General features: G+C 38.5%; 1 protein-coding gene across 1 annotated transcript; it reads right to left on the bottom strand.

Moving 5' to 3' along the window:
• Positions 1-9,781: 9,781 nt before the first annotated feature.
• LOC108670433 (DE-cadherin) lies at positions 9,782-48,164 on the bottom strand. Its single transcript, XM_047882638.1, has 31 exons — positions 47,973-48,164; positions 46,779-46,944; positions 40,944-41,063; positions 40,208-40,293; positions 39,531-39,669; positions 37,381-37,404; positions 34,164-34,258; positions 33,832-33,945; positions 32,543-32,686; positions 31,980-32,165; positions 31,512-31,705; positions 30,558-30,647; positions 29,947-30,061; positions 29,292-29,465; positions 28,678-28,831; positions 27,616-27,777; positions 27,061-27,185; positions 25,912-26,070; positions 25,181-25,306; positions 22,036-22,185; positions 21,419-21,597; positions 20,422-20,605; positions 19,797-19,814; positions 18,453-18,647; positions 17,278-17,418; positions 16,553-16,741; positions 15,306-16,299; positions 14,422-14,613; positions 10,924-11,130; positions 10,511-10,618; positions 9,782-10,202 (listed from the first exon to the last, which is right to left on the bottom strand). The coding sequence occupies exons 1-31, from the start codon at positions 48,051-48,053 to the stop codon at positions 9,970-9,972; spliced, it is 5,244 nt and encodes a 1,747-aa protein (XP_047738594.1). The 5' UTR covers positions 48,054-48,164; the 3' UTR covers positions 9,782-9,969.
• Between the last annotated feature and the right edge of the window lie 20,451 nt (positions 48,165-68,615).

Genomic DNA, 68,615 nt, shown 5'->3' with positions numbered 1-68,615 from the left:
AAAATGTAAGACAGGTCCGGGTTACTTCTGACTCTTCCGGTTGTCCGCCTTGTCGGATACGGAACGTACGGTAATCGTAAACTGCGGCTGATATACATACGAAATGTAAACAGACAGTGTTCAGTGTTGCCATATGACTTTGGAGAAAATTTCTTCTAAAATAAAGATGGCCGGGATTGCGCGAACACGTGCGCGAAGATAATCAATTTTCATGACATTGCGCCAACTGTGCACAGCAATAGCTTAAAAAAAGTGAAAATGCGCGGGAAAATTGACCAAAAACATACATCATCCTGAGTGTGGCACACCACCAAACACTTGCCAGTAAGCCACTAAAGCCAGTTGTCACGGACTCATGGCAAGTGGATAACACAGAATAACAAGGGTAAACGCGGTATATTCCGACACATTAAGGACGCATTGAGAAATGAAAAACTATAAAAAAAACCGTATGCGTTACGTAAGTTCTGTTGCCTTCACATGACTCTCAAAACACTTCACTACGCGTCAGCAACGATGAAACGTCACAAAATGTTGCCATATTTATTAAAAAGCCTTTAGAATGGAAACCTACCAAATCCCTATATTCCGTCACTTTGTGTGGCAACATCCGACACGTGGTGAGTCGTATTGCGTCAGCGCTTCAAATTTAACTGATACGTATTGCCAACATCTACGTGTTTGAATTCCGTTTGCCGTGTGAGCTGTATTGGGATACAACATGGCTTTGAATTAGAACACTAACGAATATTGAACACTACTTAATTACGTTTTAATTAACAGCTATTAGGCTTTTAATCAAGCAAATTTCAATTTTTGTACAAAGCTTTGAACGATCTGTGTGTGTCCAATTCAAGTTGTGTCAGAATTAGTTTTCATGTGTCGAAATCCAACATCTCAACTTAATCATCTATTAATTTATTTATGACTTGAAATCAGCGGATACAAGTATACACAAAGGATTCCTAATATATTCACAGACGTATTTAAAAGTCTCAAACCATAATATTCTTCCTATAAAAACAGTTATTCACTATTTGGTAGAGCCATGTCAACTGTCAAATTGGTATTATTGCAGATTAACTACATCCAAAAAAAAGGGTGTTTTTTTTTAATTATATGTTTTTTGGGGTGTAGATTACGAATCTGATGTCAAATTTGACACATTTTTCGATGATCTCACCACGTGGCATGCATTGTCTCTCTTTGGATCTCAATATTTTCCCACTAGATGGCCAAGACGGTAAGACCTAGTGTTTTTGCAGTATTTCGACACGCAAATGTATGACATCACCATTTCAACCATCAATGAATGCATGGAACTAAAACAAAGCTTAATATAAAGGAAAAGCTGGAGAGGTGACGGAATTACCTACAATGTCGGAATATACCGCGTTTACCCAAGTCATTATCAATTTACCATAAACTTGAAATCTTGCCCACTGCCCAGAAATCACATTCACATCATCACATAGCACATGGGCAATGGGCATTGACATTGACATTAGGTACAGTACACTGAGTACAGTGATTACAGGCTTTACAGTATTACACTAGACTAGGCTACATTTCCTCAAGGAATCAATTCCATGATTAACAAATACAATAATCATACGTAAAATGATCACGTGAAAAGCAGTTACTGCTTTACAGTTTACACATGAATAGGTACATGACTGATGATCATTGTACGTTTCACGTTCAGGACATATTATTTATAATTATTATAGGCTATAGCTAGTGAAAGCCTAGGTAGTCAGTACTCAGTAGCCTAGCCTACTAAGCCTAGTGTTAGTAGTGTTACTAGTGTAACCGTATGTCCTGGACAGCAGCTGGACAATATTTTTACAGCAATTCTGTCGGCCACAAAGCAAAGCTAAAAAGTGAACCTGCTAAGTCTAAGTGCTATGCACTGTATGCAGTATTGAGATTTGAGTATTGACTATTGATGGAAGTCATGAAGCAAATGCTCAAGTAGCCTTGAGGCTTGAACTTTGAAGTAGGCCTACTCTTATCTTGGGCGCTCTTCGTCTACTTTATACTTTTATATATTGCTTGCATGAACACAGCGAAGACTCTGAAGATAAGGTAATTTTAATGGCCGATGCAACCATGTTTGAATTAATGGATGCAAGTTGCAACCATGAATCATCGAAGAGAAACACGGCAGCGACGTTCAGAAAATCAGAATCCAGCATGATTAGGGGCGGTCAGCGGTCCGTGCCTGAACCCTGAAGCATGGAGCCATGGGGACGCAGTATAGACCGCGGGACGCAGTATAGACCGCTACAGGGACGCAGTATAGACCGCTACATAGCCCTTGCCCACAATTCAATATCTATTCCTTTCCGCTCGTTATCACGCTAGAGGGCATATTAGCCTGTGTGATTAAGTGCCTAAAGCCATAGGCGTCATTTCCTTTCCTGGATATGAATCAATCAGCCAGATAACATCAAGCCACCGCAGCAACAGCCGTGGGCAAATAGCCAAACTGTTGCGTGCTTGTATTAAACACAGCCTGGCGTATTCGCGGCTTTTGAAAATAAGCGCCCGACATAACAGCGCCGTTGCGTCACAGCCACTGCTTCATGGCGCTCTACTCCACAGGCTAAAGCGCAAACCGCCGTCCCTATAACGCCAAGCCCCGGCTCGCAGCCAGCAGAAGGCTTTTCTCGTTGCCCGATCAGTAATGCGCCTGGCGCGATGGAGGGACCTAACCTAACCAAACCTATCCTGGCGCACAACTGATCAGCAATTGAAGAAAGCCTTATGGCTGCGAAGGGAGAGCCGGGGCATGGCGTTATAGGGACGGCGGTTTGCGCTTTAGCCTGTGGAGTGCAGCGGGATTACGCCAGTCCTGCAAATAGCAGAGCAGGTTTACGATGATCCGGCGTGGCCTGCGACCAGTAAGGCTTACGGCGTGTGTACTGTGTAAGAAGTGATAGTATGGGGTAAAATTCTGTGGAGTAGGACCTGTTGACAATTGACTATTTGATTCAGCAGGCTGTGGAGTGAGGTAGGTGTTGCTTAAAGTTGGTGTGGGGAGATGACTCAGTTACCTACAGCTTCTTGGGTGTGAGCTGAGTGTAGTTGTTGCATTATAGGGCAGGCGTTGGCGTCAGGGCTTGTTTACGAGCTAAATTTGTGGTGTAGGGCTGCGCTCCCGCGTGGCTTATTGCCTGGTCCGTAATTTGCTAGGCATTTTACGACTGAACATATGCTCCTGCATAGCTTCGTCTCATGGTTGAACTATATAAGGTTGACCCACGAGAAGATCCGTCTATCAGTTCAGCTTACTTGTTACGTCACGTAGATCGAGATACGTAAACAAACCCGTCATTCCCATGACGGATTGGTCGATTGGTTTGATCGCATTTCGGTGATAGGTTAATGCCCGTGACGTCACTGAGATCAGTGACGTCACAAGCGAATAACGAACTACATCCGCAAAAATGAGCTCCTGATGGGTCAACCATATACTAGTTCAACCATGGCTTCGTCTAGTCTGTTGTTGAAGGGTCGCTTTCCGAAGACGGGTCGCCTGCCGATGACCACCACTGCCCTGGATGTAATGGACCAGCATGATTCTTGCCTTCCGGAACGTAGCCTTCAACACTTCAAGCCGTCCGCATCTAGGCCGTGCGTCGAACCAGCCCTCGGTCAAACGGCCACTTTGGAAGGACGACAAATTTTGGAACAGAACTATGCTATCTGAAACCTAACCTCAGATGCGGAGAACGTAAAATTACGTAATTTAACGATGCCTGGTGTATGTAAGGTATGAAAGGTATGAAGGCTCTAGTCGAGCAGCTCTAGAAGTAATCTATAATAAAATCCACGCCTACGCTGCGGGAAGTTCAAACGTTGGAGGAGTAACTTGATGCTGTTAATGCAGTAAATCAGAAATTACCAGGGAAATACCAGATTTACGTAAATATACCAGATCTGAAATATTTATACCAGACATTGACTGGTAATACCATATTTATGAACTCTGGTATGGAAATATATCAGTTAGCAACGCTGACGCCCAGTTGCTGGTATTGATCTAAGCTAATCGCAATGGCCGATGCAAGATGTTAAAATTTAGTGTCCGTCAATCTGACATTAATTAATGAAAATTCTTTAATGCTACGTTCATTAATTTTTTTTACATATGGCGAAATATCAATTGATACAATCCCAAATATAATGTGTTAAAACACTGAATGTGTTAGAGATACCTAGAGTTTGTTATACAGGTTGAGAGATTTTACTACCATTCCACAACTTCCAGCAGTGTATATCAGATGTACTGGATGATATTTAAATCTAGGTGCGGTTTTAGTATGAGCCTAAATAATGTCGCATTCTTTTGGTCGCACGAGCTTTTCCATTACAAGAAGTGTTCGCTGTTTTGCCTTTTTCAACATCGCTTAAGTTATCTTTAACCCGAAGGGTTGAACTAGAATTTTTCTTCACGATGCTGAGGACTTGGAAGCCACTTGTACAGTCGCGATAAAAGATTGCCTCAAGGATCCCAGCAAGTTCAAATTGGACGAAACTTAGCTTAAAACTCGCTTTGAAACTTGCCATTTTTAATCCCAAGCAATTCAGTTCGGTTGATGTTTATTTGAGAGAAGGAACATTTACTGAGATACTGCGCCAGTTTGTGAGGTGTACAGTTAGTCCCCAAACACATCGATCGCTTATCAGGAGTGTTATTTGTTCTCCACAAAGCGTCGCGAACAATTTCCGAGAGTTCCCCAATAGGTCACTTATCGTTACAAAATTATTTTCAACTCCAAGGGTATCAGGTAAAAAACTGACGAACTACAAGTACAAAGAAGTTTTGGAATTTTCCAGGCTTATTAAAGCCTTGTTTTCCGGTTCAGGGTGTTTACGGCGATAGAATCGCATTAGCTCTAAATATTTCGTTGGGTTGTCATGGCGATATAAGAAGATGATATTATTTATTCATTATTTAAAATATGAATATTAAAATGGTTTTACTTCACCTAACAAAATCAATTCGCTCATCATTCTTAAATTTTCTAAGTCAACGATTACTGCACGATTATGATGGTTTTACGTCCTTTCGCTAAACCAACTGTTTGTGTTTTTTAAAAACTGCCTAAAGACAACCCTCACAAATAAATCCTGATTATCGGAATTTTACTCGTAATTTTCATGAACGTTCAATTGGCCTATACAATTAAACATCAGCTGGAAAGGCACAAAAGAAAAACTTATACTCTCTCTTAATACTGTTCGTGTTCAAATACCAGAGGTAGTAACTGGTTTGAAATATATTGTTATGCAAGGAAATGTGGGAAATTACACCCAACTACAGGGTATGTCTCTTCTTAAATGTCGAGCGGTGGTGCAGTGCGTGGTGCACGCAAGCGGCATCCTTTATGGCGGAATAATCATCATGATAGGTGATATCATTTCCTGAGTGGTTTGATTAACTATTATGTTTCATATTACCGGAAGAGCGGATATTAATGAAATTGACTTTAATTTCCATTTTCACTGCGAGGAACCAACGATTTAAAAATAAAAAATCCTCCTAATTCTGCGCTGGAATGGCAGATTTGCAGATTGTGCTCAGACGAACCCGCGTCCGGGGTGAAGTTGCGGAACAAAGAGAAATCAGTGAAGGCCTTCCATTTCTGCATCAGCGTCATTCTCTAGTGCGATTTTTGTTCAAGTTGTAATTATTTAATGAGAAGCAACTGAAGCAAATTTGTAAAAATTCCATAACCGAACGCATTTAAATTCGCAATATCAATATAGGAAATTGAAAAACAGCAATTCATTGAATCTTTTGATATAAAGAGATCAAGATGAAGTAATGAATTCATAGATAAATTACAATAACATTTTCAGAAACAGTATGGCGTTGTAGGCTGTTGCTCAAGGACTTCTTCAGCCTTCAGGCACAAATCCAAGCTGACACAAGAAATTTTTCAGGCTCAGTTTCGATTAAACTAAAAGAGGACGAATTCAAGTTATGACAACATATTTAATCATCGATACCTACGAAATCAAGTTCGATGAAAGCAGTACAAAAATAATGCAATCGTATGAAAGTTTATGGAGAGTTTAATGTCGAAAAACTAGTACATTAATTATTTGTAGTTGTGAGATTATTCTAGAATACCAGACCAAAACAGCAATTTGATACTGAATACTTGCTATACATGCAATATGTATGAACGCTGTTAGGAATTATACCACCTCATCTCTTTTATTATGATACACGCTATAAAAATTACACATTCGGCAGCTTACGCACTATAGCTACTAGGCTGCGCACCTGCTACAGCGCTGTGTGTGCTGCATTGGTGAGCCATCATCGGCAAGCTATTTATTCCCATCAATTGCATGGCGGGTAGAAACCGGATGGAGCTATTAGGTGACATGATTATATAATTATTGGAATATTATTTACATAGTTTTCCGATATTCATGCAGCTTACAATTATTGAATGACATTCTCAAATGTGTCACTATAATACAAAGAAAATAAGTTACAAATACGGCATTGAGAAAATATTTTATTAAGAACTTATTTCTCTCCCAAAGAAACTCGAGAAATTAGAGTTCGTTCTGCACTGTAAATGCCATACAGAAACGATCAGGTCTCATCGAAAAATTATTACGAAGCTGTATTACTAACGTAAGCAGCGGCTTTCGTTATATCCAAATATCCTAAACAGAATCTGTTATCATATAAGGCTGAAAGCTGATCGCACTACATGAAAATAACTTTAAGATGATTGCAACACGTATGGTATTACTAAGGATCATCATTTGAGCACAGCCAGTTGAAAGTTGATGCTATGTTTCTACACTCCGTTTAGTGATCAACGATCAGATGAAAACTAAAAAAAAACACTAAAAAATATCAGAATTGTGATGTCACTACTTACGAGAAGACAGAGATAAAGGAATTTGCCGTAATTCATGGAATTTTTTGTGGTTTTTGAACGAATTTAGTGACCGATGACGTATTCGTTTGACTGCATTAATCGACTTTAGCGTAGAGGTATTATTAAGAAATAACACTGAGGTACTTCGAAACATATTCCATACGCTCAGCTTGTGCTTGTTTCGGCTTTCTAACCTTAGTGCTCCGTGATTCTAATAAGACCAAGTTCAGGCTGATTGCTCGTTTTAGATTTAGTTAACCTCCCAACTAGGTAGAGGATGAGGTCGGTAAAAGATGGACGCAAAGCTTGTCCTTTTACCATTTAACAGATGATTGAGAAAAAAATAGGAAAAGTATAATTGACAAAGCAACGGTTCAATAGGACAGACATATGATACATGAAATGTTACGCAGAATATGATGATGTTACGCGCTCATGCTCACACACATTTACTGTCGAGATTTTGTCGCCCGGGTGCTGTACAATATTCACAGCAGCGGGATTTAAAGTAGTCACTAATTTACTTCCAGAGCAACAATACTCAGAGAATTCACAGAGAAGACAAAGTCCTAATACTTCTCAGCACAAAAATCAACTTTGCTAAAACTTTCACTATCCGAAATGAGCGTAATAAAATGGATTGTACTCACAAGAGATCAATGTGTTTTTAGCAAGCACACGGCCCCTACAACCGCATTTTTAACGATATTCAATTTAACCGACATTCTATTCTGAAAAGCGTTTAAAAATCATACTTGTACCCAGTTAAATGATATAAATCCAATGCGAATGACGCTATGAGAGAAGCAGCACAGAGCATAGAGAGAATGATCAACTCTTGGAAAACTATTTAAATTTATGCCTTAATTGACCTAATTTAACGTAGTTTACAGAGAGATTAGTTTAATTTATTTTTTCTGCATGCTATTTTAGTAAAGTCGTAAGAGAGTAAAAATAACATGGATTATCCTATTTCAGCGATTTTTCATATTATAAGACACAAGAGTCTTTAGATACATAAAATTCAAAGTCTTTTTAGTCAGAAAAAATGAAAATGGCCGTTTATTCACTGCTTTATTTACAAAAGTATCATGTAAATAAAAAATTTAAATGGAGCATAGTTTGGCATGACTAAGAACTAATCAGCACAACGCGAACTTACACAGAGATAGTTTGACATATTTTCTTCCCTGTTTTTGAATCCTAGTGTATTAAATTAATTGTTCAAGAGTTCAGAACAGAGTTCAGAACAACTCTGCATTAGGGGAACGAACCTGCATATTTGAGATACGTTCCCGATATTGATTTGGCACTACAACTATTTCGATTCTTCCTGTCGGAAACGATAAATTTAACACATTTCGCAAAGTGATACGCTTTCTCTCGGCCGTTTATTTATCGTCACTCATGTTTCGGCGTGCATCTCTATCAACATTTCTATGGAAGGCACAAGAAAAACACGGTCGCTGATTTCAAACCTCAACCTCGGAGTGGTAAAAGATTCAAAAACATCACTGAGATGAAAAAAGACATAGAAAAATTAAACGCATTAAAATAAAAATTTCCTTAAATTCAATTAAACAAGTGCATAGAACAATTCCAGTGCAGAAAAAAAAGAACTAAGAATGAATAAGGTATGGCAGCAATTAAAAAAATAGTGCCGTCAAGAAATGAATGGAAATTGGACACGAGAATCTTGAACTGGAGAGGAACGGGAGAGTTTTGCTTTTTGAATATGTACACAATTTACAGCCACAGTATTCTCTCCGATGAACAAAAATAGTTTAAATACATGATTTATACACGCAAAGGTAACCAAAATTCATTGACATGTGATGACCTAATTTAAAAAAAGATACGTTCCATCCTGGTTCCGGGCGAGAGATCAAAGAGCAAATTAAGCTTAAAGTAACGTAATTCCCCTCGTAAACGAGGAGAAAATCTATTTAAAGTAAATCTTAGGTATCGAGTACTCACTCACAACAAATCAGCACAAAACAGACACATAAATAGCTTTAGACACAATAATCTTGCAGGCAACCCGCAAAATCTCGCAAACAAAACTTGGCGAATAACGTTGTGTAGTCGGTCATCAAGCTGCCGTATCGTCATGCATCAGTACTGTATCGGAAATACTTCTTATACGGTATTTCGAGAGATGAGGGCTTCACAAGTGACCTTTAGATGTGTTAACAGTAAGCAAATGACTTAGAATTATGCAATCATGTATACACAGAAATGCAGGAAATTGAATATTTACAGACACGGACGTCCCACAAAAACTGATATCTATTAGCATCCTAAATTACTTACAAATGGCTGAACTTAGTATAAAAATAAACATTCAACATAGTTATGATGAACAAGGAAAATGAGATGAATTCATGAATCGTTTTCAGATTTCACAACTTCAAACTAACGGTGAATTGCATGATAAAAATAGGTTGCTAGCCCAAAGCACATAAAAGACAAGCAACTCGATTTTCAAGCAGAGGAAAAATCGCATCAGAAAAAAGCAAGTTTCAATTTTTTATTTAGAAACAAGGTAATTGCGAGCTTTTTACGAGCTATCAATCAAACTCTGCTGAAGCACAATAGTAATTTCGAATAAGTTGGAAAACCAATTCTGCAACTCTAACGAAACATTTGCACACAATGTTATACAAATTGAATAGAAAAAGTCGCTGCAAAACTGTCTTTATCAAATTTCTGACTATCACAAGAACAACTTTTCTTGGGCAATAATCGGGGAGTTGAATAATTGATCAGGTTTCATTCAAAGCGATATGAAATAAGGAGCAGTAAAGTGAGGCAATTGCCACATAGAAATAGCAAATCACAATGAAATATAAATGTAAAATTGAAACGTTTTCGGAAAATCGGACGGTAAAAATATTTCCTAAATACTTTAATTTAAAAGATCGAAGACTTGATTTCTTTGGGTGTGGTTTACAGTCAAGTTTTGACTTCAATCTTATAAGCATACTTACTACATCGAAGAAAGTAGCTTGGTATTAAGGGAACCTAGGAAAAAACTAGGGAACGTTCATTGCTAGCACCATGACTCTGCCCCTCCACTGTAGACATCGGCCAGGGGGTTCACGCTTTCGTGGTATAGTGGTCCCTCACCACCACCGATATCCCTCAGTCTTTGGTAGGGCTGAGGGCTTCTCGCCCTCAGGTCAGCGGCAGGTTCTTGTCTTGAGGGTCTGTTCTGATAGAAACGCGCTCTGCGGTACTGCCGGGCAGCGTCTTTTGGTACAGGCGGGAAGTCGAATTCACTGTCTGTCGGTTATGAACAGAAACACTGATGATGAAATAGTGAGAAGTGTTGTCACTTCAGTTTTCAATGCCATGCTAAATATCCAGTGGAAGTAATCTCACTAAAACCGAAAAAATTACGATGCTGATTTCCACTATACCAACCCTTGCTCGAGTTGATATTCATCATATCCGGCGCAATGAAAATTAGTGGATTTTAAAACAAATACAGGAAAATGAAGGAGAAATTAATTATGCGTATCGAATAAAAAATGAATTTTGATACACGTGTCAAGGTATAAAACATGAATCTAAACTAAACAGAATCTGACCCGACTCAGCGTTGTTGTCCTGGCCGTAGAGTTGGTGCAGGCGCTCGAACTTGGGCCCCCACTCCTGGAACTCGTCGTAGTGCGCAGGCTGGTCGCCGTCAGACGTACCTGGACATAGACCTCCAGTCAAAAGGTCGTAAATACGATCCTGTGATCACTTATCTTAAACTTATAAAACGAGGGTAAAATTGTTTACTGGGGTTAAAGAATATAGACTTGTTAAGTATGTGGTAATTGTTCATTAACCATAATTAATTAGGCACATCAAAACATTTTTAAAATGAGTATTTAAAGTTGTAGTCCCAATCTGGCCCAATTTGAGCAATTAAAATTATTGCATGGAGTCTAATGTACGAGACATGCATGGAAGTTTGTAAGATTAAGGCATTCAATTAGCGGCATAAATGAGGTACCTGAGCTAAGGGAAGATAGTGAGGCGATGCTCATATCGTCGCCTTCATAGCAGTAATGGCGGACGTTGTCGAGCGACTCTGGCTCGCTGTGGAGTTTCTGGAGCGAGTCTTCGATGTAGTCGCCCACGCACCAGCCCTCTGGAATGTGCGCGAGCGGCGCGCGGGAGAGCGGCTCCGTGTACGTCACGTCCGGCATCGCTCGCGGCACTGCGGGAGGGTTCAGTTTTGTGCATTATACGTGAATGTTGATATAGTATTGTGTATAGTGCATAGTAAATGTTGATATTATACGGTACAAATGCTATCGTGAAAATTGTAGCTGTAAGTACCGCACCTTTTGTACCGCACCTAATGAAAACGTCCGTGACGAGAATCGTGGTTGGTCCACCCGTAAATTTAATTGGAAATGAGGTACGAATAACTATGCAGACATCCTCCAGTGAAGTGTACTATTTTATAAACTAGCATAATCACTGGGGTAACTCGAACGTAGCATTATTCAGGGACGAAATAATAAATTATTATATGTAAATTCCTCCTAACACGCAGCAAATCCTAAATGAAAATAAATATTTGCTTACGAAGTTCTTTTGAGATCATCATCAGAATACGACCAACCTATACTTAGACCTTCAAATTTTTGCCGAAATATAGCTACTAAATAATCTATCGAAGAAAATATAGTACTAAATATTCAGTAGCATAACGATAGAGAAAATTGGAAGCATGTTTATAACCAACTTTACGGATTCACACGCAATTATTGCGTTTCCTGACGCAAATATAACTTTCTCCATCCCACTGACAAAAATAACATCTCAGTGCAAAACAGAGACGATCTAGCGATCTTTACGTTTCACTAAGTAGTTCAGAAGAAAGTAGTTCAAGTAGTGAAACAGACGCGGCTGCTCAGTCTCTCTCGCAAGCAGGCCACCGGTGTATGAATCAACTTTAGGGAGATCGGAAACGCTGCACGAGTTTGCCTGTCTGTTCCTCAGGAGAAAAGTCGACCACTTCCGCTACCCGTAATGGACTGCCGGAGGCTATGCGTCTTTCTGCGCTGAAGCAATTGTGCGCGATCTTAACGTACGAATAACATGGCAAGACTCCATTCCCATCATGCGAAAAAGAAATTGTGTTATAATCCGTCGTCTTAAAAGCTGGCAACGAACTCCCAAAGAATTTTTCGCCTGGATTCAGAGGAAACGTAATGTGAACGTATTTTATATGGTTAGGAGTGATGCGAACTTTGTAACTTCAAGTCGAAAGAATTCACCAGAAGAAGAATTCGGTGAATTCGGTGAAGAAAATGCTTAATGTAAAATATCAATATTACCACTTATGCTTCGACTTTAAGATCTGGAACAAGTTAATCGAATGAATTTAATTTTGCCTTTAAACAATGGCGTGAGTTTATGTGAGGCTCCAATGTCTCCGATCGAATGACGCACAACTGAGATTAATGCACAAATCAAAGTACATCATTTGCCGAGATCACAGCATTCCGTGTCTCAAAACCATGTATACTGGCCCGACTCAGAGAGTTGGTGCAGGCGCTCGAACATATTGAGCTGGAAACGGACTGCGCCCGGACTGAGATATGCACAGAGGCACGGTCAGAAAAATCTACTTAAGCCAATAACGACAGCATGTGGCTGCCTTGAAGCCAGTTGTTAGGAATTTGTCGTGAGAAAAAAAATAGCTAATAGACTGAAATCGATTATTAAGTATTTAGGAAACACGGACCTGAGCTAACTACGAACAGATGTATCATATATCTGGGGTTGACATCGAGCTCTCCGTATCTTCTGAAATCTGTCTCCGGAGACGCCTTCTGATCCGTTTCCCTTATGAATTCATGATGTTTATTTAAATAAATATTCATTATTTGAGCGTGATCTGTATTCTCCTGTGGATATCAGCAGGAGCTAATGTGTGGAAGAACCGTACTGAGATACTGCACCAATAAATGATTGCTTCGAAGTCACTATGCATGGATAAACATCAATATAGATCCCCCGGAAATCCGTCTTTAATCACGTCTATTCGTATATATTATCGTATGACCGTCGGTGTGCAAAAATGATAATTTCAAAGCTAGGCTCTTTTAATTATTGCGGAAATTTATCATCTTTGCTGTTGTCTTTGAATTATTCTTCACTCTAAAATTCTATTACTAGCTATGGCCATAAACCTTCGTCTCAGAGGCAGATGCCCCACCATCCCTGTACGGCGCCCTGTACGGCGGCCTTGCTCCAGCAAACATCAAGTGCCTAAGGCAAGCCCACATCGGCAAGCTTGCAGCCCGCATGTCAGCGCCTCGAATTGACAAGTCTCTCCGCTCTAATGGATAACGGACAAGCGCTGTTGTTGCCGCAACATGGCCCTTTTTGCCACATCAAAATTCAAACTTACTAAAACGACCTCAAGCCTAACGGTGCGGCAGGTAAGGGACTAGCAGTGAAATTTAAGATGCAAGTGTATAGGTGGGCATCAGTAACAGCGCAGACTGCATTAGCAGTAACGAGAAAAATGCCTTATCAACCAAGAAACAAATTAATAAGAATACCTTTTGAAGTAAATGGCAATCGAGTCACTGAATGAATGTGCTAATTTATTTTCAAACAATACTGTCAAAACTGCCTGCTAAAAACACGAGATTAATTAAAAATGATTAAAATTGAAGCATAAAATACGTAGCATAAATTTATTGCAGAGAAAAAACCTATCATAATAAAATTGTAATAGTAATATCCAAGTTCAGACGCACTAAAAAATTATTAAAAAGAAAGATGCAGTGATGACTTGACTGAAAAATACAAGTTTCGTGAATGAAAAATATGAGTCATTGAATGCAGTTATGAAATTGAACTGCATTTAGTGAGATTCATGTCTGGAGACAAAAAACCTGCCGACATAAAAAAGGCGAGGAAAAATTGAATCCCGTGAGTGTAGATTGGACAGAGGGAAAAGAAAATAAATGCTGAGAAGTATTGACCAGAGATCAGCGAACGCCTGAGATGTGCGCAGAGACACGGCCTGAGATGTATGCAGAGACACGGCCTGAGATGTGTGCAGAGACACGGCCTGAGATGTGTGTAGAGACACGGCCTGATCGAGATGTGTGCAGAGACACGGCCTGAGTACACGGCCTGAGATGTGTGCAGAGACACGGCCTGAGATGTGCGCAGAGATACGGCCTGAGATGTGCGCAGAGACACGGCCTGAGATGTGCGCAGAGACACGGCCTGAGTGCGCAAGGGCATGGCCTGAGATGTGCGCAAGGAACGCGACTCGATACCCTGCCTCTCCTCCTCCCCTGCTCGTAACTATAATAACCGCCGTAGACAGTGTGCCGAGTTACGCGGGTGACGGGGGCACGAATATGATCCCGTTCGCGTTAGCGTAAAATTGGGTGCCCTGAGCTCTTAATAAATAAATATATATATAGATATGTATTGAGGGTGATGTGGGGGTTTTCGTCGTTTGCAATCTTACCTTTCTCAGCCGAGAGGAGTTGGCCGTCAGGCGTGACTCTAAGCATGTTCAGGTCGAACTTAGTGGCATCCTTCTCCTCGAAGCCCTCCAGGTTACTGGCACCCATGGTCTGGTTCACGAACTGGAGATGGTCAGGGTACGAAGGTTGTCGCTTCGAGCGTCGCGCCAGCAGCAGCAGCAATAGCAGCAACACTGCATTTACAACCAAATTTCTGTATTAATTGCAAGTTATACATTTGTTCTACCAGTAGAGCTCTAAGTTGTTTAAATTTATTCATACATTTTTATAGTGATAAGTATTATGTTTAGACTAATACAGGAGTCTATCAACGAATGAAATGACTGTCCGTATTTATGCTCATGATTTATGCTGATGCTGATGATTCAACACATAATTCGACATATTCTTGTATTCACATAGGAAAACATACAGGACTAAAATATGATCAAAAATGGCGTTAAATGTTGCTTGTGTTGGTCATAGGTAATAAAAGGCAGCAGATAATTCTAATACGGAACACTAGTGTTATGAGCTACAACTAATTTTGACAGAAATCATCAGAATATATTACATGAATAAAGGCATCTTATAAAGCTAGTCCACAACGGAACTGATAACGACATTGAGATAAAATAAGCACCATATCAGTAGTAGATTAGGGCAAGAAACGTTCTACTAATTCAAAACGATATGTTACATTAAGGGAAAACCAACATCATATTTAAATAAATTATATAAAATAAAATCAAGAACCATTTCGATTCCCCCAGTGTTTTTAAGTTTCTTTCTTAATTTACGATTAACTTTAAAATTATAGAACTTAGGTAAGAAATGTCTTCAAAAGTATACAACAAAGACAGCAGTGGCAGACTCAAAGACTCACTGAGCAGCAGGAGCAGCGAGACGATGATGATGACGATGGACTCTGCCCCAAGTTGGACGACGGCCTCCATTTTCACCTCAGCGCAGGTAGGATGGAAGTTAGCGAAATAGTCTGTTGCGTTGAGATCATAGAATTGGTCATTGAATTGAAGAGATGAGAGGCAGCCAGTGAAGTATGGCATGCTTTTGGGAGTAACACTCCAACCGTAGCTTTGTGCGAGCGTTGCAAATGAAGGCATAGATGCCATGCCACCAAGTTGGAGGGGACCTCCCGTATTGAACAGGAAACTCGGTGAATCGCCCAACAAGGGTTTTGAGTCCTCACACGGATCAGTGGCACTGCAGTTGCGTACTGTAAGAGTTACGCCTCCGTTGCCCCATTCAAGAACAACCGTCACGCGCACGTCTTGCACTTGTGAAAAAGGAACTGATAGTACCATAGTCCCTGTTCCCAATTCCAGATAGGCAACTACTTTGGGCGTGTTATCGAAGTATATGTACACGAAATCTTTAGGGTATTCAAAGTAAGGTTTCGCGACGATTGGGCCATTGTACAACAGTATGCCAGCTTCCTCTGAGCTCTCGAAAGAAAGAGAAAGAGACGATCTCTCACAAGTGTCGAGAGGACTGAACCAAGAAAAGCCTTTGTTCATCCTTGCTGAGAGCAGCTCACACTTTGGTCCGTAATTAACCTTATCAGGGCAGGTGCATGCAGTTGGGTTTGACGATGATAGACACTTGCCACCGTTCAGACATTCGCAGAGATCGCCGTCGTCTTCGCCGTGGAAGTGATGATCGCCACTGCAGGTGCACGCGTAATACTCGTCTACCTGAATACTAACGACAGTTGAGTTTCCACTACCAAAGACCGCTGGGTGGGTAGAGTTGATGCGTAGCTCCATGTTGCAGCTAGAGTTGGAACAAGGAGATAAACTCTCGTACAGACATTTGTCTGTGTCAACGAGGGGAATGACGATTCCTAAGTCCTTTTCCACCTTCCGACAAAAGAAGTCAAAATTCAGTGAATCGCTCGATTATATCTTAGAAGAATTCAATTTAATTACTAAATTAAATTTCAATAAATGTTGATAATAAAATTGGAAATAATCAAACGATTTATTTTTATAACACTTATGTTTTAGTGTTCATGGCAATACAACCGTACGTACAAGACCTCTTGTCCTAACTTATGCCTCACTAAAGTGAATATTCCTTTAGAAGTAGGAAAGCCATTAAAGTCTCGGTTACCTCCGACTTTTTGCTGAGCAGGATACCGTTGAGCCGGGGCTCGGTGAAGTATGGCGAGCCATGGCAGTTGTACCGCACCAGGACGCCGCCTTCCGCTTCCGTGATGGAGAAGACGTCCATGTTTTCCGTAGCCACGCCGAACACGGAAGCAAGTCGTGTCCGCAGCCGCTGATACAAACTCGGTCCGTTCTAAGAGAGGAACCCAAAGTCAAATATATGCGGCATAGTGTCTGAGAAGAAAATCGCTGAAAGATTCAAAGCCGAGATGAAGTTAAACAGCAATACAGCATTTCGCACTTGAATACGTACGGACAGCACTTGCAAAATTTCTGAATAATTTTGAAAAAGATCATGAAAATATAGAAACGCTAATTAGGAAAGAATTGTAACGGAATTAATTAAAAATTAAACAAATAAATAATGATTGGCAATGAGTGCTGCACTCAAAAAATTGGAACGTACGATTCCGTAATTTTCGGGAATTTGCTCAAAACTGTAAAGTTAAATTTTACTATATCTTTAAAAAAAAGCTTGAAAATTACATTCTAAAGCTTGAAAATGACACTCTCTGTTAATATGTTGGCCCGAACCAACAAAAGACAAAAAAATTAAAGAGCGAAAAGCGAAATTCCGGATTACAAAATCAGGAATAAAATGTATTTTTTTTGGAAAAATATGAATAAAGTTTAGTTTTTAAAGCTTGTAAGCATTCATAGGAAACATACCCCATTATTGTTGACCATGTCGTGAGCGGTGGTGCCGGCCACGATGAAGGAGCCGCTCTGGCGCACGGCTCGCTCAGGCAGCGTCACCACCTGGATCACCTGCCTCCCTATGGCCGTCTCGCTGCGCGCGTGGTCCGTTACCTGACCAGGGGCCAAACTTTCAAAACTCGCTAAGTGAACGTAAGTACTTACGCTCTATTTTCTTGTCTATGATTGGTGGATTTTGCTTGTAAGGCCGTCAATGATTGGCTGATGAACTTACGATCTCTTAACTTTTTTTGAAAGTATAGGCCCAGTGCACCAGCAGGAAATTAAATGCCACTGGGTATTGGTGTCATAATATCAAACTAGTTTTACTACGTCACAACACGACGTAATGTCGCTCGACTCCAGCGTTCGTTCGCAGTCTCTTTGTTGTATCCAGTATGAACGGATCTCTCTTCTGTTACACGATGTAAGTGTACTTGCATTGTAGTCTCTTGAATAATACTTGTGTTATGTTGTTATATTGTTGTGTTATGTTGATTAGTATTTTACATCGTTCATTATTCTTCCAGGTAACTGGGCATTTGTTGAATAACGCTTGGATTACCCAAGTTTATTTACTCCCCGATTCCACAACAATTGGCTCCATCGAACAAGATGAATAAATGGAGCAGAAGAACTTAAGGAGCCGAATGTATTGTACTGTATCTTTGGTACTCAATGTACCGTAAGTATTATACCGTGCTGATTGCACCGTACTGAACGTACCATATTACAACTCCAAAGAAGTAACGTATTAAAATTTTATTATATCAACTTTCGTAAAAAAAATTAGCGCCGAAATATACTCTGGGATTATCTTGCAGCAGAGGCTTGAATTTACATTGCTTTGGGTGAACATTCCTCTTGTCAGGTAAAAACAATGGAAAATCGATCGTAGAAGTGTGTCCGATCTTGTAATAATCTTCTTAACTTTGATAAAAATCGATAAAACACATCAACAATGAAAAATAAATACTCGGGCAAACCACAAAAGGCCGTTTTTATATAAAAATTATCTATATCAGTTTGATATACGTAAATGGACACGGGTAGACTCGTCAATGATCTTGGACACGGGCTTATATATATATAAATGGATATAATAAATAGACATAAATGGACACGGGTAGACTCGTCAATGATCTTACTCGAACGAACAAAGTGTATGTGCCGGCCTTGGTGCCCGCCTTCATGGTGATGTTGCCGGTCTCCTTCTTGACTTGGAACTGCTCCTCGGCGTCCGCTGCCGTCATGGGGTCAACCTCGAAGGTCTTGTCCCCTGAATCGTGGTCGTCGGCATCCGTGACGTAAACGTTTCCGATCACGATGTCAGGATATTTTCCCTGATGATATTACCATGAAATAATTGTTATGTTTGCGCCGGATGATGAGCAGGGTAATAAAAATATTCATTGTTGCCTAAAGATTTTTATCCTCCAATCAGAAAGCTTTCAGTTATTTCATATTAAAATGTAATCTTTGATTGGGAATGTTTCTCGTTCCAGGAGGAACTACCGCTTGATGAATTTCAACAAAGGGAGTAAATAATAATAATATTTCAGGTGGTGATAAATCTCCCGATAAAATTGAAAAACGACCAAAAGCTTCAAATCAGATTAAAACAGCATGAAATAACACTAAGGTAAAAGTATAAGATCTTATTAAACTCTCATACATCATAAACTCGTCCGATAGCATTTTCTTGAGATAATAATAATAATAATATAATATAGCTGTTTCTGTGTTTATAAGGCCGTAGGCCTGTCGCCTATTCTTAACAGCGCACAATATCCACAGCTACAGTATGTTGCGTGCTCGAACTCGCAACTCACTGCTTCTAATTTTCTTTGCTTAACCGCCCGGCCTTCTTATTGTAAATGCAATATTGTAAAACGAAGATTTGTGCTGAGGTTTGACAATGAGATAGCTGTGAGCACGACTAACACTCAAAGCAAGATGAGTGGTAAGGAGGAAGAAGATCGCTGAAAAAGCAGGAAGAGGCATAAAGTGAAAGTTAGGGTCTATTCTATTAAAAATTACACTATATTAAAAAAAAAACACAGACACTTGTTAACAATTCACAATCGTGATTACAGTCAGCAAGTGAACGCAGGGTCAGTGCAGGGAGAGGGTTCAACTATCGGGTTCAATAACGAATTTACTTCGGAAGCACACAGACGAGAAGGAATATATGTTTCAAAAGTCATGGAATTTGAAGCATTATAAACAATGATATAATGAACTCCACGAAAATGCAGGCGGAGGTTGAGGATTGTCGTTTGATTTTGGTAATAAGTAACAACTTTCTAAAATTTTAGGATTTAAGTCTAAGCTTTAATTGAATGATAGGATAAAAATGTAGGTTTGAACGCGCATGCAGTGGTGTATACGATCTACAGGATTTTTAGACGTGGTCTCGCTGGTATTTGTTTTGAGTTAAAAAGGATGGTTAAGGAAGAACGAAAATATATACTGAGATCTTCCATACTTACCAAAGGCACGAATGAAGTCTAGAGACGAGAAACAATTGTCTAAAATGTAATCTAAACAAACTCAAAGCGGTTTCTAATAAATAGCTCATAATGAACTGCAGGAAACGTATAAAATAAATACAAGTTACAAAGCACAATGTAATAGCCAATAGACACATAAATTAGTACAGCCAATCAATCATATAAAAAGTTTCTATGATTTCGACATGGTAATAAGCTTGAGGAGCTATTCCGAGCCTCATTTCATCAAATTTCCACGACTACATTAAAGGCTTCGGTATCCTACACTGTCTTATATTTTATTAATCCGAATCCGGCAATAATATTCATGTCGCGAAAAACAGAAAAAAATTGATTCAAATCAATTACTGTCAGTACTTAGCTGAATAATTACCACGAAAAATAAGCTTTTGCCTCAGATTACATAACTACCATTGATAGTGTTGATGCACTGACATTAAAAGCGAATAGCTCTAACATTGAAAGCGTTTACGAGTATTCGCCGCTTTTATTGCACCATATATGCTCAAAAGTCACAGTTTTACATTACATAAATTTTGCGAGCAAGGTGCGGCGATCGCGGTTTTACTACCGAAATATAGTGATGATGTGTGTGAGTACTGACCTCGTAATTATAGACAGTGATGGTTCCGGAGCCATCAGTCATGGGGTTATCATTGACATCATCCACCTCGATGGTGAGATGACGCAGACCTGACACGTTCTGCGAGTCACTCGTCACGAAGGGAACGAGGTAGCGCTTCTGCTTCTCCCGGTCCAGCGTTTCTTGCACGATCAGCTGATATTTGCTGCGAAATTAACCCGCAATTTTTGAACACATGATTACCGGGAGCCACACGGCTCAATTCTTCACACGGAAAATCTGGTCCTAACACTGTATAACTTATATCGCTACGTAATTCTTGTTTTGTTATTATTATTTCTTTATTTTACAGTTGGTTAATTTATTTTTTATAAATTGACGAAGATAGCAGCAAGTAGGAAACTTATTTCAAAGTAAAAAAACACTTTCAGTGCTTTGACAGTTAAAGTGAAAGCACTGAAAGTGTTTCTTCACACTATAAAGACCTTTTTAGAAGCTTGCTCAATGCTTCTTATAAGGACATGGTTATTTTGAAAGAACTGGGAAGTGAGACTCATAACTACTGCATTAGTTTCAACTTCAGAAATAAATAATTTTCGTTAGTGAATTCACTGCTCTCAACCCTTTTAAATATTTTAAAGAAGCTCGATCCGAGAAAAATTATTTTAAATGGATTCAACGCAAATTGAAATTTACAAATACTCAATTCACTGATAGTATCCTTGGTATTCCCTTTTCTGACATGAGCCCGTAACCATGAAAAATGTTAGATAACAACTCATCGAAAGGTGAGCGAAAATATAACAGTATTAAAGATAACATAAAAATATAACTCAGTGCTCACTGCAGTGAGTGACAGAGAGCGCATTTTCTCGTCGACGAAAACGTGAAGTCACGGACGGACGGACGGACAGACGAATGGCCAGACGGACATGGCGAGCACAATAGTGAATTTTTTTTCACAAATAAGAAAATGCACCAAAAACTGACATATTCCACGAAAAACCGATGCCCTCACTTGTTGACGGAGTCTCTCTCGACCCTGAAGAGGGTGAGCATGAGAGGGTCGACGTCGTGGTGGAACTCGAGCGTGCAGGGGCAGCCGTGCTCAGGGGCGTCCGCATCGTCCAGCAGGATGGGGATCGGCGGCACGTTCGCTGGCGGCAGGTTCTCCCGCACCCGCGCTCTGCTGTTGTCCTGCAGAATAAATTGCGTTTTCGGCTCAGAAAATGTTCTTCCGCCATAAAAAAGATAAGGCCATAAATCATAGGCCATAGGCCAAAAGATAAGGCCATAAATCATCGGTCTCATTGACGGGATAAAATTTGGGAATTTTGAAAGAAATGATTAAGTAAAATGGAAAGACAAGAAAAGTGGATAATATCCAAGAATTAATTTTAATTATCCAGCGATAATTCATTTAAAATCGTATTTTAGCTCTAATCAGGGAATTATTATCAGTGACATAAAAGGTAACTCTGATTTAAGAATGTTAATCTTCAAACTGACTGCCATACTATCAGTGACACGCACACAAGATTTGACGTAAAGGTGAGTTAAAAAAACTACTCACGGGGACTTTGATGTAAGGATGATTGTCATTGACGTAAAAGAGAGTTAAAAAAAACTACTCACGGGGACTTTGATGTAAGGATGATTGTCATTAACGTCGATGATGTTGACATTGATGACACCAGGCTCAGCGTTGATGCCTTTACCTCCTCCATCGTCTGCTCGTGGGTTGATGATCTCAGTGCCACCGAACGTTGCCTCGCGGTCCAGACACTGCGTTGATTAGGCGTTGAATAATTAGTGAATGCAGATGAATTAGTGAAAAATGCAGATGTTTTGAGAAATATATTTTTGAAGAATAAATAAAACAACAACCAAGCAACAACGTAGACTCGCAATACGAACGAAAGAAAGACTTTGGATAACTTTGTCGCCAGTGTGAACATAAGATGCTGAATAAATTTTTTGGATTAAAATCAATAGAGTCAGAGTCCTATTTTCTTCAAGCCTGCACTTAATTCCAGAAAATAAGATCACTTGATATTCACATGAAATTTAATTTCTATCATTTCAACATTATTGTATTTGCTCGTTAATGAATGTCTATACTATTTAAAGGTATGGGTTGTAATTTTCATTTGTCCCGTTTAATTAATTGAAGAGTAAAAACTGGTGCCCCTTACGGACAGATAATTGAAAACTCAGTCCGCAGTTCTCCCAAATACCTCAAAGATTTAGTTTCCACGAAGAACTAATGGACCGGAAGAATGGGCGATTTCTTAGTATTTCATTTCTAAGAAGAGCATCGTTAGAAAGACTCAAAAAAGAAAGTGGGGCCGAAGATCAGGCGATAATCCGGAAATTCAAGGAAATTAAAATTTTTTTTACCATTTTTCAATAATTTTACGAAGGTTATATAAGTCTTTAGACGTCGAAAAATGTTTATAAAAGTTATGTCAAAACGTAGCATAAAACGAAACCCTTTCGAATTAATTTGTCATATTTTAAGCGGTTTTTCTGATAGTTAGCACCCAATTAGAATATTTTTTTCTCATGGCAACCATCCAAACATCAACGACGCACAGCACCTTTGAAGAAAATCTCAATCTGTTGGAAACATCGCGCAGACAAGGCCTTTAAAACGTTATTTACATGACATTTACAAGCGATATGATATATTAATAATATTAACATAAATGAGTGTTAATGCGCACTACATCGCTGTTTGATGTTGTAAACATCCGAGGAGCTGCGGGAAAATGTAATCTTTTAAGTAAGGAGCCTCCTTGTAATGCCTGCAAAGCTTCTGCGATCCCTTGTGATGGTGGAGGCTTAGCCATGTCCGGCATCGGCCTGTACCTGCACCGACGATACGCAGCGCCGTCAACATGGTCTTCAATATAATATCTATAGATGCTTAAAAATAAAAGAATGGGAAATAGTTTGCCATTAAAATGGTTCGAAGAGGAAGACGCTTCGAACATACTGATAGTATCCGAAAAAGTTTTAAACTCATTCATATTCGCGAGACCAAAAATAAGGTGTAGAAACCATTGTAGAAATCGCAAAGTAGTTCTTAAGCTTTGAACAATTTAATACGCATCATTTCCGCTCAATAAAAAATCTTCTATTCTTCCTCTTCTCGAGCGCAACACTGCATACTTACCGCGGTCTTACAATCCAATTTTTACTCAACATTGAATCGTTCGCAATTTTGTCACTAGTTTTATTGTTTCCTTTGATTTGAACGGCCTGTCAGTGGAGGCGCCAAAAGCATCTACAGAAATTGGATGCGATGAATAAATGAATGCAAGAATATAATGCTTTTAAGTTATTGATTTTACTTGGTCATTGAATTACTTGGGTCATTTCGAGTACTTTCCGAAACATCTTCCTGATAACTTTACGCATAAATGAATTCGCTATACGAGTTCAACTCGCTACAAGTTTGCACCTCTCAACAAGCGTTCAACTGACAACTATTAGTGTAGCGAGTTAATGTAGCGAGTTCACAACTCGGTTTTTCAACTCATAACACGGATTTTACTCACTACACGATTTTTAATCACAACATTAGTTTACCTCACTACACGAGTTTCGTGGGAGAAAATTTCAACCGGGCTTCTTGAAGCTTACAATGAAGAAGCAGAAGGGCTCGTCATGTTAAGACAGAGCCGTGGGTCTCTATAATAATCATAGCTAATCTACAAGTGCACTAACACGGTCACATGAGTTTACCCGGTAATTAGTATTGCGCCCTATTTTCTTAAATTTCTATTCAAGTACTTAATTTGTTGTGCACAACCCTTGTTGAGTTATTCTTTTGTTTATGGCGCTATTGACGCATGCGTTTTTCACTTCCTTATGCCCGTCAAACTCAATGTCAGTACCCCGTATCGAATTATCTGCTAAATACTAAACATCTGCTTTTACAGCACCATAAATTCTTATCAAACGTCGGGAACGGTCTACTTTGATTAGCGGTTTAAATTTAAAAGATCAAAAGTTCAACTCTACTTTAACTGTTCAACCTAACCTGTAATGCCAATTAAGGTGTTCAAGTATATTGTGGGGCATTTAAAATTTGGAATAGTGGCGACAATTACACGTAACTCTCGCGGATTTCAATCACATCTAATGTGGCCGCGTACAATCTATCGTATGGAAAACAGCATATTGCCAATAAATAACATTCCTAAAAGCACCTTGTACCGGCACTCATTTGATTTAATAAGGTGAGCTTTACTCTGGAATTAATGCTATATTGAAGCTCTAAAATATTCACAGCAATGTTCTAGTGTCACCGTGTTTTTAACTTTACGCATTTCTTTACTCAGTATGCATTTTCAAATCTTCAAGCCTCGGCTCCCATTAAGCTGACCAGGACGATATTTTTTTCTAATTTTGTATAACCTCGATGAAAAGAACCGCTACCTATACGTGTACAGCTGAGATATCAAATTAAATATGTTTCAACAACTTTCATTGTCGTCACTGGCTTCAATCACTGTTAAATCATTATGAAATAATTTCTAGACGAGGATAACTCTATGCGCGAGAGAAATGCCCTATATATAAGCTCACCTCACAACACGAGTACACCTCACAAACAAGCCCTACACACGCCTCTGACGGAGACCCAGCCATCACAACTTCACCTCACAACACCTCACAACACAAGTCCTACTCACGCCTCTAACGGAGACCCAGCCATCACAAGTTCACCTCACAACACCTCACAACACCTCACAACACAAGTCCTACTCACGCCTCTGACGGAGACCCAGCCAGTCATCCTGTCGATGGTGAAGTTCCTGGTCTGCTCGAGGTCGAGGTAGTACCTGATGCCCTGGTCCTCCTGCTCAGCAGGCAGGTCGGGGTCGTACGCTCGTACCTGCACCAAAGTTTCAATAAAATTCGTTATTCGTCAATAAAACTTTTTTATTGCTTTACTATTGATGAGTCTTGAACGTTTACGCAGAGCTGGAAAAATTAAGATGAGAATTTTCCGTTCTCCTAAAAGCAGTGCATTTATTACTCATCTGCGTATCTAATCAGCGATGAATGATAAGGAGTAATGCTTCTATATGTTGTCAGGAAGGTTTAGAAAATATGGGGGAAGCAATTAGGCGTGTCAGCTGACGTTAGCATTACATTTAAAACAAACCACACAATCGTCGGTCGGTTGACCCACGTGTAAAAAGAGGCTAGAATTTTCATATTTACCATTTTACTTACCCTGGAATATTAGAAGTTGTTAAATTATTATTCATATAACTACTTTAGCAGTGAATCATTAAAAAAATTTATCGTACCAAATTTTGACAGTCGGAAACCACATATACACCTGACAACTTCTCAACGGCAGAGAGCTTTTAATTTTTTAATTGAAATATGAGAGTATTAATGAACTTTATTTCGCTGAAAACATTATTGTAAATTCGCAATAATGCAAATTTTCCGATTATTCATGTAGATAGATAACGAGCTCACACTGACCTGGACCTTCTGCACATCGCACTCTTGGTTCTCGACGACACTGATGTTGTAGGTGTGAGGCAAGAACACTGGCCGCAGGTCGTTCACGTTAGTTACGCTGATCTTGATGCCGGTGGTGTCGAAGGAGCGACCATCACTGACCGTCACCGACATCTCGAACTATTCCGGGCATTATTGGGATTTATTGCGCATTCCGAATTAAGATTAAAAATGCGTGTCCTATTGAACTATCAAAGATGATGATTCTTTACCCATTCGCAAGACATATTTTTACTGGATATGACATGGGTCAAGTAAAGAAAATGTGCTTTTTTGGATAATGAATAGGGAACCCAAATTCTTCCTAAAATCGCGGGAAAATACAATTCGAAACACTTCTTATATTTTAGAAGTGCTAAAAAACATTTTTTCGACAAAAAATTACTGAGATTTACGTAGATGATTCGTTTTATCACCAGCTGCCATAAAACAGAGACAATTCAAAAGTATCGATTTCGACGCAGTGTTCCTGACTCCTGCAGGTATATACAGTAATAATGATGCAGTAATGGCACAACTTGTGCTGACGTCATTTGTAGTTGTGCCGTTAGAAAACAATAGAAGCACTGACAGCTGTGATATTAACTACAATGGTCGAAAGCAACAATAATTTGCATGAAGTTCATTCTTGTCCGCATATTGGTGGTGCTTTGATAATTGCAAACTCAGACAACACAGAATGTTTGCACATACGAAGAAATATAAATTTTCTTCCAGTAAACGTACGAATGTTTGGAGAACAATTATACGATAACGAGAAGCATAACATAAAGTTTCAGAAGTGATACCCATTCTCTTACACCAATTCAACATTTGGTATAATATTAAAAGGGGAATTTGTTTATAAGTAAAACAGTTATAAGCAAAAATTTTGTAAAATGTATTATTTTTTCCAGATTATATTTTTTTATTTGGTAAAACTTCGGTGTAGAATTTTTTTATGCATTGTGCATTTAGAATTTTTTTTATGCCGTAGCGGGTAATATGATTCGCATTCCCATTACGTATGCTACAGTGATGAAATCCAAATAATAAATTTTATATTCATGGAAAAGGACTACATGTTTAAAATTCAGTAGCAATTTCCTCAGGCCCGAGTTGGGCACTCACCATGCGGTCGTTCACGGGACTGTCATAGTCGAGCTTTTTGTTGACGGTTACAGTGCCGGTTTTGGCGTCGATAGCGAACTTGTCGGCCTCGTTACCAGAGATAATTTGGTAGTTAAACTCGTTAACTGCACGAATCAAACACAATTGACTCATTAGCTGCAGATGTTCCATATTTCGAGCCATTATTTACACGCTAGCGCATGGAACATAAAAGTAGAATACAAAGTGTAATTGAAACTTGCTGCAAAATGAAGATATTCACTGACGTGAGGGATATGCCCTTGTTAGAATAGCAAGCGCTAATTTCATTCAATGAAATATTCAAATGCTATCTTACCATCACCCTGAATTTTTCTTCAAACCCCGAATGAAACTAAACAAATTAAATGAGAAATCGACCCCAAAAATTTTCCTTATTGCTTGCATTTTGAATAGATAAACTAACCGGACTTATTGATCACACCCATAAACAAAGTTCATCAATGATGGTGTGTAAGCGCTGGCAATCCATAAGAATTTAAACTTTCATTTATTACCGCACTTTCGTCTACTGACCATCATCGAGATCATCCACGACGAGCTGGATGCCGGTGTCTTTTCCGATTTCGAGATCTTCGGGAATCATGACATTATAGACGCCGAGGTTGAGGTTGAAAGTTGGAGGCTCGTCATTCACGTCGTTTATTGTAATCCAATAAAGGTTGTGACGATTGTGCCCTGTAATTTCATATTTCAAGCTTATAATTTGCAAACGCCTATAAGAGTTTATGATTTTCAGATGGAATGAAACAAAAATAGTAATAGCCTCAGTGGACGCTTTACACGAAGAAAGATTTGCTGACGTAACCGTTTAGTAAAAAGCAAATGCTCGACGATTACTTCAGTAACAGTGCAGTGTTGCGATTATCCGAGTAATTGGTGGTCTAGATTTTGAGTGCGACATCGTAATTTACTCATTTATGTTACTAGCTTAGTGATCGGAGTAGGATATATAATTGTGAGTAAATCCTGAAGACATTATTTGTTTCCAACAAAATTCAAACATGTTCGAGTCATCGCTGCTGTGTAAGAGCATTACTCGTAAGCATGGCTGCCGTAATAACAGTGAGCGTCAGGGCGCATCCATCAACAAGTTCACGACAAAGTCAGTAGGCAGAGTGTAGAACTCAAGGTGCAGACTGGCGGCATGTGCTGCTAGAGTTGTTCAGTAATTAATTACTTTGCTAATTATAAGTCTGCGTTGTAGTTCCGTGAAGACCCAAGCATATAATAGCCTTACTGCAGAACTACGTAGCTTTGGTAGCATTGCGCGCCGTAAACCTTCCAATTCCAAGCCATAAATTACAAATTTTAGTCAAATACGTTATTTGAGCGACTTTATCATATTAACTATGGATAAGTCTTAATTTGTTCATTCTTTCCAATATATTAATCGAAAATGAGACATAACTCAGTAATATATAATATATATATATGATACAATACAATATATGATAATATATGATATACAATAATATATGATACAAATGTGAACATCTGTAACATGAGCGAAGAAGTCTTCGGAGATTTGTTATTTTCAGTGGGAATTTTAATAAGTTGCGGAATAATTGCACTGACCGGGAGCGCCGTCCGTGACCTCGATGGGCACTCCATAGCTCCTCTTCTTCTCCCTGTCGAGCGTGTGCAGCGTCCAGATGTCGCCTGTGTTCGGGTCCACGCGGAAGTTCGTACGAACTTCCACGGGCGCGTCCGCCTTGATGCTGTACCGTAACTGCTCCAGGACAAAAACCATCGGGAAGAATTCAATTACTTGAAAAATACATTTGATTATATTGCTTCAGAAATTACACTAAACTGCCCGAAAACATGCGGCAACTTATTATCTTTGAACAGCTGCTGCGGCAAATCAATTTGTGACATAAAAGCCTTTAAAATAAAGCCGTGACATAAAAAGAAAAAAGAAAATATAACTCAATACTCACTGCAGTGAGTGACAGAGAACGCATTTTCTCGTCGACGAAAACAATAAGTCACGGGCAGACGGACGGACGGACAGACGGACGGACATGACGAGCACAATAGGGCATTTTGTCATAAATGAGAAAATGCGCTAAAAATGCGATAGAGCAAGATGTTCATGAAAAAAATATCAAACATTATTTTCTATATATGGACTGCATTACTTATTATACATGCAGCAATTAAGCAAGAGAGAAGGTGACGAAGCTGACCTGCTTGAACTCCGGCGACACGTCCTTGTCGATGGCCGTGGCCGTCATGATGAGGGAGTTAGGGTCGCTGTTCTCGCTGATGACGCCGCTGAAGGGGTGCTGCAGCAGCGGCATCTCGTCGTTCACGTCAAGCACGCGTACGGTCAGTGAGTGGTCGATGCGAGCGTTCGAATTCTGTGTGCAAATACAATAAAAGTTATTGAAGATACTCAGACAACAAGAGATCAATTAGAGCGTAGAATTCGTTTCATTAGAGGCCGGTATAGAAAAGTCTTGACTTGTTCTAGAGCGTCGACATCTTGCGTTCAAAACTTAGCCATGTATCGTAGCGAATTACGACTGTTGTATTACGCTACAATTATCTAGCCAGCTTTATAAATAAGTGAATCGAGAGTTCAAGTTTTAGTGGAACAACGAATTAAATGTGTGTAAAAGAAGCAGTTACAACATAAATTATATACATATAAAATTGAAAAAGGTGCCATAATCATGATAAGGCAATGGCGAGAAGACGTTGGTGCCGTAAGATGCTTGTCAAGTTTCTGTGCACGATGCAAGATTCTCAATAATTATCCATAAAAATTGACTTCTTCTGAATAAGTGTTTATCCATAAAAATTTACTTCTTCTGAAAAAATGTAATACGGTAGACTCACTGAGACTTGCACGATGAGCTTGTACGCGGTGATGACCTCGTAGTCCATGTTGGCCACCGCCACGTAGATGACAGCGCCGACGGTGTTGAGGGGGCAGCTCGCTGTGCCGTCCTTCCTGGAAAAACAAATTGAATCGCGAATTAAAACTATGATGCTTCAAGCTCGACATCTTAAATGGTAAGTTGATGATACTACAATAAGGGAAATTTGTTTATAAGTAAAAAAGTTATTTGTACAAATTTTCCAAAAATGTATTATTTTTTCGAAAGGATATTTTTTTAATTGGTATAACTGCTGTTAAGAATTTTTTTTATGCATTATGCATTTAGAATTTTTTATGCCGGAGCGGGTAATATGATTCGCATGCCCATTCTGTATACCACAGTGAAAAATAAATGCAAATAAAAAATTATATTCATGGAAAATAAAAACAAATTTTATTCGCAGTCAACACCCATTCCGTATGCTACAGTGACAAATAAATTCAAAATAATAAAATTCGATATTCCTGGAAAATAAAAACAAATTGCATACGCAGTCAATGTAGACATTGAATTTCATTATAGTAATCGTAAATTTTAGTGACTCGGTAGACGAAAACATAAGCTCGCCTGATATCAAAGGTTCCGTCGCCGTTCATAGAGGGAGTGTTGCCAGCGAAGAGCGTGAAGTACACGTCGTCTCTGTTGTCCGTGTTAGACCTGCGCCGGGGCAATCAATTGCACGCAATTGAGGTAAACTAGAGCAAAATTTCATTACAATGCAGTGAGTGAAACTCACTGCATCCTGTTTTCATCTTAGAATAACATGTTTTCCCTAAATTAAAATATATTTATATATTTTAATTCATATTTTCCATTCATTAAAATTCTAAGACCATGCGAGAATTTGTGCCACTATAATTTTGCATTGATATTGAAAAAAATATCGTTGATATTGAAAAAAATATAGTATATTGATACAAATATCTAAGCATATCAAGAGCAACGTCTGTTGCGCGACACTCTCGACAACACAGTCACACGCTAATACGTGTCGAGGGCTAAACCATACAGCCTGGAGCAGGTTATATTAAAGAGTGACATTAAAATTTTAAGGCATTAGTAAATGATATTAACGGGCAATCTCCAATGGAAAATTTTAAAATAATGTTGTTAAAAAATATAGAAATTATTTAGAATATATTAAAAACATGAATATTACTATTATATTACATGATATTTTGTTTTATTAACTAGTAAAATAATACAAGAAGTAAATGGTAAAAATAAGCAGGGAAACTATAGCAAAGCTGCTGCGTCGTAGCATCATTGCATGCAAAAATCCCCACTGCCGCAAAATGGGGATATATTTTTCCAAATGACGATTAAAAAGATTGTAAGAAACTGCGCGATCTCTTGTGCGTATAACAGGCTTCCTTATCTGAAGTATAAGTGGGTTTGGACTCCGCTGCACGAGGTTGATGTTAGTCACGACATTTTGCTCTAGATGATAAGACACAAAAAATCAAAAGTAATGACCTACGAAGCTGAATAACACAAGTAACTGCTGCTGAAGGTACTTACGTGGCACAGAGCTGGGCGACGATGGTGCCGATGGTTGCGTTCTCCCTGACCTGAGGGCTGGGGTCCCGCTCCACCACCGAGGGCGCCACTTGATCTGAGCCCACGACGTTGATGCGCACGCTGGCCGAGCTCGACAGGGCCGGAGTGCCCATGTCTTTTGCTTGCACGCTCAGGCTGAACGCGCGTACGTTCGCCTTTCAGTAAAAGAAACCATTTAATTTTTTGTTTACTTTTGAATTAAATGTTTATTTTAGTTAATGAAAGTGGGAAAACTTAAGTTCATTTAATTAAAAATGAACTAAAAATAGCTCAAAATATGAAAAAATAACCGAAAACGCTGGATGAGGGAAAACACGTAAACAGAAACTTGGCATAACAATAGAACTAAATCTCTTTCCAGCGACAGACACAAATCGTCACAACGAGCGACTTCATCAAGGAAGTCACTCATCAAGTCACTTCACTCACCATGTCCTCGGAGAGCGGCCTGACGAGTTTGATGTAGCCGGAGTCAGGTTGGATCGTGAAGTAGTCGTCTCCGCCCGAGATGCTGTACTGGATGACGGCGTTGACGCCAGAGTCTGCGTCAGACGCAGTCACGCGCAACAGGTTCACGTGCGTCTCGCTGTCTGCTGGGATGTCCTGGGAGTACGACTGCCAATACCAACAACACACACAAAATTATGAGCAGAATTGTGATGCAATATAAGTACAAAGCGTTATATACATTAGTTTATATAAATATCAGGTGTATAACGGCACCTTCTCTGAATAAGGAATAGAATGATGGTCAGTGTATAAATATTAAAAGCTATTATTAAAAATATATTATAAGTGTTTCGTAGAATTTCATTATATAATTTAAGAGCAGGAAATGTTTAGGATCATGAATAAGCACTACGCAAACAGTACGGAAAAGAGTAATGTACAAAATAAATATTCCCATATTGTGCTCAGGTACGATGGTGCTTTTCGAACAAAATTTATCCATTGAGATCAAAGCAGAGCCCGGACAGCAGCAAGGCACGCACCGGCTGGTCGAAGACAGGCACGTTGTCGTTGATGTCCTCAAGGATGACCTCGAAGGAGCAGGAGCCCTCGAGGGGCGGCGACCCGCCATCCCGCGCCACCACCGTCATGAAGTACTCCTTCCGCCCCATGTCGCGGTCCAGGGGCTGCACCAATATTCAGTTATTAAGTGGAATACGAATTAATATTTAAAAACAAGATCACATATCTCTTTCCTTCCGCCCCATGTCGCGGTCCAGGGGCTGCACCAACATTCAGTTATTAAGTGGAATACGAAATTAATATTTAAACACAAGACTACACATCTTTTACTGTTTCGTGTATAGCAGGTCGATGACTTATCACTTGAAAAAAACCGTGACCATGGGTGACACTTCACACCGCTTAAAAAATACGATTACAAGGTTAAATTAGAGTTTCTGATATTGGCGGAAAAATTCTTGTTTGATTGATATTTTCTCCAATGATTATTTCATTACATCAATGAGAAATATTCTATAAATGCCCGCATTTATTTTATACGAAAGAAGGTCAGTCCTTAATTTTTACTCCCTCAACACACCAGAAGGAGAAGATGGGACGCAAGGAATACTTTTGAGTAAATTTTCTTAAACTGACGTCGATTAAAAATCCTCTGTAACAAGAAAAAAGTCACGCTAACATCTGAACAATTGGAAAACAAATTCCAATCTTTTAGTGGAATACAAAGGCTGATGGCGAATGGAATTTAATCAATGCAAGCATGACGTGCTTCCTGTGCAACGAGTATGGCAGTATCAAATATCGTAGAGTTCGACTGAAGACTTGAGGTTGAGACATTCAATTGCCGCAGACGAAGTCTCCAGGGCACACAGACAAAAATGAGCTGATGTGTGTCGGTGTTATGAGGTTCTGAGCTTTCAGGGACATTGATTCCCGATGGTTAGCGCCCGATTTCTTAAAGCTATTGAATTTGCGTTATTTAAAAACATGAACGGTGCATTTATGACCTCGTCCTAACATTTAATATAATCAAATTGAATTGTTGAGTATTTGTGATACTTGTTCAGACTCTGACTAGACAGTGCCATAATGGATGACCCAAATGCATTATTTGGCACCGGAAAGGGTATAATTAACCATATAACATCACGTTAAATAATATATTATTTTTATGTAATTCCATTTTATGTTTAGGAAAATACCCCCAATATTCTTCAGTAAATATCACGAGTTGTGCTAGCCAAATGAGAATAAGTTTGTAACAGAGTTCGCCAGCTTGATAGGTCCCCGGCTGCCACAGCTCACTCACCGCTGTGGTGGAGATTTGTCCGCTGCGCTCGTCGATGACGAAGTCTTCGATGTTGCCCAGGAAGCTGTAGGTCACTTGGCCGTGCACGCCTTGGTCTCTGTCTGTCGCTTTTACCTCAATAAATAACATAAAATCGGTCAATTATGGATAAAACTAGAGACAATAAATAACATAAAATCATTCAGTTATTGATAAAATTGGAGTTCAAAATGTATATTAGGCGAAACAATCATGCAAGTAGAGATTAATATCTTAATATCACAGTCTCACATACAGAAGTTCCTTCAATAAAATTTTAGGAACAACGAAAATTCGATTGGAAAGGCACTCACGATGATGACGTTGGCGGGATCCGTTTGGTTTTCCTTCATCATGAAGTTCTGATAGCTCTGACACTCCGTGAACACAGGAGGGTGCGTGTTCTCGTCTGGAAAAAATGAAAATCTTGTTATTTCCCGTTAATTTTACAAGAGCCATGATGAGATGGAAATAGAATGATGCAAAATTTTAATGGAAATTTAATGTAATTTTTCGATCAAGAAAGTTTCTTGTCATCTGAGATCTTTGAGTGTAACATTAATATTAGCGTTAGGTATAATAAAAATTAAATTTTAAACGGGACCAATTAAGAAAAAATTTCGAACAATTCGAGAAAAAGTAGTTTTATTGCACGGAGAATGAACATTAATAGCAGAGAGAGTATACATTATCATTACATTGATAGCGATATTTCTTAAAGCTAGTGAATTTTTAACATTTCCACCTGCATACACTTCGTTTATTCGAAGCCAATGATGAGGAGAATAGAAGCATGCGAGATTTTTATTACTACGAGTGGATGAGGAGCACGAAGATGACCAAATAATTTAGTCAGGCTTTTTATTATCTCTACAGTAACTATCAACGAAATAAAAATGAACGGATTGATAGAAGCGAAAAACCTAAAATTTGCACACGAATGGAGATTACAGAAAGTTCATCCTGATAACAATCAATGGGTTCACGGATATAATATATAGAAAGGTCACGCAATTACACGTATACCTTTTTTACAGCAGCGTGTGGAGGTACGTAATCAAGTTCGTCAATACTTGAAAAGAATGACACTATTTTCTCTCTTAAATTCTCATAAGAATGCATATATTTACATTGATTACGTTGAATTTCCCTCATCGGAGAACTTAGGAGCTCGAGTGTGGCTTATAACACAGCATTTCTCAGGAAATTACTGCGACTCCAGCGTGTGGGAAGAACCAATATTGAGGAGAGGAATTCATTAATAATCCGCTGGGGAAGAAAGCTTTGATGTTCATTGTGAAGAGGATTGCGCTTTCAGCTTTGATAAGAAAACTTTGAGCATGGAAGATGGAAACGAATTAATCAATATCAACGTCGCGAAGATTAAAGAGAATTGAACGCAACTGAAACCGATGATATTTAAGTCGAAAGGAGCCATCGAAGGCAGAAGGAAGAAATGAAACAAGACAAATCTAAAAAAATGGCCCAAATACAAAAAAATTTCAAAGCATTCCTCAAGCACCGTGCTAAAATCCAAAAGTTCCTCTAAATAATAGACGAACAATCGAAAATAAACATGCTAAAACAACCTAACAATTATATGAACAGAAAAATGCAATGGATGTGCTATAACTACTTTCGTTTTCTGGTAATCATGGTTATTGCACTAAAAAGCGTTCGGTATCTATGAAAATTTTTAGCGTTACTTTACATTTGATTTCATTAAACCCACAAACCAACCCACAAATTAAACCCACTATATTGCAGCGAAAAGTAAAGCTTGCATGAAATTCGATCGTCTGTCTAAAGTAAAAGAATTGTAACAGCGGGTGAAATCATACAAGATGTGTGTTTATGTCGTTATAAATTTTTTGTGTACACGCAAAGAGCTTTTAGATATGAAAAATATGTTCAAGACAAGCTGTTAAATTGTATAGATTGCGCAAGGTCTGCTTTTGTCAAATCAACAAATTTTTAACACTCATCGAAAGTTCATACATGAAGTAATTAATGAAAAAGGTGTGCAAGTTTGCTCTGAAAAACAAACTGAGTTTCACGTGATGCATCAATTATTTGTTTTGATATTTAACAACATTCTTGTTGTCAAACAGAACTTAATGTGCAAAGAAAAATGTACCCAGAGGCCCGCAGTGTCTAAATTAAGTCAGACAACAGTGACATTTTATATACTCTCGAGATCGACGGTGTCAGCGACGCTCGTTTATTTGCATGTTAAAAAGCCAGCCATGGCAGTCATGAAAAAACACCACCGCCACGCATCCTAGTGCGTGTCATGCATACACCACCGCCACGCATCCTACTGCGTGTCATGCATACACCACCGCCACGCATCCTACTGCGTGTCATGCATACACCACCACGCATCCTACTGCGTGTCATGCATACACCACCGCCACGTATCCTATTGCGTGTTGTTTGAGTGTATCTCGGTAACAGAGATTAAGTCGCTGGTGAATGCAAAGTTCGAATGCAGCAAAGATGAAACTTCCGTGCTTCAGTAATGCTGGTTACTAGAACTACGACATATTTAAATAAAAAATTACTGAATTTATTTCGCTAAGCATTCGAGTTTAACTATCTCAAAATAAATCTGGGCTATATTATGAATAGAAGCATATGTGTGTGCAATTTATCAGTTGAATTCAGTCAAACGCGAGGTCGAAATTAATTTGAATCGTAACTCTTTTTTCTAATCGCATGCACACATTATTTCAGAGTCTAGTAGAATAATTGTTGCCACTGTGTGCAGAAGTATAGCACAAATTTACAAAGGATGTGAGAGGGGGCGCACTGCGAGGCACCCAGACTCACCGTGGTTATTCCAGTATTCTTCTTCACATGAAAAGCGATGCAACGAAAAACTTATTAGGTTTGTAGTACAAAGACACATGATACGATTTTACAATGAACGTTAAGCTGAACTTTCGAATGTGCTAAACCTTTTAAAATTAAACGCCTGTCACATATTAAAATAGTGATTATGATTGAAACTTTGTGAGTTGAAGCAGTTCTGATATGACCTAATAAAAAAAATTAAAACAGTAAAAAGGTACTCAGAGATATTCTTGCGACACATGGTATCGTTTAAAAGTGTCATGTCATAATGAAAGCAAATTGGACGGGATTGAATTGAAAATACGGGACAGAAATAAAAGATATACTTATCAAGGAATTCTAAAAAATTAGAATTGATTGCTACAGTAGATCAGACAAAATTGAGATCAAAATATACTTTTTAAAAATAAATGAAAAATCGTACACTTGGCCGAAAATACGAAAAAATATTTTAGTCAGAGAAAGTCTGATTTAAATTATAAAAATTGTTCAACATGTGTCCAGGGCAAAATAATTTCATGCAGTGGATCTGTTACGACAGAGTGAGAAGGTGGCGCGCCTTACACGCGAGCTACGAGTGTAAGTTATGCAAGCAAATATAGCGTCTATTTTACACGCGAGCTACGAGTGTAAGTTATCAGTTATGGCAAGCAAATATAGCGTCTATTTACACACCTGCCGTGCTAGAGATCCGGTACGCTATTAGAGCGCCAATCACGTCAGCGAGAGAAAAAGAAAACATCTAAGTTCGTTTCTGGATGAATATTCAAGTATTTTAGTGACTAACTCAACGAGTAAATATATTAATTATTCAAACAATAAAAAAAGCCACACTAACTCAAGAAGCACAATCATCTCAAATATGATGATAAAATGTTATTAAAAAAATAATAAAAATCAGTAACGAAGACATGCTGAAGCTAAAAATTTCTCCTGTTATTATTAAAACTCTTTTTATTGTATCTGATGAAGGAATTCCTTGAAGGATGGCGCACGATGATGAAGGATGGCGCATGCATACAAACGAGAATCCTTTTCCTAATCGCTGTGTGATGAAAAGTTTTATTTATTAAAGTCCACAGGATGGCCATTTTGAACTTTAATTGAGATTAATTATTTATACACGATAAAAATTTTAATATAACAGACCAAAAAGTTCATCGCAGATGTAAAAAGACTTTCGATATCGGACATCATTAGCGAACAAATAAAGTTTGTATGAAATTCATGCTTACAAAAATAAATGATTAATTTTAATCATCGAAGCCTTCCGAACTGCCTTTAAGAAATACGCGTGTGTAACTTACCAAGGTATGGCATGTAGTCATCGGATGCTTGAAATGAAAGGCAAACGTGCTAAATTTAGAGCTTTTCACGCAAAGAAATAAGATGGGCACTCTGAGACACGAGTTTAGTGATAATTCCAAGTGTTAGATAAATGGTGAACCGGGAATGGTCGCGGCCTGAACCAGGTGCATAATTGTCCAGAGGTTGAAGTTGATTTGCTAAAAATTGTCCAGAGGTTGAAGTTGATTCGGAAACGATATTTACACGTGGAATATATCATAAATGACTACAACAAACGGAAATTCTTTGACTCGATAGTTTTTTGTGATACGTGAAAAATACAGAAAGCTATGACAGAGAAGAAAAACAAAAATGATCTTCGGTATATTATTATTCTGTAAGATATTATATGATATTATTATATATTATATCATATTATTATATATATAATAATAATATATTATTATATGAATTAACACCCAAATAGAGGAAAACCTATTATAGAGTGACAAATCTCTACATTAAAACGGATCCAAACTCGTGAATAGTGTTTCAGTAAACTTGCGGCTCCCTTTGTTGCGGTTCCTAACAACGATTAGACCTGTACGAAATTGTGTCCTTCTTGAGATTTAAATAAGGAAGATTATTTATAATCGCTGTAGCGATGACATGCAATGATGGTTTGGATGCTATTAATATTTACAGTAAAAATCTTGAACGAATGAATAATGAAAAATTATATTTACACATTATTCCCAATGTTCAGAATAGTATAAATTAGTTGAGGAACACTAGTAATGCGGCGATTCTTCATCAAAGAGAATGATACTCAGGAAATGACTGGCCGATAGCAAAAGAATTAAGTTTTCGAAAAAGTTATCTCAACCAGAAAATTTATTTTATAGTCTAAAAAATATGCAAGCCAAACGCTCGTAGTGAATAATTTAGAAACTTAATTTGCAGCATGAATTTCAAGCTGACGAGAACCATTGCATTGCAAGCTATGTTGTCACCCCTCTCTTTTGCAGGAAATAATCATTCGTTTGTGATGTTCCTCTACAACTATTCAGTGAAGTGCTGATTGTAGATAAATAAATCGGAGGAAAAAGGAGATGCACGGATAAGCTTTGAGTCATAATGGTACTCACATAGCACTCACTGATAACACAACGAGAAAGCAAAAAAAATCACAACACACAAAGCACGAACTTTTAAAAACAGTTCAAACATTTTGTGATGAGCTAGAGTGCTTAGAAAAAAGTGGTTACCGTTGAAGACTACGGCAGTAAGAACATTTACTTTTTGATGACAGAATTTTCTGTTAAATTTGTCTAAAAACATAATAATAAATAATAAACCGTTTTCGCAAAATTCAAGGTAGAAGAGTCGACAGATAAAATTAATCGAAAAGTTCACTTATACATTCAACATGTAACGGAAACAAGTAGTCAATATGGTGTAATTTTTTTGTTCATGATGATTTTTCGCAAGTTAATTAATTAGACGAATTTATGCAGCAAAGTAATTGAGTTACTCACCGATGATCTTAACGCTGACAGGGACGGTAGAAGACGCGCCCTCCTCGTCCGTGGCGACGGCCTGGAACGTGTAGCTGAACTTGTCGCTGCCACCGCGCTCGCCAACAGAGATGATGCCAGACGCTGCGTCCACCACGAACTGTTCGGTGGTGAGGCTCTCTTTAGACTATGCGCATGTTTCATTGAGTGGAAGGTAATGAGGCTCTCTTAATTTAAACTATGCATATATTTCATTAAGTAGAAGGTAATGAGGCTCTCTCCTACAGAGATGGTGCCAGACGCTGCCTCCACCACGAACTGTTCGGTGGTGAGGCTCTCTCTCTCTTTAAAATATCAGCATATCTTTAATTTTAATGTCGCGTCTTTATTCCCTAGGATTTTAATACGTGCCATATCAGTTTCGATGCTCCCATAATAATGAAGGATGCTTCAAAACATACTACTTAATTTTTAAAATGAGGAACATATTAAAACACTTTCGTAGTAAATTGTCGAATGTTTAGGCATGTGTTCCATTCTTTTCATCGGGGCTCCTAAAACTGTCATATTAGTAAGATAGACAGCACAATGTTTCTATTTCACAACAATAAGAACAATATATTTCATAGATACCTAGCAGGATCTAGACAAAAAAAAAAAAAGTTTTTACAGACACACAGCGCTTGCAACACACTCACGTGGTTGGGAGGAGACACCATGGCGAGGCTGTAGGTAACGAGCGACCGCTCAGGATCCCAAGCAATGACCCGGCCAACGTATTCGCCTGCACAGAAGAAATGTTCCATTCTTCATAGGCAAGTAATCACAGTAAATATCCTGATCTTCCTTTAACTATTATTGCGACTCTTTTGAAACCCTGATCCTATTCGAAATTTAGATGTTGTGTGTAATATTCATATGATTTGAAATAAAATAAGCTAATCTGTGAACATCGCGATATGAAAATGCAAAACGTGATGCCGTGAATTAGAACATTTGATCTAAATTTAATGCAGTATGTTTAACTGAAGTTAATTTTTAATGTAACTTCTACAAAAAGCGGATTTTTTAAAATAATACTCGACTATATTATTTATAAACAAAAAAAAACATAATCACCTATAGAAAATTATCTAGGAAATCTGTGACAATAATAACAAGAATTCGTTATTTTTTGGCGAGCAGACAACCCACTACCCACACTGTCAGGAATGAACCTGGTGTTCACGTCAGATTTACAGAATAAACGGAAATTTGTAGTCCCGATAGTTTTAGTCTCGTCAGCCGCAATTTTAGCGGCTGACGAGTTTTATTTTATTTAGTTTTAGTCTCGTCAGCCACAATTAATTATCTACTGCCGAGATGGCAACCCACTCCCCACTCTTCAACAAATGTACCTGGTGTTCACGGCACTGTACGTCCCGCATTCCCTACCTTGCAGCGAGAACTCCGATATGGCGAAGTTGTAGCTTGGCGAGTCGAACTCAGGCGCCTCCCGCGTGTCTCGGATGACCACAGAGACGGGCACTTGTGCCCACATGGGCATGGCGGTGCCTGGGCAAGGTAAATTGTTTTATGTGCATGTTCAAAAATTAAGGTAAGGTGACGGCAAGTCAACATCTTGTTCGAAAAGGTTGCGTAAATGTTCAATGTTAAAAAGATTGTAAAGCATGAAATACCAAAACATCATTTGAATTTTGGGTATGGAGAGGAGAAATATACAGCAGAGGAGCGAAATTGTTAAACAGAATCAAAAATTTTTAAGGCATATAAAAAATTTAATTTGAAGGAAACATTACAATAAAAAAATGGACGCCATTTAAATTGACTGATTTTTAACGAGGCTTCGCCACTCTCCGTGCAATTCCGTTACTTAAAAAAATTGAAGGGCAGACAGGATGGGGAGCGAGCACGAATGCTAAAAAGCGGGAGAGATTTAATTAATCTGTCAAGGCAAGGGGAACGAGAGAGGCTGAATAAAGAATAAATATAGGCAGGAAAAATAAAATAATTACTAGGAATTTATTTAAATCAGGTCTAAGAATGACTGAGCTTACGCAATTAGTTTAGAAAAACGCGGAAGCCTTTTTTTTAATTCAATTATAACATTGGTCTTTCTCGTTGTAAGAAAACATGAAAACTTAGAAAAAAGCATTGATTGGAACAAATTTTATTTTAGCTCATTCATTTTCATGAAATGTAATCTTTCTCACATAACACATGTAAATAATACACTTGTATAATACGGGCCTACGACACACAAGCACACAAAGGGAACATTTAGCAGGAGATGACGTAACATTGATTAAGATCTCGTGCGTCAAGCTGAAACCGTATGAGGTAAGGAAAAGTTTGCGATTAGGATATTATAACTAATCAAATAGTTTAAAGCATAAAGAGCAGTGAAAATTAGCGGAATCAGGAGTCGATAAAAAATTTCAATAATCGATATACCATGCTCTAGGGACCTTTAATACTAAAATTAATTAGTTCAAATCAACGTGCAGTTTTCCCACAATTATTGAATCTATATACTGTAAATACACTTTCACTTCTGCATCAAAAACATGTAAAAAGCAAGAAACGCATGTATATTTAAATACTTTAAATACAGCATTGCCCGAAAAAAGAAAGCATAGAAATAATACGTGTATAAATTCGCAATTTCGTCAAGCTTATATGCCCTCACATCTGCAACACTCACAAGAAGTGGCATCAATAATATTTAAATCACCACGCTAATTAAGGAGTGACATGCAAAAAGCAGGATTAAGGATGCTCAAAATCAAAGGCCAGTCTTAGGTACAGCAAGCGGTAAGGTACATGCAACGGAGGACGAGATATAACGAACAAAAGTACGGTTTGACTGTAGGAATAATACTGAAATGTGAATTGTAGGAGTTGAGACAAGTAAGATGAAAGGGTATTGAGGAGCATAATAAACATAATTTTTGCATGGAAGGAGATTTACCAAAGTTTTTGTCAGCTTTAATTTGTCAATAAAATTTATAAATTAACAAACCCGGGAAAATCTTCTAGTCCATATGATTAAAAAACTTCAAATTACACCAATAATTTTTCACACAAAATTTTTTACAAAGAATACACAATATGTACACAAGTTCAACTCCGGAGATGACACAAACAATGTAAAATCAATAAAATTCGGTAGAGCATCGAAGGATGCGTCGATCGAAAAAGAAGGGTTGGGGACCTCATTCACTTCTCTTTCATCAATGAGAACAAAAGTGAAGCACAGTAAAGCTGATCTTAAATCGAACGTGAACCCGTAAAAATAATTCAAAGCTTTCAAGAAAACTTCTTCGCAGAGCCTGAGTACTCAAAGTGATGGACAACACGAAGCATCTGAGTCAAGCGCTCATCAAAAATACGCGAGTTAGCCTTGGTCGATTTGATTGATTAAATCGATGTCGGGCCATAAAATCGCACTAGATTCTTCTAAATTCTAGTTTTATTTATTTTTAAAATCCAGTTATTTTTAGTTTTGAAATTATATTAAAATAAATTCTATGAAATTGGCTTATTTGAGATGTTTGAAAGACATGAAGAATCATTTAAAGGGATAATGAAGTCTTTGTTTGAGACTATTAGTGCAATTTTCAGTTAATTATTACGGAAGGCCTAATTTCATCGGTTTTAGAATGAAATACTGACTATGAAATTTGAATTAACTACCGATAATATAATTCGTTTAAACTTGGATCAGCCAGCAAATCAAGTGTACTAAGCTCTTCAAAATACATAACAAACGTAAACACTTTAAAGAATATACACAAACTACAACCATAGCTTGAGCAACCAGGAAGTCTAAACCTCCACAAAACATCGATCGAGTTTTATATCGCGATGTGTTTGTTCTCAGGAGGCATACGGAAAACAAGCGCTTCTCTACCCAATCTTAAGCCGTCTGTTAACAGCCCTTAGGCGAAGAGCCTACATATAGCCTATTGTTACACACAATTAATCAGCACTTGCGATAAGCAGAATTCCAATGTTTGAAATCACATTGACAAAAAAAATTCCTGTACTATCAAAATATGTGCCAAAATTAGATAAAATTTTGCATTTTATGAGCTGCCAGTCAAGTCCCATACGCGCTAGCTCTGCGTTGATTTCTTACACAAAAGACGACAGAAAGCAAAGTCAAGTCTACCGTACACTACATTCCCCACCACAGTAGAGATACACTAACAGTAGTCTTGTAATGACGTAATGCTGGGATGCATTAACGGATTAAATTTTGCTACGATTATCACGAGCACAAAAGATAGCCCGGCTCAGTCGTGGTGAGAACAAGCAGAGTGCGGAAGAGCTTGTTGATAATATAAATTATCCGGACGCCATGGTCAAGTTCCCGCAGTGCGTTGACGAGTCACCAAATGTACTCATATCTATGCTCGATATGCATACGATCCACTAACGTGCAACCCACTTACAGACATTGGGACAAGCAAACGTTTCAATTTGAGCGATAACAGACACACGCCCGATTGCTTCATTGTAGTCTGGCGACTGGTAAAAGATAGGACTTACAGGAACTCTTTAAGACTCATTGATGAGTGACATTGCTAAGTGTCGGTGTTAAGCCAAAAAATTACAGGACAAGTCTATTTTGGGTTTCATTTTTCCATTCACCAAAGTTTTCTTCGTAAACTGTACAGTTGGTGACGTCAACACACTGCGGGTCTGAGGACAACCAAAAGACATACGCATGGCTTGACTCCTAAGAGGGTGACCACCCTGCCTTGAGTGAAGCATCAGGGCCCGATTTATCCACCCTGTGAGATGAAAACTTCTAAGATGAAGGAATGACAGCAGATAACATTACTTCGCGAAGCTTAGGAGTAACACCACACGAACACAATTAAATAAAATCACCTAGGAATATTAGACAATAATATATAATTAGTGTTTACACCAAGGAAATAGTTTCTACAAAAAATCACTGGATTCTCAGGAGTACACGACACAGTCACAATAAAAGAGTTAAAATAAGTAAATCAGTACCATAGTTACTTTTAATTGGGATAAAGCACATTTAAAATATAGGAAGTTTATGAACCGAAGGAAGTAAAACAGGCAAACGAAAAAAGGATAAAATCACATCAGATGTTAGCCCTCAATTGTGTGCATCTCTGTTCTACCTACGAAACGGTTATTTACAACAAGAACGAATCGGTACATTCCTAGAAGATCGAGCGCAATTGAGCGCAGCCTCAGACAATCAAGCGTCATGATTGCGTTTCGAACGATTAACGGATGCCGATCTCATGGAGCGTCTCAACTGAAAAGCATGAACTGTTTGCGCCAGATATTGACGTTCGCAGATGTGACGTACAATATAGGTACGAACGTTTGTGACGTACTCCATTGTGGAACTGGCATCATTGTTTAATAGAAACCTCATAAAAATATACGGTTGACCAGCATTGTAAATTTGTTCACCTCATAGCTCCATACGCTCACATCTAATTGTTTCACATCTTACGTTGCCATATCAAGGCCAACTGAGATCAGGTGACACCCAAAGCTTAAAAAACGTAGCCATTGAAGCGACGAGGATATCTATTCCGCGAGCAAAGTACATACAAATTAAATTTTATTATCGCAATCATCACAACGCATCAGGTATTGGAAGTTGTTACTAGTCCAATGTAATAATTATGTTCTCTCGGTAAAAAGAGTGGATGAGATTTCTCTCGACAAAAAGAAGAAAGTATCGTAATGAAAACGGAAATTTTATCTCGTGACTAGAAAATATTAACTATCATTTTAAACTTGAATAGTAAATCAATACATCTATCAATCGATATATGTACATAAGAAACGGAACAAACATAAGATATAATAATTTTTTCTTCGGTTTAATCAAATGGATCTGGAAGAAATCCTCCCTCACAAAGAGCAACTAAAAACAAAAATTTTTTCATGCGTGACAAAATACAGTTCCCGCTACATAACGAATTACTCACAGAAGCGACAACCAAAAGCTAAGCTAAGTATAATCAGTTTTAAGAATTACTTAATCGTGGAGGGATATTTAAAATAGGGATCGAACAAACCACAAGAAGTAACAATTCAAGTGAAATTACAACGAGTTTTAAATAATAATATTGTGAGGAATGCGATTCGTGATAGTAACATGAATGCTTGAGATTCGAAAATGTAATTTCATCACAACCTCAGCATGTCTTCACAAGCAGGGTGTCGTAAATACAAGGCTTGAGCCGCCAATGTCTTCATGTAGTTTGCTCAGAGGTTGTGCAATGAAACGATACTTGGGAGAATTTTATCTTCACACGGCCAAACTCATGAAATTTATTCCAGAATGGTTTGTGTCAAATTGTAGAATTATTCATGACATTGCTTGGAATTATATATCTCAAGAAAAATCATATGAACCATTACAATTAATTGGTGAGGTGTTGATAAAGCACAACTGCAAACAAATCGTCCTCGGAGAGGTGACAAATAACTGAGTGCAAGAAAAGATATCTATAAGTTATAATTGCTAATCCTAAAATACATCGCACATGGTCGAGCTATAATAAAAACCCATAGATGGTCACTCAAATAGCGAGCATGCACAATTTAACATGTTGAGGTACATAGTTTTCTTTGCATCACTCCTGGAATCAGTGTTAAATAGAGTGAAGACATCTTAAATTCATGCACCGCATCTAATGTACGAAAAATTGTTATCAAGCTTATCATTAGTTGTTTTCAAGCTAGCCTAACCTTTGATAGACAACACAACCATAAGTTAGCTCATTTTTTAGCTAACTCAGCTATTATCGCTAACTAACTTCGAGGTAACTAGCTTTAGCTTAGATAACTTAATCGTTCTCAGAGCAAAAATTTTTTTTACAATGCACGATTTAACGCCTCATTGAGATCATAACTGAACGGAAGGTTATGCATTAAATTTTATTTTAGAAAAAATGAATAGGAAAAAATCGGATGACCATAAATTTAGGCACTAATCCTATATTGATGAAAAAAAATAGAATTCCTGCGGGAGCTTATAACCAATACATTAAAAGTTTACAGGAATGATGACACTAAGAACAATCATTGATCAAGGAACGATTTAACGTCAACTGAACCTCACGTATTTTATAAATTTATTCGACGCTGTTACTCCACATTAACACGTCTATTATAATATTAATGACTTAATCAAGACAAAAAACGATTGCAATTAAGAAAATGAATCAGAAGCGAGGACATGGAGCACCGTGCGCTCACCAGGGTTGCGGGCATAGATCAAGAACATGTATCTGCCCCCCGAGCTCTCGTAATCTAGAGGCTCCTTGACGTAGACCAGGCCGCTGTGGTCAACTCCGAAGTGAGAGTCGCTCGACACGTATTCCACTATGCCGTTCTCGTCTATGTCGTCATCCGTTGCGTAAACCTGCACTAAAACTAATCAGTACGCAGGAACAACATTACCAGGAAATAATATTATTGTGCCAGCATATGTAATTATTATGCCACAGATCGATACAACCAGCGACGTCAATTCGACCAGTGACATTAAATTCTATGTTGTCTGCGTTTACGTTATTTTTCGTCAATGCCATTCATCTCAAATGGCCTTTAGCTGGAGTTACAGTCATTAACAGAGTTTAAAGCAAAGGGTTTTTACCTTTCACCCATCAATTATCATTAAAATTGAAAATTTCTACAATCACACCGACTAGATTTTTCCAATTAATCAATGATGATAACGGAAATTCGCACATGGCTCTATTGACGCGCTGTTAGCTATCCACGAATAGAGAATATTAAATAAATATCAACAACTATCCACTGATTTGCAGGTAATTAATTCGTTAAACTAACTGAGACAGTTTATGCTCAATTAAAAACGTTTCTGAATATTTTATTCAAATCAACTTTTTGATCTGAAGAAAAACATTCAAAACACATTTTGAAAATACAACCATATTCCGTATAGGGAATTTTCATTCATATGAATAGTCACTGAATATTAAGCGACTTGCGATCGACTTTCTTTTTGCCTCATACGTATTAGTTTTGAAAGAATTGAAGACGAAGATTCATTTTAAATGAAACCAGAAAGTTTACCTTAGGCGCATGCGATTACAGTGAAATGAGTTGTATTCCTCTACTTTCCAAAATTTAAATGGAAATACTATGACCTCTTTCAAAATATTCAAGTCAAAATTTTATACGGAAATTTCCTATTAAACAACTCACAAGAACCATTGGAAAGAATATTTTTGCCATTAATGTAGTATATTAAGTCTTTAAAAGAAATTATTTTGGTTAGCTGTTAAACATTTATTAAAACCGCAACAATAAATATAAGAAGCCCCGTTTTTCTGACCCACCAGGTTTGAAAGCATATGCAGTTGTCATTGAAGCAATAGTCGTCATTTAACCAAACAACAAGATTGACTTATTCCAGGAACTCACCGACATAACCGAGGAGGATACTGGCGCATTTTCGTCGATTGTGGCCTTATAGCTCTTCTGACGGAATTTCGGGAGGTGCATGTTGCCTGACGCCTGCTGCCCGCTCCATGAACTGTCGCGAACGCTGGACACACTCGGGGCGTCGGCGTGGTACCGCTCTATCGGCCACTCCGCCCGAGTTTGGTTCCTGGATATGCTTGCTTCGGGACGAGTAGAGTCGTCAGGTTGGCGGAACGGAGCAGTGTCGAAATTTTTCCATACTGCCTTCTCGTGATGCCTGTTTCTTTGATAATGTCGCCTGTGTCGACCAGTTCCTTCATTATGCGGTTTGTTTCTTTGTCTTTTCTGGTCATGATGCTTACCCGGATGTGTAGAATGTTTTCTTGGATGCTTACTTCCTCCGCTGTGTTTAAACGAAGAAGATCCCGGCGCATGTTTATCTGAAGAATGTAGCCGTGATATCTTGGATTTTCTTTTCGTCAATCCCCATGCTTCATTGTTCTTATCATTTCTATTGTTCAAATTCAGAGAAACAGAATCGCGAATCTCTGAGTTAACATCGACGGTTTCAGGCGGTTGATGGAAAGCATAATCCTCATCCACATGTGAGAGGGAGAAGCTGTACCGACCACCCGCATTATCTGCATCGGATGAGCAGTTGTGGTAATTAAGCGCGCTTTTAGGATTCTCAAGTCCCTGAGGGAGGCTTTGGAGGCTGCCAGGAGAACTGGGCTCAAAGCTTCTGTTAATTTTAAAGTCGGGATTTATAGCGTTGGATGAAAGAGGCAGTGCAATGAAAGCGTGACTGCGAGGCTTCTCGTTGCCAAACAAAGGCACATGAGGAAAATAAAGTTTCCTAGAAGATGACACGTTATGAGAGTATGCGAAATTATCGTTAAACAAATGCAACGTAAAATTAAAGGGAGATGGAGACTTTATAACTGGGGGTTTATGTACAAAGAGATTCTTGTGAGAAGAAATCGTATCATTGGTGCTCATGAGTCTTACAGTCGACAACCTCGAAGTAATATTTACAATTTTACTATTGGGCTTATCTAAACCTGTTAAGTCTTGATTATTTATGTGGAGTAAATCTAAGAAGGAACTGTTATTTTGAATTATAGCATTTTCCTTTCGATGTTGGGGCTTAATACGTTTTAAATGTTTCAGTTTAGTTATGAGTCTCTGGTATATGTTGACAGCGTTGCTTGGATTGGGATTAAAATCCGAGTGAAGCAATCTGTCGAACGGCCGAAGATGATTCACATGCTTTGATTGCTTGACTTCAGCCAAATTTGAACGAGACTCAGTATGATGTGTGTTGCTGTAATTACTAGTATTTAGATCAAGATTGTTTTTAGGTTGTTTATGGGAGATTTGGATAGTAGAACAATTAGCCAAATGACATTTTCGTTGGTGCACTGGTTTATTAGTCAATGGAGTTTGCTGAAACTGTGAATGGTGATGAAAAATGTGATGAAATGAATGATATTTGCGAGCATGAGGCAAAGCTAGATGATGGTGTTGGGCTAGTGTGTGTGGTGTTGAGGATTGTGTGTGTGGTGTTGAGGATTGTGTTTGTGGTGCTGAGGATTGTGTGTTTGGTGTTGAGGATTGTGTGTGTGGTGTTGAGGATTGTGTTTGTGGTGCTGAGGATTGTGTTTGTGGTGTTGAGGATTGTGTGTGTGGTGTTGAGGATTGTGTGTGTGGTGTTGAGGATTGTGTTTGTGTGACGAGACGCTTACTCTGTTGTGTGCGCTGCCACCACGCGCTGCTGCCGCTCCCTCGCGTCGACTGGGCTGCCGCTGCAACAAATAAAAAATCTAATAACACTCAAGCTAGAGGAAATTAAATTCAAATATTCATTTCATGCATCAGTTAAATTTAAATTATTTGAATAATAAATTTTCTGACGGTGCGCTCATAAAAATTACATAATGACGCGTTCACAATGTTTTTGAATGCACTGAATTTCTTCGTTATCCAACATTTCGAATGGGACTCACAAACTGGCCAATCAGAGCTCAAATAAATGAACAACCGCTGTTATAAATAAACTTGACTTTTTATATTTTCGATGGAATAAATGTAAAACAAAAATATATTCCTCACACTTGTTCCTGTTAAAAAGCAGATACAAAAACTTGCAATTAGTTTCGAATTATCGTGAGTTCAGAGCTCGCAAGGTGCGCATTCTTTTCTTAAAGAATCGAGCAATTTTTTTTTTTGCTTATGCGTTTCCATGACTTTGAAGAGAACGAAGCCATTTTAGGCTCTGTTGTTGCCTTGCGCTTCAGGAAAATTAGTGTGGCTGAGTGCAAAGCGTGCAGCCCTCTTTGCTTGCTGGGACTTCATTAACTTCATTAGAAAATTCTGTAAACGAGGGAAGATTGACCCCCAAAAAACAGCCAACGAGCGCCGAGCGAAAGATGACACATCGGCTCAGCTGGTTACAGTGAACAAGCGATGTCAGTGAGTCCTGCTTAAAACTTTCAGAATTTTAAAAGAGCGAGTCAAACATTTTCTGAAAACGCGCAAGCAGTTCGAAATTTTGTAGCAATACCAGATTAGGAGACCGAAAGTGTTGAGAATACTTTAAGTGTTGGGAATATCTTAAGAAGTCACCAGAAATAACTTGCATGCATTGCTTAGAACCTTTAAACATTCTGACAACTAACGAGATTTATTAAAATTCATGAACTTCATTCCTACTCTAAATCAAGCTTTATACTACCGAATATTCAAAGAAATTATACACGATCCATTCTTGTATGAAAGAAATAGAAGAATATACATATATGTATACCTGAATACGTACTCTAAAGTTCACAGTCGTAATTTAAAATTGTTTAATATCACAAGAACGCTAATGCCACTTTGGAGGGCCGGACTTCCCATTATGATATTGAAAATGATTCAAGGACTTGATCTTGTCCGAACAGGTCGTCTATACTCTATATCTGCGCAATGAACTAATCAAGGTGATCTTGCGGCCACGCCCACAAGGCAGAGCCACGCCATAATGCACGCTATTTGACGGCCATGAGCAGCGGAAAAGAAAACAAAATTTAGTTTCGATTTTCAACGAATTGTGCGAATTCAGCTAGATAAAGAAACAGACGAGTACAACATAAAGCAGGAGAGCGGCAACACATGACTCGCTCAAATAGCCGAGGTGAGATACAGAGATTAGTGTAGGAACGTTAGCAAGCTCTCCCACGTTGTTGCTCGCCGATGAAGGTTCAATCAATAATGGATTTTTTATTGTGAAGATTGACTTGATTTACGAAATAAAGTAAGATGTCTTATAGCAGGAAGGTGATGACGTGAAAAATTATTCACGTGCGATTTCCCTAAAATTATATTGCAACGGAATGCGAGATCTAGCACATTTTTCACTCGAATATGATGAGGACAAGACAAAGACGCTCTAACTTTGGAAACATTCGATTATGCCAGTTTTCAAAATTCAGAAAGGCTTTTCGATATAAAACTCAGAAAATACTTTCACTGTACCGCGATTGACCTGAACTAAAGCATAATATAATCAAGCGACATATGTTTTAACCAGGAACTGTCAAGCTTCAAATCCTGCCTAAAAGCATTTGCCATTCAAAAAAAGTAACAACAAACAGCACAAATACAGGGCCAAGAAGCACAACATGGAGCAAGCAGCTGAAGCCCTGCCTTGTTGCTAGTACACAGTCTAGATTGCAATCACGTGCGCTGTGTTTGCGATGCACTTCTAGAGAGCGCGACACGAGGCCGGCCGGTCGTCACAGGTGTGCACTGCAGTCATCCTTAGCGCGGAGACCGTTACGTAATGACAAGGATCGGCTACTGAGCTGCTTGACATATCGTGAGATAGCAAATGATGCTTCATATTTAGTATTATTACAAGAGGCGAACTTTCAGTGATTAAAAATTCCAACAAACAAACAATTTTGGTTACTTCAAATATATAAGGATCCGTACTGGTATTAATGTTATGTATTAAAGCTATTTAAGACAGAATGCAACGCTAGATCTGATAACCTCATTAGAAATTGAAATGCTGCTTACTTACATACTTAAAACAGAAAGAGCAACTCACGAATAAAATTCTATACCGCCGCTCTGAATAAATTCATTTGAAAGGGACGAGACTCCCCCGCACAAGAATAGCCCGTTTAACGGAAGGCATGTTCCGCAAAATTCAGACATTTGAATGTTGGGTAATAGGTTAGAGGCTCACAAACGCTCAACAAGGTATTCTAAAAGTTTATGCAGTGTAAAGCATAATGATTAAGATACGTGAAAAAACAGGTAGATAAAAACCCTCGAATATTTGCTTTATGCTGAAAGGTTTTCTATGTAACCACCGTTGTGTGTTAGCATTAAGTCAAAAGTCATTTATTTGTTAAGATATTGTGATGTACAGCTCGTACTAATCAATCCATCGTATTACTAATTAATCTATTCTACACTATCCAGTTCCTTATATACCTAGCTGAAATTCTTGCACAGCAATTCAAATAAAATCATTGAAATAACGTGTCGTCAATTTTATGTTTCACATAATTTCCGATGAACTCGCCTAGTTTTTATAAAAAAGCAACGAATGATTCAGAACTAGAAGAGAAAATTGAAAATGAACCTCGCAGTAGGCACAAGCGCTTAATAATAATGATCGTTTCAATTGGCTCCGCTCGTAACCACAGAAATATAAAGAATATCCAAAGAAAGCGAATTTGGCAGAAGCCAGGGCCTAAATTTCGAGATGGTAAACTGTTATAGCAATTTAACGAGGACTTGAAAGACTGAAGAATTTCCATGAGTTCGATGAAATCAAAACTCTGTCGCAAGCGAAAAAAATTCATCATCAAATAGCAAATAAAAGCCGCCTGCCAGGAATAATGGCTTCCGGGCATTGACAATTCAGCTCTGAGAACTCATAAAAAATAGAATAGCTTTCAGCTGCAGAACAAACGGTTCAAAATGTTCCAAGAGCCGACTGCTTATTTTTGTGTCCAAAATCAACACTACATTTACCGTTATAAGGACTTTAAAAAAAAAACAGGTACTAGGAACAATGATTAAATGGCATCTCTTTCAGAAACGGGCGAAGACATGGGTCTTAAAAAATAAACTACAGTGATGGATCAAAATGAACTGATGGTAGAGAAGGTAATCGGCCATTTACTGAGGGTCAGAGGAAGTTTGGCTAGAGTTGGCATATAGGGCGAAGCCCGGTCATGATTGGGCTCTCTCGTGACCACAAGCCCTAAAACAACGCCCTGCTGCCCACTGGGCGGCGAGCTGGACAGCTGCTCGTGTGTCTCACTTCGCACGTCGGGCTTGCTGCAGGTTGGCAGTTATATGGCGGCAATCGTCCTGCCTACAAGGGATAACAGAGCTTTCAAAGAGCTTTAATTTTTTGCAGTAAGAAGGTCATAAATTTTAAAAATACACAGGGATAGGTTTTGAATTTATGCAATATAACATCTAGTATGAAAAGTCTGCAGTAGCGCCACGTTTGGCCCAGGTAGATCAATTGTCGATCAACTCTGGAGAAAGCGACTCACAACGAGGAAAACGTAGCGACATCTTGAGATTTGAAAAATTAGGCAGAGCGAAAATAATTTTACAGTATAACTCAAGTTCATAACTAAAATTGAATTTTGCGAGAAGACTAATAATATGTATATACGCATATATACAGGAGATTTGAGCAGGTATATCGCGTGATTTGCAGGCGTCAGAGTGACATAAATCTTGGGGTGCAGAGCTGGGGCGGTGTTTTTTGTAGTACCGGGATGGGCGGGAAATGTTCTGATACCGTGTCCGACTCCAATAAACAAGTCAGGTTATTTTTGCTCAATTACTAGACTAGTGTTCCTTTGCTTCCTAGAGCGAACCGAACCCCAAAGAGAATAACAAGTCTAGGTCGTGAGCACGAAGCCACGAATGTGGTTAAAGCAAAGAAAACGAACGGATCAATTCGAATGACAGAAGTGAAAAGTTATTTTAACGATAGAAGCTGTGGAGAAAACTAAAGGCCTTCAGAAATAATGAGATGTGGCTACGCACAACGAAAATGAACCGCACATCGAAGTTTAACCCAGCACTGCAATTCGAGATTTTTAAATGTTTATTCGCATTAAATTTCCAAATTGTATTTAAGCATATTAACATTACGTTAACATGAACAATATCTGTTACGTCTCGCTCGATATCGTGTGAAGCATTACTCGATCTCTTGTGAAGCATTACTCGATCTCTTGTGAAGCATTACTCGATCTCTTGTGAAGCATTACTCGATCTCTTGTGAAGCATTACTCGATCTCTTGTGAAGCATTACTCGATCTCTTGTGAAGCATTACTCGATCTCTTGNGACCTCTTGTGAAGCATCGCTTGATCTCTTGTGAAGCATCGCTTGATCTCTTGTGAAGCATCGCTTTATCTCTTGTGAAGCATCGCTTGATCTCTTGTGAAGCATTGCTCGATCTCTTGTGAAGCATTGCTTGATCTCTTGTGAAGCATCGCTTGATCTCCTGCTCTCAAACTGACGATAAGAAAGTGCAATCCACGAGACCCCAAAGTCTCATTCCGGAACTTCGGAGCTTTTGCGTGAGAAAAAATTCTTCATCGGCCACACTGAAGAATGAAGCCAGTTTTGCTGATCCGCGGGTAACTGAGCACAGAAATGTAACCTGAACAATTCCTAACTTGGAACTCGTTTAACATGGAACATTTATTTCTCGATCCCTGGAGTACGGGAGCCATAATGACTGATTTCGGTCTCTGGCTTGCTTTCTATATGGACAAGACAGAAAAAAATGTTTGTTTGTCTGCCACAATTTTTAAATTTGTAAAAAATCTACTTCATTTAGCCCGTGCTTGAAAAAGATTTTTTTTTCGCTTCCTGGAATCTCAAATTAAATATAGTAAATAGTCTGAATAAATTAATGATGTAATGATTTAAAATCATAAAAATCAACGAACAAAATTTATTGACGAAACTAGTCGAAAAGACATTATAACTAATTCATTCCTATTTCTGGGCGTACAATTTTACAGTCTACAAATACACTTAGAGACCGCATGTGGGTAAATTCAAGCCAAGAAACGAGTTTAGAGACCTTGGTAACTATCGGTCAGTCGGCGCCGCGGGGAGAGGCCAGCAGAGGCGGGCTGGGCCCTGAGCCTCTTAAGACGGGGCTAAGAAAACACTCAAAAAGCCCCCGACATCCCCAGCCTCTGATCCTGGCCGAGCGAAAAAAGAAATTGCTTCCACTAAATAGAGGTCGCAATAGTGAAGAGAAAAGGAAATTAGACCACATAAATGAGTTCGAGTGAAATTTGGATGGATGCAACTTATTATTAATTTCCATCGGCAACGAAGAGGAAGCGTCCAGAAGCCGATTAGAATGAAGAAATAACCGACAAAAATACTAATTTATGCGGCGAGGCTTGGCTAAATTGAAAGATACGTTCTGAGGTTTGAAGAATTAGTAAACGCGACATTCCATGTGCTTAATAATACACAGCAATTACGATACGTAAAATGCAAGTATTTTAAATGGGTCGTACATATGATAACTATGACAAGTTTATAGGACCGCGACACCTCAGTTTAGTCAGACCGTCTCCCTGCCCGTGCTGGGATGGCCTTCTTCTAGCGTCGCGTTGTGACGTACTAATGCTGCACGTCGACACCAAAATGATGAACGACTCAAACAGGATTACGGATTTTTAAAAGATCTCAGATGAATAGGCTTCTTAATATTAAAACCTTGTTCGCCAGTCAGCTTCGCTAGGGTGTCGCGGTAACGCTTCACTAACCTCCCTCAAAAATGGATCGAGCGAGGATTTTTTTTCATAAATGTGCGGAACACTCTGATATTCTGTGACAAAAAATTCAGACGGAATCCCACATCAACATTTAAGAAATGATCGATATCAAAATTTCCCTGCTTGATGTTTTTTTTCAGGTAATTTTGATGAAAGTTCTCGACTTTAAAATTCTATTTATTCAATTTAGATTTGTAAACCCTAATTAGAATTAGGGTTTACAAATCTAAATTGAATAAAATAAAAAAAATAAAATTCTTTGATATTCAATTTAGATTTGTAAACCCTAATTCTAATTAGGGTTTACAAATCTAAATTGAATAAATAGAATTTTAAAGTCGAGAACTTTCATCAAAATTACCTGAAAAAAAATCAAGCAGGGAAATTTTGATATCGATCATTTCTTAAATGTTGATGTGGGATTCTGTTCTTACATGTCTAGAGCTAAAATAAAACGGAAATCATTTCTATAAATTTTGTAGCACATGCATTGGCTCAGGAGCCACATAATATAGGAATATTTTCTAGACCAGCCTGAGTATTTCACATAACAGAGCAATCTTCACCCTGGATTGATGGTGGAATTACGACGCATAAATAACCTCACAGTCCGTCGTAAATTGTGCAGAAATGCACATGCGATGCGATGACGCCATGTCAGACTCGACTTCAAGGCAGGCTTCATCGACCGAAAGCTACCAGTTGTTCAACTTGAATTGCAATGAATAGAGTAATGAATTAGAACCATGAAATGAGCGAGGTGACATGAGTTACAATATGTTCTCAATCATCCGTATGATAATATTAAAACATATGTACTTCGCTACACACAGAAACAATTATTTCAAGATGTCAATTCATATGTTTTTTCCTTTTGTTTCGACAGTTCCGATCCGGAACCGTCGGAGAAGATCCAGTGCTGTATTTCGAAATCATTTTCACCAAACAATTAAAAGCCTCCAAGCTGCAAAAATTATAAATGTTTAATTAATAAATTGAGTTAGACAAAGGCTGCTTTTCTTACTCACCCATTCATTATCGACATTAGCTTCACCTGACCGGTTCTATGCGAAGACTATTAAATCCCAGCTTAGGTTATTGGCTTTAGTCAGCTCAGTTTCAGCATTTCTCGAGAGCCAACATCTATGAAAGCAATACAGTTTTCCAGTCATTAATTAGGGGCCAGGTCGCCCCACTGCTCCTGCTTTCTCTTCACTTCTTTGATCCGGAAATCATTAATTTTAGCGCATCACAATAGGCAGTAGGAAGAAAGCTACGCTTCGTAATTACTTTGTCCCATTAAGACAGTTTCATTAAAGATTTAAGAAGAAGATATCGTGCGACGGTGCGAGTGAGAATAGGAGTTGCCACAACATGATCAGTATACACATTTACAATCACTGCAGAGGTGCCATTTGTTGAAAACAATGATTTTCATGAATGAATTTTAAACTGCTGTTTTCTGTTCAATTCACATTAAGGTCCAACGAACAGTTAACTATCGTCAACAATTGATCCATCAGTGTACGAACGACTGGTCAGGAGCAAACGAAGGTTACACTGAAAAAGTGCGGGGCTCGACTAATGAAAAAATATTCCGCTTGGACTTCAGGGGATTAGCTTACTAGTGAAAGCTCAGAAGAGAAAATTCACTAAGCTTGTGAGATTTTAAAAATTTCGTCGGCTTGCTGTGCTAAATATGGAGTTTGGTATGAAAATCGCAAAATAAATCGTAGCACAGGCATATAGAATCTGAAAATACTTAAATCAAAAAAAGATGAGGTGATTCAATTGATCTAAAAAGCGATTTGAATGCAAATTTAAACAGATCAAAAGTGCAAAAAAAATTTCCCCAATTTCTGGGGCTACATTTGTTGGGACTAACGCAACAGAAAGAGATGAAGGAAAAATTACTGCCGCATTGACACAAAAAGTTAAATGCAGGTGAATTTGATGAGGAAATTTAAAATTATGTTTAAAATGCCAGTTTCATTGCTATTTAATTTTTACATTGAAGGAGCCCGCGCATACATGAAAATAATGAATTCTGAAACACTTTTGCCGGAAATTTCCCACCGTTGCTCATCGTTCTTTATTTCATTAACATTGTTTCACTAGAAGAAGCTTACTACTTAATGTATAAATATGAGGTATAAATAAGTTAAAGTTCAATCTAGGGTAAGTTTAATGGCGAATGTTAGGGTAGTTTGAGTTCTCCCGGTTTTTACTTGAAAAGACTTCGGACTAATAGACGGCCGAGCACGCAGCTGTGATTGTTGGGTCAAGAGATTTGTGCCGCTGTTACTTCTCCTGCAGTTTTCAACTCTAAGTCTAAAATCTTCCTTAAATATTAATGAGTCTATCCATGTTTCGTGTGACCGAGTTTCATTCGTTTTGATAAGTTTTCTCAAATCTATGCATTATTATCACGTGAGAGGCTTCTGAATTGCATTCTGTTGATTAATTTAATGCTATACTTGAATTAAATATCCAACTCAACTTCTGCAGTTTTCTTCGAGTTGCTCTGACCTTGCAATTTATTCACTGCCTTGTCTACGATAATATGAAATTAGTCATGCTCATTCATGCCGGTCTCTGTTTGAAGAAAAAAGGTACACATATTGAATGAAGGTAAATAATTTATCCACACAATGTCCAAAGTTTAAATGCAGACAAGTTATCCCCAAAGAATATGTTGGTTAGCTTGATGATATCACAGCAGCGATGAAGGGATACTCTCATAAAGTCAAAACTTTAAAAAAATTCTCAAAGTTTGAGCAAAAGACTTCCCCCAAAACCGCTCGCAGCCACCGTTTTGGGTGGATTATGTATTCCGGTTTGTAATTTGATTTCCGCCCCACCGCCGCAAAAGCGACCAAAACTAACCTAAGTGCAGGTTTGTTTTTCCCTTGTGCTAATCTACAAAGAAGCGTTTTGTAAATGTCCTGGCGACGGACGAAAAATTGCTATAAAATGTTTCGCTAGATGGAGATGACTGACGCCCTGGAATAAATTAGAAAGTTATTATTGCTCGCATGGAATTTTTCGCGGAACCGAGTTTCGAGTCCTTCCAGAACAGCTGAAGATTGAACGTTTGATCTTTTCTCTCACCTCATTAAAACTTAAGAGCGGAAATTAAAAAAAATGAATGTTTGGTGCTAAAATTTCTCACAGATTATATAATTCAACTTATGTATTAGTACAAAATATTCGCATTTTCTGAATTATACGTCTGAGTAATGTTCATGCTTAACGAGTAATGATCAACATTCCATAAAACTACAAACTGCCAACACCTAAGTACAAAATGGAACTGAAAAATCAAATACACAGAAGCAACAAAGAACAATTTGTTTGCATGTTAGCCATAGCGCGTAACATTTGACAGTTCAACATGGATTCAAGGAGATAATGAAACGTTCGTTTTTAACTCCGTAGATTTGTTATTACTTCCGTCATAAATGCATACGTAACCATGTTTTGAATAATTCAATACAAACTGCATAGAATGATTCTATCATTGAGATAATTTGGTTGAGAAAGAAAGTTTTTCAAATGTCTGAACTTCCTAAAATGTATTTGTCGGGGATAATTATAAAAACTACATAATTTACATAAGTGATTTCATTCAACACTTATTTCCGCAAATTGTAACTCCACGCAGTTAACTTCCACGCATTTAATAAAATAATAAGCATAAGACATTTCCGAAACAAATTTTGCAGCCATAAAGATAAGAAACTTCATTTATTCAGAAAATAAACGAAATAATAAGACAGATGATCCGACAAAAATATAGCCCTTTAAAATTTCAATTTAAAATAAACGGGAAATTTTTAGCATCGCAAACAATGAAATACTTTCATAAACAAATGTGTTCAGCTCTTACCGTAAACAATTTTACATTCACTCACATTCGGTTGCAATTACATTGAACTCTATACGGCCCAGGTGTAATTTTAATGAAACGGCGCTATAAATGCTACGATCTCGTCACGAATTTTTCACCATACATTCCAGGTGTGATTTTATAATGCGATTTAAATGATTTTTATATTTTATAAGCAAATTCATGTGAGCATTCACGGCAAAAGAAACTCATGAAACTTCAGGAAGTGAAAATACAGTGACAAGTAGTATATCAAAACAGAGGAAATAATAAACAATAGTATAAATATACAAGCACAGCCTATACAAATTTCTTTTAAATAAACAAATATAAGCGTATATCATGACTGCAGTCATATCGACACAGATCAATTAAACTTTACGAATAACCAATTATTTATGGTTCTTCAACTCTGAAATATTTATTGAGAGAATTACAGCGATAACAATATCAAATCCATTAGGTATGGTTGTTTATTTGTCATATAGTCATTATTATTAAATGATCTATAATGAATTTTATGTGACCAGGTAATCATGCGAACATGATAGTCTGAATAATTTTAGTCTGAATCGGCTGAGCCTTCCACCCATAAGCAATTTTTTCTACAATGGGATGAAACTACCGATACTCAAATTTATTAAAAGAAATTTACTACAAGGAAACAAATTGGCTGGATAACGTAGCACGTGCTGTCCACTGTTCAATTAAGTAAAGGCGCTAAAGGCACGTGAATGAGAGGATTCAATAAACAGTGCCACATTATCCTAAAATTCAACGACAATAGTAGATCGACAGCAATAGCCTTTCTCCAATGCAACAAAAAAACGGCACCAGGAAGCAGGTGTACAAAGAACAGTACCATTAGGAAGCCACTCAAGAATTACTATTTATCACCATCATCTACTATAATACCCCTTTCTTGAGACTCTTATTCACATCCTACTAATTCATATGAGCAGTAATATGAATACCAGGCATCTCACGGCCAAATCACAACAGTAGCAATGAATATTGACCCTACAATTAAGCAAAGTTACGGCTCTTGCTCGTAGATTTTTGACGTTATTATATCAGAGTCGTAGTGGTATGACAGTCTCGAAGTTCAGTGCGGCCGTAATTTCTGACCCCGCCAGCCGACGGCCAGGCCGTCACCTACGTCTGCGGAGATAGCTGCAGACCGAACTGGCGTGACGGTCATTTCAAAAGAACAACATTTTGGCGTGAATTTTAGAGTCCGTATATTGTCAGACTTCGCGCACAGTTAAGCCTTCCCCTCGAAGTGAAGCCGAATTCCTCAACTGATGGAATTTTTCTCGCAATAGGCTCGCCCAACGTTCAATGTGGACAACACCCCGTACCACGGCCATGGAACAACCTGCGTCTTTGACACTCTATATCGCTTCACCCACATTCATATTCTTCTCAACACCTGCACAAAAGCTATGTTCAATATTATAGTATAAAATAAAGTCTGAATCACCTACGCTTTATTCACGCGTTATTGCAGGAGCAGTCGACAAATCGACTCTCCATCACTCCGGCTCATACCCTACTTCACTCGCCTCTCTAAAGAAGTATCGGAAGATACAGCTCTAACAATAGGCCATTAAATCTTGCACAAAAATCTAAATATTTAGAGTCATTTTAGTCCATGAGAAGCACCTCGTCAATCATCTAGCCCCTAGCTGTTTTCATTTCGGTCCCTCCAGTCACTGATTCGTCAGTCAAAGACCCGTTTAGATATCGCACGTCTCGCACCGCCATTACCGGGCAGCACAGGAGCTGGACTCCATAGCGCCGTTTGATGAGCGTCGCTAACGAAGAAACTTGCGAGTGTAACTTTGGCGGGGACATGATTACTGCGTCCGCAACAGTTTCCTTGGTGTCTAGTGTTGCTGGAGTACCGTGATGCAAGAACAGGGTGATTCACGGAAAACTTCCTGATTTGAAAGCCCAATAAAAAAACTAGTAAAATTAATCGATTTTTGAAGTTCCGTTCAACTCGCTGAAGTATGTTAACGGGTATGTTGGTGATCGCTGGCGTATGTTGTTCCTTGGACAGTCATTGTAAACAATTGATTGGAGATACCCCCATAAAAAATCACACGGAGCCAAATCGGGGGATCGGGCCGGCCAAAGCAGGCTATCTATCAAGGAGATTAGGGGCTCCGCAAAATGTTGTCTCAGAAGATCCATAGAACAACGCGCTGTGTGGTCCGTGGCTCCATCCTGTTGGAACAAGACACCACTGACATTCATATCAGCAAGTTTTGGCAGAAAAGGCGTCAATCATTTGCGTGTACCGAGCTGCAGTCACCGTTACTGCGCGTTCGTTTCCCTCAAGGAAAAAGGGCTATAATTATGCCTACTTGTGACACCGCACATCCTACAGCTGCGCGTTCACAATGAAGTGGTCGCTGATGGAGTTCACGCCGATTGTTATCACTCCAATAACCAATCACTTCAAACTTCATGACCTTGCCTTTCAGATGAAATACTCCCCGCTCTTTCCTACAAGATCTAGCTACTTGGCGCGGAAAACGGAACATGAAGTTTCCGAGAATCACCCTGTAAAACGAGTTGACAGGTGCTGGTAGCTAAAGTTGGCTGATTTTGTTGGATAGTGTTGCCAGGTGCTGGAGACAGTGTTGATAATGGTTGAGTAGGCTACCTGGTGCAGGCGAAATGTATTTGACATAATGATAAAGTAACATTACTGGTAGTGAGTTGGTACCAGTAGTGTGATCGTAGCATTTTCAAAACCACTGACTTGAACGCGCGTTAGTGTTTTCAACGAAGAGTAGATTTAATGATAATAGTAGGGTTTCAGAGTTATGACGCTTGTTAATAAGGATCGTCGGAGCAAAATTAATTTTAGAGAATTTGTGTATTGATGTATATCATATTTCTAGTATAAGTAATGTTGTTCGGGAAATTTCCGATCCGGGCTTCTGGAAAGACTACGGCGAAGAAGCAGAACGGGCTCAGTCCATATAAGGCTGAGTCGCTGCTCTCGTAGAAGCTTAATTCTGTATACTGTAACTGCGCGGTCGTGTTCTGTTCCACTACGTACTTAATGTTACCTTAGTTTCCTTAATTCTCTAAATGAATGGTGTTAATTTGTTGTGCACAACCTTTGATTTGTTTAAATTTCAGTTTTGGGGTGCATGCGTTTTTTCACTTCTTTTGACACTTTGGCTAGCTCGTCAAATTGCCTATTTGACTTGAAACCTTAAAACCTTTAAACTTTAACTATTAACCTCTAAACTTTAAACCTTAAAATTAATACCTTGACTGGCCAAGGTGGTCATTTTCTATACTAAGGTGACCTATATTTATGCTCGGAACTGCCGCGCGTTAAATTAAATTAAATTATTAATTACTACAATTGATTTCTACGTCTGTAAGCACTACGCAGCATGTGCACTTAATCTTAATTGATTAAGGTGAGCCATAAGCTTTTATTAGCGTAAACTTAACTGCTTCTGATTAACTTCTGAAATATCTGAATTATTGCCATTTATTAGCTTATTGACTCTATTGTAATGATGCATTTTTTTTACCAGTATCTCGAGTAATCGTCAACATCTGCTGCCTTTCTGCCAAATTAAATTAAACCTGGACGCAGCTTTCTATAAATGGATTTAAACTACTTTGAACATGAAGAAACTGCCTCGAATAAGAAGCTTTGAATAAATTCTTATTAAAATGCCTTAATTGATTATCAATTATTTCTATCCTGCTTAGCGTTTAATTTTTGAAATCATTTCTAGAAGAGGATTACCTCCAGCGTAGGAGAAAAACCCTACAATGTCTACGACGTCGTAGTTGCAAATGTCGTACGTGGGAAGTCTGTTTTGTTTGTTTTGATTATTTATTAAATAATATTTATTCCGAGAATAACTTTCGCACTCCTAGTGCATTGAAGAATCGTTCATTTCGGTAGCGGTAAGATCGTTTGATCTTATCACAAATTCTTGGTCTTGGCAGCTGGTCTGGCTATTCGAAGTAAATCTTGATAATCCATGTATAAAAATTCCTTGCGGCATAAATTAAGCCTAAGAAGCCTCAACAAACAATTTAATGACAACGATGACCAATAGAAAATACATCGAGTAGCAGATTTTGCAGTCCATGGAGCTGAGTTGAGCGGGAAGCTGCACGTGCGCGTTCCTCACGCGACTTCAGCAGAAGGCGGTGCGACCCGTAGAGCTGGCGATGGCATGCACGATAAGCCTTATAAAAATGTCCCTGTAAAATCTACACGAATTATTTTAATGGCTTGGGGGGGCATAATCCCCTCTTTCTCCAGCTCTCACAATCAAACAAATGGCAACATCTTCGCTTTGTAATATCCGGAGAACAGCAGTCGCTGGTCTCGTTATGAGCGTGAGTGGGGAGTGTCGCAGCAAAATATCTCGTCACTTCTCCTGTGCTGTCGCATACTGATTTAATTCCGACAAAACGAGTTGAGCATCGAAATTAAAATTGAATCACATTTTTTTTATTCAAATAGTTCAAAAGGTTAACAATATATTCCGAAGGCTCGGTTTCCCATTTGGGACATGCATCTTATAACAATTTGTAGATATAATTTATTATAATAAATGAGAAAAGAAAGTAGAAGGCATTATAATTCATTATCAACTTGAGTTTTTATTACTCAACTGAAATATTCTTTTCTGAACGATTCAAAGCTTTGCATCGAACAATGATCCGTTCTGAACTAAAGATCGTCTGTTTTTTCTAATATACCGAACAACTGAGGTCATATTGGCGCCTGAGTAATTATTTAGGGGGATTATTTCAGTGACTCCGTTTAAAAGTGATATTCCTAAATGATAATATCGCATCAGTGTTTTAAGACACTAACTGAACAGGTCAGAGCTTTCTTTTCGGTGATTAAAGGCACGGGTTTTACTGCCACTTAAACAGCTGCCACTAAAAGCCGAACTTCAGGGAGTGAGTTAAAAGGGAAAAATATATATGTACTTCGCTATACCGGTACAGCGGTTACCAAACCTGACATCCGTGCCGTGAGTTTTTGAACAACACAAACGGTTTCCTCTGAAGTTCATTTTAAAAGTTCATCTGGACTAGCACGATACAACGCGATCGGCCGCTCAGGGATCGAGTTGCGCAGGGTCCCGGGATGGGGCTTTTTATTAGGACAATAACAGAGCCGCAAGACTGGCGCTGAACTTCAACACCGCCAGACATTAACAGTCACGGCGGAAACTTATTGGGATGCTCGCTCGATTCAACGATGGGATGCCCACAAGAAATTATTAAAAATTTAGACTCGTCGTTTTTAAACAAAAGACTCGTCACACTCTCTTGCCGCCAGTTACTTTATTTTTATCTTTTATACAATTTATTATCAGTTATATGCACTAAACTAATTAAAGGATGATCAAAAGTTACACCAGTTTATGCTCTGATACTAATTTGATGATCTCTGTTTTCTATCTGTTTTCAAAATTAGATAGATCGTGATCACTGGATAGTAATAAAGAATTAACGTCACTTGTTTGGTCAAATCGTAAATTTACTAAAAAGTTAAAAGAAAAAATAGTCCGCAAAAATTCATAGTTGCAACATGATTGTGATCCCTCGACTGTAGAGGTTGACTGAGAGCCCTCGATTATTTTTGGAATTGATTGTGAAGAGTCTATGAAAACAGCAGCGACGCCTCCTAATGCAGAGCATTCAAAAAAGTCCGCTTTATCTTTAAGAGCATTACATTCCCCATTCACGTTGGTAAAGAACAGAAGATTAAAAAACTGAGAGGATGTTTTAGTCTCGTAGTACATTAGAGGCTTATCGACGAGCTTGAAAATTAGGGAATGTTTCGCTCAAGTCGAAGTCAATTCACACTTCTGCCTTGTGCGTAAAATTCCATAAACTTTACTTTAGAATACCTCCAAGAGGATCAAAATGCTTTTATTAATATGACTTTCCAGCACGGGGACTTTGAAAATAAATTGAGCATTAATTTTTCAGGCATTGCAAAAGCACAATTATGCGATGAATGCGTTTTCAAACGGTCGAACAACTGGACACTTATAATCAACAATCAACTACCATAAACAATTAGGCGTATAAAAATACAGCATACAATGCATGAAATATTTTAAGACTGAAATCCTGAAGTTGAAGCTATTTTGTAATAAAGCATCATTTACTGTTAGCAATCAAAGCCCTATCATGGAAAAGCACGAGCCACCGAACAACAATAGGAATACAGCTCTTTAGATCCTTCTATATATTCAGGTATGGACATAATTACATGGAATTTACATCGTACACAATATAGTACCGTATTGATTTCATATAACGTTCCAAGCTGATTAATTTATCTTAATATATTGCCACAATGTGAATATACAGTTCCGTTTGCTTAACCTTCACCTCCAATACAGTGAGAAATTGTTATGTTATCCCATCGATGACAAAATCAATATTATTTGTATTGTATTAGTTCGGATAAGCTTATTGTTTTATTCATCCGGAGGCTGAATATAATATATATATATATATATATATATAATATATATAATATATACATAATATATATAATATAATATAAACTCGGAGGAATTCAGAAGAAAAAGCAATAATCATAACGAACCAAGGTTTATCTGGATTTACTCTCGGAGTGAAGGTCGCGGATTTGCTGCTAAAAATGATGAGCTGGCGCTTTAATTAGAAGTTAATTGGAGCGCGTAGAAGGCAGGCAAATCAAGTCACTTTCGCGCGCGTGCAAGTATGAAGCTAGGAAGTCATCGTAAGGTCGAAAATAATGAGCAGCCATAGTTTTTCTCGTTTTCTGAATCTCACGATGTTTCTGAAGCTCACGATGTTGCTGAATCTTACGATGTTTCTGAAGCTCACGATGTTTCTGAATCTCACGATGTTTCTGAAGCTCACGATGTTTCTGAAACACACCGATGTTTCTGTAGCTCACAATGTTTCTGAAGCTCACGATGTTTCTGAAGCTCACGATGTTGCTGAAACTCACGATGTTTCTGAAACTCACCGATGTTTCTGAAGCTCACGATGTTTCTGAAACTCATGATGTTTCAGAAACTCACCGATTTTTCTGAAACGCACGATGTTTCTGAAACGCACGATGTTTCTGAAACGCACGATGTTTATGAAACGCACGATGTTTCTGAAACGCACGATGTTTCTGAAACGCACGATGTTTCTGAAGCGCACGATGTTTCTGAAGGTCACGATGTTTCTGAATCATACTTGTGCCCCGCGTTCCATTTATGTAAGCAGTACGTCTTCAAGTTAATCTTTATTAGGCAAACGCAATCAACGTCACGTGGTTTAAGCGTGGCGTCACGTGGTTTTTAAGGTAATGAATGTGCGAATAACTTGTTGCAGGCTAATTCAACAACCTAAGACAGCTTTAGTTGCCGCAAAGTCTACTAAAACGTTTAAAGTTTTTGTAAAAATCCGCAACATGTCGAAATTGCAAACAACAGCGACAAAAGATCAGTCCACCAGCAAACACAAGCTGAGACCCATTTACTAATTGGAGTCTTAATTTCGAAGATAAACCGCGACAGCGGCACCGTAAAGGCGTCCACACGCACAGAGCATATGTCACGGCACACGCCAATAACTACATTTTAATTTCGATAGAGCAAATCGTAAAGTGAACAAAATCCCTTCAATCATTCACATGCTTTCCTTGAAAGCAATTTTGAGGCTCCAGAAAATAGAATTAAAAATTAATTATGCAGTACCTTATGATAATAAAACTTCATGTAGGCACGGCCACGTGAAATGAATGCGTAAATTTCAACTCAAGATACTGAAATTATTCTCAAAAATGATTGAATTCCAGAATATGTTTCGGCCTCAAATTACCTTCAATTACTGCCGAATGCTCCAGGAGCAATCCTGCGACGAAGCTAACAAAATCATCTTGCAGGGACCAGACCCAAGCCCGGGGCCTGCTAATTGATCAGCGGCCATGCTCGCCGCATCCAGCAGCTCGTGTGGCACCACACGGCGTCACGCCAGCGACCGCATGCAACGGGCGTCCGCAGCAACAGCGTTCCGGGTATTGTTTCACTCTCTTATCGTGCAAACCTAGCGTAATTTTTCGTTATTTGATTGCAGACAATCATTTGCTAATTGTAGCATTGAAAATACGGACGAAATATAGTAATAAAATAATAAATTCAGAACCGAAGAATGAAAAAGCGAATATTATCAGATCTTCCATACTATACGTTTGTCAAATTCGATGGCAAGAACGAAAGCGAATTAGGGAAAATGTGGCAACTTTAGGCTGTCGTTTTGGAGGCACACAAATGTGCTAATTAAGATGAATCTCGTCATGATATTCTCTTTTCAGGAGAATGTCTTCATTATGCTGGTTATCTTCAGTTAATGGCGGTTGAATTGTTCGATGTACACACAATGCGGAATTCGATCGAGATGCTAGCCACGTTAATTGGCATGAACATTTTCTATAAAGTATTGAAATTCATAACTGCAATAACTACCCTGAATTGAAACCCATTTAGAAAAAAATTCGTATGAAATACACAACAAGAATCAGTGATACCTCAGGATAACGTCATCGAATATAAAAAACAGTTAACATCGCACAAGAAAACGCGGTCCTTGAAAATAATTGAATATTATTTATGCGACTGGGCTCCAGCTAATATCTACTGCATAAGAGGCGTCCTACAATAACATTTATACTGCAATGTATTACGCGAGCACATTCAAATTATGATAGACGTATCAAGAACGCAATGCAATATAATACTGAGTGAGGGGTAAAGCTTGCGCCATATTATACGGGGAGAGAAGGCCGCGCAATTCGTGACCCTCAGACGGCGCCATTGGACCGCGTTATGCCGCTGATTGCCTTGCCCGCGTTCAC

The sequence above is a fragment of the Hyalella azteca genome, unplaced genomic scaffold, assembly GCF_000764305.2.
Source record: "Hyalella azteca isolate HAZT.00-mixed unplaced genomic scaffold, Hazt_2.0.2 contig10944, whole genome shotgun sequence".
Lineage (NCBI taxonomy): Eukaryota > Metazoa > Arthropoda > Malacostraca > Amphipoda > Hyalellidae > Hyalella > Hyalella azteca.
The sequence above is the reverse complement of the archived record's forward strand: the minus strand, read 5'-3'. Positions and strand labels throughout refer to the sequence as shown.

Excerpts from the sequence above, each read along its gene's own strand:
- LOC108670433 (XM_047882638.1), bottom strand. The coding sequence starts at position 48,053 with ATGCACCTCCCGAAATTCCGTCAGAAGAGCTATAAGGCCACAATCGAC. Across the intron at positions 32,687-33,831 it reads GACAAATCTCCACCACAGCG|CCCCTGGACCGCGACATGGG; the intron begins GTGAGTGAGCTG and ends ATATTGGTGCAG. Across the intron at positions 28,832-29,291 it reads TGTCGCCGGAGTTCAAGCAG|TTACGGTACAGCATCAAGGC; the intron begins GTCAGCTTCGTC and ends GTCCTGGAGCAG.